The sequence below is a fragment of the Miscanthus floridulus genome, chromosome 5, assembly GCF_019320115.1.
Source record: "Miscanthus floridulus cultivar M001 chromosome 5, ASM1932011v1, whole genome shotgun sequence".
NCBI lineage: Eukaryota > Viridiplantae > Streptophyta > Magnoliopsida > Poales > Poaceae > Miscanthus > Miscanthus floridulus.
This window is the reverse complement of record NC_089584.1, coordinates 1,715,592-1,786,517: the sequence shown is the minus strand read 5'-3', so window position 1 is coordinate 1,786,517 and position 70,926 is coordinate 1,715,592. Positions and strand designations below refer to the sequence as shown.

Here is a 70,926-nt window from a genome sequence, read left to right as displayed (position 1 = left end):
ATGGTCCAACTTTGAAACACTAATCAAATTTCTTTGCAAAGAAGGTACATAAAGAACATCTCTAAGAATAATTATGAAGCCATCAGCAAGCTCTAATGGAAGATCACCAACGGCCTCAACATCTGCTTGTTCTCCATTTGCGACTTTAATGAAACTTTCGCTTCTTTGCAAAGTTCTCATCGAACGGAATCCCTGTAATGAATTAGCAACATGAATAGTTGCACCTGAATCAATCCACCAAGTAGATTTTGAAAACTTTACATACAAGGATTCATTTACGAACGTAATAATGTTCTCACCTTTATTCTTCATTATCATCTTTAAGAAATCAGGACAATTCTTTTTATAATGCCCTGTCTTCTTGCAGTGGAGACACTGGTCTTTAGCCACTGGGAATTGCTGGTTCTGAGACTGTTGCATGGGACCTTTTCCAGATGATTTGGAGGAAGAACTGTTATTATAGTTCTTTTTCTTATCTTTTAGGTAGTTCACAGAACCACCTTGTGAAACTTTTATTCTTTCCTCCTCCTGCACACACATGGCTATGAGCTTTTCCAAATCCCATTTTTCAGGCTGTATGTTGTAGTTAACAACAAATGTGTCAAATTCTTTGGGCAAAGAAGCAAAAATCAAATGAATAAGAAACTCATCCTTGAGTGCCAAATCCATTGGTTTGAGCTTAGATGCCAGATTGCTCATTCTCAGTATGTGCTCTCTAATGCCACTGCCGCCACCAGAGTACCTTTCTGTGACCAGCTGCTTGATCAGCTGGGTTGCATATGTCTTTGAAGAGCCAGTGAACTGACTCTTTATTCTGTCTAGGTACTCTGTGACCGTGTCACAGTCTGGAATTGAGCCCACAATAGCAGGCTCAATTGTGTTCTTTATCACTGCCAGACACTTCTTGTTGGCAGTGACCCATTTCCTATGCTCAAGGTCATAGGACATCTTTACGGGAGCAAAATCCCGCTCTCTGTTCTGCCATGCAGCATCAGTCTCATCTGTCTCCCTCACCGGTGCCACAGGTTCTTTAGGGCACGGTGTGGTGACAACCCAGTCCACCTCAGCGAGGATAAAGGCCAGGTCTATCTTTTTCTTCCACTCAATATAGTTATCACCTTTTAGAGTGGGGATTTCTTTGATACAACTCATCAAGTTGTATCCTCCTGAAAACATAATTCAAATAGGGTGAGAACAGAAATAACAACAATAATTGCATGCCTTAGTTTAACGTTGGTCAAAATTAAAACATACAATTATTTTCTACACTAATTCTACATCACCGTTGGGCAGAAATAGAATTAATGTATAACAAAAAACATTATAATATTGTCATTAATCAACGTTGGTCAGAATAACAACAACATTATAATCAATTTAAAACATATCCATTTTCAAAATTAAATTCTCCCGTTGGTTCGAATTTAATAATGAAAATTACATCTTTAAATACGCAGCGGAAACTTTAACATTTAATAATCTCTTCCTATTTTCCAGAAGCAAATTTACCATTTACTGAACAAAAAATATCGTTGGATAAATTTTTGTACAGAAATTATCATAAAAAAATCAATTCAAATTGATCAAACTGTCTTCTGGAAAATAAGAAAAACAAAAACTGTGACTTTTCTATTCATTTTACCATTTCGGCCCAGCCAGCACACGCGCGGCCCACGGCCTGCCCATGCGCGCGCGCGCGCGCCAGCGAAATCGGCCCAGCCAGCCGCGGCCCATCTTCTTTTCGCGCGCACAGGCCACACCCAGGCCGCAACCTGGGCCTGGGCCGGCAATGTCCCGCGCGTCCGCGCGCCCGCCTGGGCTGCGACTTGGCCCACTCCATCTCAGCCGTTCCTCTCCATCCGACGGCTGTGCGCGCGCATCGGAGGATCAAAAACGGCGACCGCCGCGGCGCCCGTGAACCCTAGCGCCATTCGGCTTCGCTCTCTCTCTCTCCGCCCCTCACTGCTCTCTCCTCTCCACTCAGTCCCGCCGCAGCAGACACCGAGCGAGGAGCTCCGACGGCGAGAGAGATCAGCAAGCCCCGGCGCCGTCTCCGGCCCCCTCGCCGGCGTGCGCGCTCCCCAGCGGGTGAGCGCGTCGCCGTCGAGCGGCCTGGCCGCGGCGCCCTAGTGGCCGTTCCGGCGAGTAGATCACCCCCGGCCGGCCCTTTTCTTCCCCGCGCGCCGGCGTGACTGTAGTGCCGCGCAACGGCGAGGTAGGCCACCCTCTTACCTTTCTCCCCTTTCTTTTGATTCTTTTGATTTGTTCGGTTTTGACCCGATTTGACGATTAGGGTTAGGGTTGGGGTTTGGGATGGCCTCTGTTTTGCTTTTCCCGAAACGATTTCGGCTTTTAGGGTTCGATTTTGTCATGAAAACGAGCCCTCAATTTTCCTTTAACCCAGTTAGGGTTAGGGTTCATCCGAACCCACTGTCGGCCGAAGCCCCTTCTACGTTCTAGATCCGCACTGGATCTCTTCATCTTTTGCTTTTCAAACCGATTTATCCGTTCTAGATCAAAACCCTAGCCATATCTATACCTAAACCGTGGCTCCGGTACCAATGTTATGACTGTAGGATCATCGATCTAGACTTTGACTGTTCTATTTGGTACAACATGTAAAACAGTAGATCCTAGGACATGTAGAACGGTCTACAGAGAGACAGGGAGAGAAAAGGGAAGGGTACCGAACCTGAGACCGCAGGGGTGGAGGATCCAGTAGCTTCCATCAGGTTCGTCGATGTAGGCTGCGCACGGGCAGCGACGGTCGGTGAAGAGAGGCGACGCAGTGGAGACGATGATGACGGTGGCGGCTTCCCGTCGCTGGCTACGCGCCCTCGTAGATCGGTCTAGGGTTTTGTCGGTGGGTTTGCGGCTCACGGCGAACCTCGTACTTTGAGCCGCCGGCCCCCACCTCTCTATATAGCGCAGTGCGACGGGGGCCCACCAACCATGTAGGGTTGGGCACCCCCGATCAGGGCGCGAGACCAAGGCCCAATAGGCCGTTGGGCCTACTGGTCAAGAGATCAATCTAACAGCGGGAGCGGGCCGACGGCATAGATGGGTGGAAGGACGGCCGACATGGCGGCGACGACCTCGCCCTCCAGCTCGCCGAACGTGTTGAGGACGACGGCGGTCGCGGCCGTCGGTAGAGCCTGCATGTGTGCAAGGACGACGCGGAGCATGGGGTCATCGGGGTCCGTTGTCCGGACGAAGCTTGCCATGTCGCGCAGGCGCATGTCTGCCGGCAGCCCCGGCACCGGGTCGATGACCGTGCTGTCCAGGTAGACATCGCGCAGCTGCTCTTCATCTGCAGACGGAGTTGGACTTGGACATTGATGGTTGGTAGCAATTGATGAACCAATCAATAATTGTTCATCTACGGATCGATATTAATCACTAATCAGAGACAGCTAGCATCTCCATGCAGTACCTTTGAGGGGAATTATGCCCTTGTCGATGAGTTGCTGGCACTCCAGGGACGCCAGGAGCCCGCAGGCGCTCGTCGTCCAGAAGGCCACCGCCCGGACACCCACGTCCGCGGCGGCGCGCAGGACGGGATCGATGTCGGAGACGACGCATGTTGCCGGTGCTCCGGAGGCAGACAGGTCGTCGAGCAGTTTCTTGAGGTGCGGGACAAAGGTGTCGAGTGACGCAAGCAGGCTGACCATGACCTGCGGGGAGTCGTCATCGTCTTCACCACAGGGCGGCGGAAGGCCGTCCGGGATGGAGGCGAAGCCAAAGCCCGGGGCGCCGGCCAGCGCGGCGGGGCCTCGTGTGCGGAGCAGGCGGCGGCGGTTGCGCTCGGAGTGGACGAAGGTGACGCGGACGCCGCCACGGACGTGGAGGAGCTTGGCCAGGTGCAGTGCCGGCGTGACGTGGCCCTGCGCCGGGAATGGGAAGAACACCGCGTGGGTGGCTGGCTTCTCAGCTCGAGTCGACATGGCCGAGGGTCGGTCAGCTCTTGCGGTGCCAAGGTGCGTAAAGATGGCAACGGCCCTCCATACCCGATGGGTATTAGGGAACGGGAATTGGATCATATCTTTACCTGCGGACATCTAAATAGGAAAGAATTCATACCCAACGGGTATAATGGGTACGGGAACGTTCCCTGTTTACCTGTCACCGTTACCCGTTGGGGAACCCGACTATTTGAGCTGTCATGCGAGTATTAGGCCTAAAGAAACTCAACATAGATATTTTGGTCCAAATCTGAACAGTCATATATATAGTTTGTGTGTTCTAGGAACTCTCGTTCAATTTTTCCTCACCATCTCCGCCAGCAGCACAAGCACGCCTGTCTCACGAGCGCTCGTGCCTCTCACTTCCTCAGTTCGGTCTCTCTGCCATCTTTGCTCGTCCTCCTCGCAACCTCGCTCCTTCTCCTCGGCATCTTCGAGACTTCGACACTTATACCCGGGTGAAGAAGAAACGTCTCCGATTGCAAAGCTACGACCCCAAGTATCCTTGTTTATCGGGTATGCAGTACCCGTCGGTTATCGGTTACCCGACCGATATCCGACGGGTATGGGGATGGACAATAATCTATATCTGAGACAGTTAATGGGGATAGAGACAGAATAAATTCTCCATAGCCGAAGAAGAGAACGTTCCGACGATACCCGACGGGTATACCCCCGTTGTCATCCTTAAAGTGCGGTTCCTCTCCTTCTTCCCCATTAAATGAATTGCTGGTGGCCTGCGATACTTCCCTATTAAATGATCTCTGTACCTATACGTTGTTGGAAGACTTTTGCGCACGTCGATCGATACAGTAACTACTACTGTACGGTTGGACTTCTGAATAGTTTTTTTTTTTCCTTTGATTCCATAGAGCAGAAGTTAAAGTTATTTAAAAAAACGTTGGTCAAACGGCTTCTCAAAAATGATAGTAGGAAGAAAGCTAGAAAAAAGCCAGTATTTTCGTCTTCATCTGTGAAACTGTTTTTGTGACGAGAAGCTAAGGGCTCGTTGGATTGCTCCTGGGCAAAGCTGCCTAGCTCCCAGGCAACATATGGCTTTTAGCCTATTCGTTTAGTTGGTTTCAGCAAGTCCAAACTAGCTAGTCAATAATGTTTTTTCTTCACAATAAACCAGCACCAGCCAGTCCAAACCAGCCTAGAAACCAACCAACGAACAGGACCGTTTGGCATGGGAGTTGCCTTGGAGGCCCTCAACCAAACACGCTCTAAATAACAGCTTTTAAGAAGAAGTTGTTTCATCAGTACCTTTGTGGTAGGGGAAGTTCGATTCAATTCTCGGTCTAAAATTTAGTTGCCAAAAGTTTAGAATTAAATTTTAAATGATTAAACTTTAAAGGTCCAAACTACATGATCGTTTGGATCATGAGCTAAAATTCTAATTCAAAAGAACTATTGTACCTTTTGGATTTTTCAGCCACTGAACTGTACATGCCCTGAGACCTGATGGAGTTCAATTTTTTTGCTGTTTGCTTGCTAAAATAATAATCAACCTGATTGATATTGATAAATAAATAATTTAAAATTGGTACAGTGAATAGTTCAACAAAATATGGCACATAGTTCAACAAAAAATACTTATCCGCATGCAGACCTAATGTAATCCAAAGAAATTATAGTTCAAACAATACATAAACTTTTTAGAGAGTGCTACTTTTTTTATTTACGTCACTCTCGCCTATTAGCAATATTCTCACGGAAGATATTCATGTTATGATCCTCGCCACCGTCATGTCGATTGCCACCTCTTGGCTCATATGAAGATTCCTCGCGCATTGACATAATTATTTGGATTTGCTTTGGCATCAGATATGACAGTAAGCCTGACAAAAAATCTCCATTCATCATCAAAACGCCAAAAGAAAGTAATGACATTGCGAAAAGATGAGTGATGAAATTGAATACCTCATTTGCCTTGTCATAGCGATTACACATCTAGGTTGTTTTAAATAAAAATTAATATGTCAAAATGATGTAATTTTTCAACATATAAGACAAAAGAACTTATATCTAGAGCTGTCGAGAGCTGCGTACAAGATATTCTATTTAGAGTAAAATTCAGCAGCGGTTCTTAAAGTTGTCTGGAGATATCATCTAGGTCTTCAAAGTCCTAAAATACATTTTTGGTTCCCTAGAGTTATAACAGGTCTCATCTAGATCCAAACGGGCGTTTATCCAACTTACTATCCTACATGGCATGTCGATTCAGCGCTTGCATGAATATGAAAGATGGGACCCACGTGTTAGCTGCAGTGTTGTTTTGCCGCGTCACCTGGACTTGTGTGTCAAGACTCCTTTTAAAAATCATACATTTTTCATACAACCTTGGATGAAGATGATGTTTATACGAATAATATAGCCCTCGATGAGATCTACATCTTTATACTTTTGAGTTTACTTATTTGAGACTGTTAATATGCTAAAAATGATATAAGGTTTCAGCATCATATTATCGCATATTAGGATTTGTTGTCTTAGAAAAAACATATTTTTCTTGTATGGTGTCAAATAAAGATAATTTGTATACGAAAATTGTAGCGCTCGATGGGATCTACAAACTCCTAGTTTTGGGTTTTGTCATTCGAGGTCGTTAAGATGGTCAAAAAGATAATATAAAGTTGCATCAGTACATTAATCACGTACCAGGGTATGTCACCTTAGAAAAATCATTTTTGTACGATGTCAAATAAAGATACATTGTATATGAAAATTGTAGCCCTCGATGAAATCTATAAATTCTTAGTTTTGGGTTTTATCATTTCAGACTTAAGATGGTAAAATAATAATATAAAGTTTTAGCAGTATATTAATCGTGTATCAGGGCTTGCTGCATTAGAAAAAATTATATCTTTCTTCTATGGTGTCGAATAAAAGTACTCTATGTACAAAAGTTGTAGCTTGACAAGATGTACAACTTTTTAATTTTGAGTTTTTTATTTGTAGTTGTTTAGATTTTTTTAAAAAAAATTGATATAGGCTTCAGGAAGAAAAAATTATACAAATTTTGGGTCTCATCTGTTAGATCTATATAAGCATTGAATCGACATGCCGCGTAGAATAGTGGGTCGGGTAAACTCCCGTTTAGACCTGGATGTGACCCGTTATAACTTTAGGGAGCCAAAAATGCATTTTAGAACTTTGAAGACCTAGATAACACCTCCAGACAACATTGAGCATCGCTGATGAATTTTACTCTTATCTTTATATTGCGTAGAAGGATTGGTCAATTTTGTATATATGTTAATTATAGTGGTTGTTTACTGCATTGTTTGTTTTCTAACGAAGTTTACTGCATTGTTAGAAATCAACTCAAATAAAAGATTAGCTTCAACCAGCGACGAAGCCAGGAAAAAATTTAGGTCGGGCTGAACAAAATTCTACGGCGATTTATCTCTACTATGGCCCTTCCTAATCCATATAATTAGGCAAAAAAATTAAGGTGGGGCTGAGGAGGGGCTCCACGTTCCCTCGATCGGTAGCCCTGGGCTGAAGCCCCGGTAGCACGGGCGCTGGCTCCGTCGCTGGCTTCAACCTTTGGATGCAACAATATTTTACAACATGAGAAAACAACAGTATTGTTTGAATGGAGATAATTAACTGCATTGGGAGAAATCAACCAGGCATCTAAGTAATATTCCTGAAGCTCAGTATTTTTTTTCTAACAAGAAAGACTTAGCAGTTGATCTGTTGTCCAACCATAAACTAGGACCATAAATTTCAAAAAAAAAAAAAAACTAGAACCATTCGTTGTTTTCCAAATCATGCTATCTGTAAAAACTGAGAATCTATAACACAGTTGATAAGGCTCTATTTTAGCCAAAATCAGACAGCCCATACTGTATTTTGTTTTGTTAATAACTATCATGAAATAGTACAGCATGTAACACAATTGTCTACGCAATTTGGATCGCACCGAAAAAATCATTTCCAAGAGTTTTATCCTCTTTTCAAGACCAACGCCTTCAACGCCGTCGCCTACTGCATCAGCTTCTCCGGTCATAGGCGCAGGATCTTCAAGACCCTGTTTGCTTATAGTCAGAATCAGCCCTACTTTTTAGTCATAGAAATAATATTTTTCTCTCATAACAAATCGGCTCTACAATCAGATCCAACAGCAATAAGTCCTGCCGCACAGTGACCGAAAATGAGGAGGGCCTCGGTGGCTGCCCACGCGCCAGCTGAACTGAACGGTAGCTCAGTGGTAACACTATTGTTAGGCACTCGAGCCGTGCGAGTAGCGCGGAACGGCATTGGGCCATTGCTATCAACACTCGCAGCGTGTCCTGATTTAGTAGTAATAAAGGATCAGAGTAGCGATTTACTTTTGCAGCCTTGTTTAGGTGAAAGATACCTGCCAGCATTGCAGAGAGAAAACTAGGCTGTTGCAATTGACTATGTGCAAATAGAAATCTAGATAGGGTAAACAATATTGTATTTGAGGAATATTTGATCACAAACTGAATTTTACATGCAGGTTTTCTACATATTGTCATACTAGTTTCACTAATTTCACTAAAAAGGACAAGGAGATGGTCATGAGACGGTATACGAGTACTGCACATTTTTCTCGTTTTCATTAAAATGGGCCTCAAGTACTCAAAAGTGAGTGCATTTCACATTATCAAATTGAACCCAATAGGTGAGGGTACCAGGTGGTGTTTGATACTTTGATCTATATAATTTCTCTCTAAACGGGAGGTGTACATCCTGTTAGATTCTCATGATCATAAGCTCTATAACTAGGACACAAGAATATGAATGAAATGGTGCTGGTCATACTTTCATTCAATGAGTTAGCCATTAGGCCGAATTTTTTATTTTTCAGCCATTTAAAAAAAAATATTCACAAATAGACTTCTGGTGGTTTGATTTTCGTTTATGGACCCTGACCTCGGCGCCATGGCTTTTGGCGCCGAGGAAACACGTCTCGGCGCCATGACCAATGGCGCCGAGGTCTTGGCGAGGCATCGGACGTGGCGGTGACCTGGCACCGACGTGGACAAGGCCTTGGTGCCGTAGATCTTGGCACCGAGCTATTACCCTATAGATCTTGGCGTTTGAAATGAAACAAGTATAATTGTTCCGAGGAACATGCAACAACGTCATTGCGATTTAGCTGGTTAGAACGCGCACGACTTAGCTCAAATTTATTTTTTATTCTTCTCTTCTCTTCTCTTCCTGTCAGTTGTTTCTAATCTCGTTCATTTCTTCCCCTCCAAAGAAACACGTAGGAGTATCTTAAGGCAAATTTGCTTAAGCAAATGGAAGATGCAACTTCAACCCTGCGTCAGTTTGTAGAATTCTTCAAGGACAAGGGACAGAACAATGGATTATTCAGAATGAGCACTACTAAGGGGGTGTTTGGTTCCTCCTCCTAGTCGTTGTCCCATCGGATGTTTGGACACGTGTATGGAGTATTAAATATAGACTAATTGCGAAACTAATTACATAGTTTGTGACTAATTTGTGAGACGAATCTTTTAAGCCTAATTAGTCTGTGATTTGACAATGTGGTGCTATAGTAAACATATGCTAATGATGGATTAATTAGGCTTAATAAATTCGTCTCGTAGAGTACTGACAGATTCTGTAATTTATTTTTTTATTAGTATCCGAACACCCCATGCGACATCCTCACGTGACACCTCCTAAATTTTAGTCACAGGATTCAAACACCCCCTAAATTCCGGTGCTCTTACTGTCAGACTACCAGGGACAGAGCAATGAATCTGACGTAGGAGTATACATCATCCAACATGCTTGGTAGCCATGCTTCAAGTCAGTCAATATTATGGCATTACAAACGAGATGTTATGCTCTACTACACAACTCCGATTTACATGCGCCTGCAGACATTGGTCTAGATACAGGAAGATTACAGCAAGAAGCAGGAGAGAGAAAAAACACACACGAATGCCCTAACATGACCACAAACAGGGATCATCAGCACATCCTGCATCAACTAACCACCTGCACAGGTGTGCAGGTGCTACACTGGGCATTTGAGCCACATCAGGAAGAATTCAGTAAGCAACTGGAACTACCGCTGGGCCTTCTAGTCTAGCATGTCGCATCCCTGAAGAATTCGGTAGGGATTTGTGGCGGACACTGCTTCTTTGCAACAAATTTGTACTGAGGAAATGAAAGGGAGAGGATGGCATTAGCACTAACAGTACAGTTGTTAACTGAAGAAATTCAGGACCAGGTCCAGTTACCTTATGTTGACTGTACTTTTCTCTGATTGCTGGAAGGTTGCTCCCAGGACCAACGCTGAAAAGGCGATGCAATGCCTTAACACAGTCGCTCAATTCCGACGGCTTGTACTGCGTGTAATGAGCAAGTGTGGAGTTCTGCTTCCAGTTGCAATGGGATGTGTAAGTTAGCTCCTAAGACATTTCCTTAGGCAACTGCTGCAAAGATATGTATGAAACAGCAACATGATGATGCCACCTACCCAAGGATACTTTGTTGGCTGGAGTATAAATCTCGCCAAGAAAATAGCTGAGGCAGCTATTAGTGATGGAGGGTACAAGAGTAGATTGTACTCCAGCAGCGATAGCTCAGCGATGTAATTGGCGAGGAACTCGAGATGCAAAGCAGGATCCTGTACAAAGAGAAATTATCAGTGAACTCATGTCATATATGTAACTTATTAAGGAATTCCTTCTAGTAACCATTAGCTGGCTATGTGGCAGTACCTCATCACACGCTTGTGCAGAACGAGCAAATCTCCTATTGTAAACAAAAAGAAAAGAGTTAGTGTCAAGTTAGATCGGTATAATTAATTTTACTAAAATGAAATAGAACAGGAAGCACCTCAAAAAGCACTTTGCTGTAGGTGCTGTCATTTCAAACTTCAAGTAATTCAGCACCGAAGCTTCCATTTCTAGAACCTTTAAACGTACAAGTCATTCAGTGACGATGACAAACAAAGGACTATCAGATATGATCTACTGTATTTTTCTTTAAAGAATGATCGGGAACAAACAAAGGACTATCACAAACCTCATCTCTGAAGTATGTATTGTCTGTTATGTAGCAGAATTCTTCTACTTGGGGTGCACATATCTCCTCGTATTTTCTGAATTTGAAGTTTCCAACACGTCAAAGTCAGTATGCCAACAGCCTAATGATAACCGAGGACAACTGAAAGAAGTAAAGGGAATGAGTAACAGAATCTTACGCAGCTATAAGCATGCAAGCAACACCAAGTAATTGCAGCCTTTGGCGGTTGATTTCGTTGCCAGAAAGATAACGGTCGATGTAGTTAACTGTCAGGTACAAAGTATCAGGAACGAGACGGTATTCTTCAGCAACCTGCACGAGGAAAAATCATGAATACCACGGAAAGTTGACAAGATTTTTCTTTAGGCTTTTCTTATGTTTAGAAGAAAAGGCTTACTTCCACGAGCCAGTCTATCAAAATTGCCCTCATGCTTGGGTTGACATCTTTTTGAATCGTTTCCATGAAATCAGTTGATGGTCTTTTCTTTGTCTGCCAGAAAGTAAAGCACTATTAGTAAAAATCAAAGAAGAATCAGAGTTTTCTAGGACTCTTTAACGTCAGATCAAGCGTAGCCCAAATTTTCCTCAGAACAGAATTAGATATTCTTTCGCTCAAATCGAGCTTCATTAATGCACCAACAATGAAACTTCACATAAAAAATCAGAAAGTGTTCCCACATTGGTAAACTGCAATTATAAAATGACCAAACACACTTGAAGTAAATATTACTACGGCCTAGCTTATTTAGTGGCATCAATGCAGAGATTTTGCAGTCAACCCAAAATTCCTTATGTTCAGTGCTTGAGGGGAAACCATTTTGGCACCAGGGTTGAGGAAAGAATGTGTCACCTCAGCCTCTCGCAGATGCATGTAGATGTCAGAAGCCAGAGTAGCGCACAACTGTGGATCCAACAAGTCGTTGTCAACATCACAGACGCGGTCAATTTCCATTGGGGCAGGTGCATTTTTCTTCCATTTATTTTCTGAAAAGGAAAGTAGACCACACGCGACTGAATCAACAATTTTTTTTCGACAAAATACACTTAAAAATGGAGATCTTAATATGAATCTCAGCAGACCTTCAACATCTCTATCTTCTGATATAAGCAAATGTTCATCCGCCCGTCGCTGCAACGAAGCCAGCATCGAGGAATCCCCATTGTCTATGTACTCGAAGTCCGGGCTTTTCATGGAGTCGCAAGTCGACATCGTCTCGTCAATAGAAACTGAATCTCCTGAACGTCCAGGAGACACGAAACTGCTGCAGGGTACCAAGGCAGGAGCACGACTTGGCACATGGACAGTGGTCGGCACCTTAGGAAGAGGAACATTATGCTTCTGCCTTGTGCTGCTGCCAAGGCGTGATACTGGTGGAGCTGGCTTGATGGAAGCCGACTTCACAGCAGAACCCCGAATGGAGCTCACATTGCGAACATTTGCCAAAGATGGCTTCTTTAAGGGTGCAGCCGAGGTAGCTGACTTCGATTTCTGCATGAGATTTGAACAAAAGGGACAAATTATTTCAAACCTCTGTTTGGGGGCTCCACTAATCAGGTACATACATACACATAATATCATATTGCTCAGAGAAGATTCCAAAGCAAACAAAGACAAAAGATTGCCACGTTCCAAAAACCAAGGGTCTTTCTTTTGTACGGAGGTCTGTATTTTTGAGCATGATGAGCAGAATCCAAGATTTCAATTCAACGAATAAAAAGTAACTAGTAACAACCCCATGGAGTGTGTTTCAAGCATGTATAGTAGGCTTTAAAGCACCAAGAGGAAGAGATGTTTCAGGATTCCTTTTTTGAAAGAGCTGTGTTAAAGTTGCAAAGACTGATTGCGAGTAACAAACAGTACGATATCACAAAATCTGTAGCATTCAGGGAATGTGGAATAGGTGGTGTCCAAATACAGCCAGGACACGCATCACGCCTCATTCGAGTATCCAAGAAAGGAAACCTGTGTATCAAGAAGGGGATGAAATGAGCAGTGGCGAGTGGCAAAAGAAACAAAAGATCTCCGGAACCTGCAGAAGGAGAAACCGGGAAATGCCCTCGATTCATCTCTCAAGTTAGTCGAACTCAAGGACCAAGAAGAGCCACGCCTACGAGGATTCGAAACTATTGAGGTGAAAACCGGAAGAAGAAAAAAAAAGGTACTAGTAGTAAAGTGAAACCTTTGAGCCCGCCCAGCCCACGCCAAGAACACCTGGGTCCGGGAAAAGAAAGGCACAATGACTTGTGTTGCGCATGAAAAAGAAAGGCCCGCCAACCGCGCAACAAACGATCCCTGACGGGCAGAGAGAGCCGCACGTACCGCGGCGGTGGCCGGTGGCGCGACCTTCCCAACGGCGGCGGCCCTCCCCACCGGAGCGGCGACGACGTTGGTGATGTTGCCAAGCGCGGCGCGCTTCTTGGCCTGCGCGGCGGCGGGCCCCGCCGCCATCGCGGGGCGCTTGGCGGCCGCGGACGAGGACGAGGAGGAGCGGCGGGAGGAGGCGTGGGTCGACATCGTCGGAAGAGGTCCTTCCCCCCTGGCCGAACCGGACGGATCCCCCTAGTCCTCGGGCCGCGGTATGGTCGGGGCCTATGGGGGGGGAGCGGAGCGGATGGCTTGGGTCCCGACCGGATGAGCAGAGCAGAAGAAGAAGACGGGCAGGCGGAGGAGACGGAACGGAAGAAGAGGGGCAAGGGAGTGGATTTTTTAGGAAAAGACCCCTAAACTTTCGAATCGTTTACCGTTTGTGCCAGGGTGATTAGGCCGTTGAGAGCGGCAGGCAGTTGATCCAAACCCTACACCGTCTTGGAGCGGTTGGTTTTGAAATTCAAACGACCAGGTGTCTTTGCGGTTGACGTCGGCACTTTCTAGCGCCGTTGCCTATCTTATTTTTTTTTCATTTCATTTCAGTACACGATCGTGCTCTGGTCCTAAGTCCTTGTTTAGTGACGGATTCTGTAATTTAGTTTTTTATTAGTATCCGAACACCCCGACATCCCATGTAACATCGATGTGACATCCTAAAACTTTACGCGCTGGATCTAAACAAGGCCTAGATCGGCCTCATCGATAAAAGACGGTTACAACTACAACATTCGCTAATACAGAGTAGCTAGAGCAACTATAACAAGTAAAATAGCCACAGTCTAAATAGGTACAGCCATCTCTACCGATTAAGCTAGTTTCTTTTCGTCTCACTACGAGAAGATCTTAGATAAGGTGAACGCATTTGAGGAAGAAAAAATGGCAACATGGGAAATGAACCATAGATTTTGGGACTTCACTTTACTTGGTCATCACAGCCTGAGAAGTTTGTTCTGAATGACTAGGCTCAAGAGTCCTTGTAGGCAGGGACTGTTGCCCTCTTGAACGAGAACGACATTTCGTATTATTTTTCTAATCCACGTGCATGGTGGTTTTATGTTTTATGGCTCCTTTTTATGATACTAATATATATGACATGTTTGATTGAAACCTGAGAGGTATTACCTGGCTAAGCAAACAATTTTATACAGCCTGTTCGTTTGGCTGTGGCTTGTCGTAAACGATCATAAAATTGCAGCCGGAACAGTATTTTTCTCTCACACAAACCAGCCAGCAGTACTTCTTCACGAACCAGCAACGAAATGAATCAGCCAACCGAACAGGCTGATGAGCTTCTCAAATTAGACGCCTATGTAAATGGTCATAGAGCAACGGCTGCCTTGCTTCCGTTAGCGGCGGCTCCTCCTGCGTGCAGTGCTGCGGACAACGCAGGGACGGGAGGGAGGGAGGGAAACGCAGGCCCCGATCGATTTGAAACGCGAAGCCATCTGGGCTCTGGGCCGCGTATGTGAACGTTGTGTAAAGCTACACTATATGGGCCCACACAACACTGTAGCGTCAGGGGCAGGGCAGTCAGGCAGTGTGGCTGGTAGGTACGGTTTGCTCATGCGCCCTGGCCCTTGCGCTTCGACATGCAAAATTCATGTATCAGTCATATCTGACTGTTGTCCTTCTCACCGCATCCTCATCCGCATCCGCATCAGAGTCATCTCTACCGGGTCTGGTGCGTTTCGACATGCAAAATTCCCTTTCTCACATATACCATCGTTCTTTTCTCTTTTTATAGGTAGTGTCGGTGTTTTCTTTAATACACTAGTAAATTTATACGATTACTGTGCTTCTCTAGAAAGACGGTGGTAGTATCTAAAAACACAAGAATTTATACTGGTTCAGTCCGAAGCCCTATATCCAGTCTTAGAGATGATCAAGTGTGTTCCTCACTTTAATGCTCTGAAGTTCTTACAATAGGAGTGTAAGAATGATGGAAGAGGTAGGAGAGTTAGAGCTAAGAGATGAACTGCCTGAAGGAAAGCCTCAGGAGTCCGGTGGTGTCCAAAATGAATGAGAGAATGATGTGTAAGATTCAAGATGGTGGGAATGATCCCCTGGCTGCCCTTTATATATATAGAGTCCAGGGCCAGGGCATGTACAAAGAGGAAGGTCCTCTCAACCGAGGGGTCGTGAGCCTGAGGGAGGAGCCTAGCTAATTTGGCTTGCAAGCTACGCCGTCCTGCGGTGCACGTCCGAACATGGCTGTCGTCATGATCTTGTGCCCACGTCGCGATAAAGGTGTGGCGTGGTGCCACTGTACCGGCCGTGGCGGCACTGTAGGCACGGTGGTGGTTTGCCAGCCGTCCTATGCGACGTGATCTCCGCTGTGGTCTTCGTCATCGTCTCCTGATTTCTTAGGGGCGTCATATAAGAGTTGGTAGCTGCCCCCAGGTCGTCGATCGCCTGGTCGTCTTTATTGAGTTGGTGGCCACGATCCCGAGCTCCGAGGTCGTAGCTTCCGCCTGGTCCAGATGGCCTCCAGGTCAAGGCCTCCGTCGTGGAGCCCAACCCGTAGTGAGTAGAATCGTACTTGCGTCTTGTCGGGCCATATCTGTACGGTCCGGCACCGTACTTGGCCGTCACCGCCGTGCGATGTTGTCTTGTCCACGCTGCGTAACGCAGGGATGGCGTCTAACCGGACCGAGGTGACCATTGTCCCCTCGGTCCTTGCGGGGTCAATGCGACGTGCTCACTCTTGTCAGAGTAGGCACGCTTGGCTGGTCCGACCTCTCCTCGTTCCTCACAGGTGTCAGGACGGTGGAGAGGTAGTGAGTTTCTTGTGTGTCGTTCAGCTAAGTCAGAAGAGAGAGGTCGTGGCTACACTGGTCTTGGCGTTCGGCCTGGTTCCCTTGGCTTAGCTGGGCCTCGGACGTTTAGGCCTTCGCTAGGCTGATGTATCGTAGGCCGCTCAGCCTGCTAACTAATCGTTGCCTTGAGATATCCGTGGATCATAACCCCGACAAGTAGTCAGAATGAAACGAACTCTATGTCAACATTATAGAGTTCAACATGATCAATGATTTTGTAGTTGATGACTTATCTACTTTTATTAGAATGACTCTAATATTTATTTCGGGTTATTAAATTTTGGAATTCGAGATTTTTTATTTTTTCAAAAGGCCTCGAACGTTGGCATACTTTATATCAAAGTCGTAGCTCTCAATGTGATCTCGTTTATACATTCGAATATTTGTTTTAAATTATTAGATTTTTACACTTAAAATTTTAAACTTTTTAAACAAGTCTCAGATGTTTACGACATTTTGTAGCTCTCTCAACACGAACTATAATTTTATAGTTGATGGTATTGTTTAGAGGGCTAAACCGGACTAAATTGTAAGCAACAATACACTTAGTTACTACAAATCTAATACTCGGACATGCATGAGGCTTCTCTTCTCTCCCTAATATTAAAACAAAGAGAGTTTCTCTGTTGGTCAAAATGCAACATTCCAGATCATTCCGTCTGTCCTTTAGGCTAATCTTTGGCCTTGAGACCAAACATGACCTGCACACATCAAGCCACCACCTCTAAGAGGTCAAAGGCAGAGTCTATCTGTGGTTCGCTTTGCACAACCTCAATGTTCTTCTCCTACTGCAATTTAATAAGAAGGAAGGGTGTAAACGAATATGGAAAAAAGAACGGGATAGAAGTAGAACACCAATGAGCATATAAGATAGCTGAGCCATGGAGACATATTATTTTAGTTTTTGCTCGCGTTTCTTTTGCTAGCTAATGCTAGCTTCGCAAAATATAGCACTACCTAATTCTTGGTTGATTTCTATGCCATGGGGCCCACCGAGAACCCCTAGAAAAGAGAGGAGGGGAGCATCATTCCAAAAAGACAGTTCCTTAGACCCTGTTTGTTTGAGCTTTTGGCTATTTTTAGACTACTAGCTTTTAAACTTTTCAAGAGTTAAACAACTCACAAAAACCAAAAGTCAATCTCACTGTATCGAGCTTCTTGCTTTTGGCTTTCATGAGCTTTTTGGGTTTTGAAAGTTCCAAAAGCTCTCAAGAAACACAAACAAACTAGGCCTTAGTGTTCTATCCTTCTTCTTAGCCTTTGTGAAAGGTCCTAATGGCTAGAGGGGGGTGAATAGCCTAATAAAATTTCTACAACAACACTTAACAAAATGGTTAGACAATTATGAGACGAAGCAAGTGTTGCGCTAGCCTACTCAAAAAGCAAGCCACCTACCATAATTCTAGTTTATATAGTGTCTATTCACACAATAGCTATGACACTACCCTATGTTAGTGTGCTCTCAAAGGCTAACTAAAGAGCCACACCAACCAACCAAGCAAGCTCTCACAACAAGCTATACTAAAGAGCTTGTCAACTAGTTTGCGATAAAGTAAAGAGAGTGATCAAGAAGGTTATACCGCCATATAGATGAAGAAACCAATCAATCACAAGGATGAATAACAATGAAGACCAATCATCCTCGGAATCAATGATGAACACAATGATTTTTTACCAAGGTTTACTTGCTTGCCGGCAAGCTAGTTCTCATTGTGGCGATTCACTCACTTGGAGGTTCACGCGCTAATTGGCTTCACATGCCAAACCCTCAATAGGGTGCCGCACAACCAACATAAGATGAGGATCACACAAGCCACGAGCAATCCACTAGAGTACCTTTTGGCTCTCCACCGGGGAAAGGTCAAGAACCCCTCACAATCACCACGATCGGAGCCGGAGACAATCACCAACCTCCGCTCAACGATCCTCGCTGCTCTAAGCCGTCTAGGTGGTGGCAACCACCAAGAGTAACAAGCGAAACTCACAGCGAAACACGAACACCAAGTGCCTCTAGATGCAAACACTCAAGCAATGCACTTGGATTCTCTTCCAATCTCACAAAGATGATGAATCAATGATAGAGATGAGTAGGAGGGCTTTGGCTAAGCTCACAAGGTTGCTATGTCAATGTAAATGGCCAAGAGAGTGAGCTTGAACCAGCCATGGGGCTTAAATAGAAGCTTCCATGAAATAGAGCTGTTGTACCCCTTCACTGGGTACAGCGCGGGGTGACCGGACGCTGGGCCTCAGCGTCCGGTCACGTGATTCATGCCACGTGTCCCCTACTTCAAATAATATTCGTCAGATTTCAACGGTCATTAGTTGACCAGACGCATCAGTTAGAAAGTGACCAGACGCTGGACCTCAGCGTCCGGTCGTTTCCAGTAAGGTTCCAAACACGAATTTTCATGACCGAACGCGTCCGGTCATGCCCGATCAAACTCACCCAGCGTCCGGTCATTCAACATCTCCTCTATGCGGCTCACATCAGTGTATGTTAGCATTGACCGGACGCACCCTGCTAGCGTCCGGTCGTAGAGCGACCCAGCGTCCGGTCGTTTGACCGACGCCAGTGTCTTCGCTGATACATCTGACTGGACGCGCCGGTCCAACCAAGGCCAGCATCCGGTCACTCACAGTGACCTCTGTCTTTTCTGTCTAAGGCGCCGGTGGCACCGTCAGACTATCCGCACTCTATGGGCGGACACTCCGTCAGTGGAGTTTCTTACCCTTGCACCTAAACTTTACCACCCTTGATCAAATGTGCCAACCACCAAGTGTATCACCTTGTGCACATGTGTTGGTATATTTTCACAAACATTTTCAAGGGTGTTAGCACTCCACTAGATCCTAAATACATATGTAATGAGTTAGAGCATCTAGTGGCACTTTGATAACCGCATCCCAATACGAGTTTCACCCCTCTTAATAGTACGGCTATCAATCCTAAATGTGATCACACTCTCTAAGTGTCTTGATCACCAAAACAAAATAGCTCTTATGATTTATACCTTTGCCTTGAGCTTTTTATTTTTCTCTTTCTTCTTTCCAAGTTCAAGTACTTGATCATCATCATGGTATCATCATCATCATGCTATGATCTTCATTTGCTTCATCACTTGGAGTGTGCTACCTATCTCATGATCACTTGATAAACTAGGTTAGCACTTAGAGTTTCATCAATTCACCAAAACCAAACTAGAGCTTTCACTTTGGCTCGTTAATATAACTAGCTATTCTTGTTCCTATCATTGCCCATGCCATCGTACCTTTAGCTATTCACCCGTCTCGCAACTAGGCCCTGTAATCTTACTTTCACAGATCTAGTAACATGGAAGGAGTCCTTACTTTTTTGTGTGTTTCTAGTATCACACTTAAAACACAACATGTTACATGCCATACTGTAGGATCTCTGGTTACCCTAAAGGGGGGTGAATAGGCCTATTAAAACAAACACTTAAACTTTCATCAAATTCAACCTACGGCACCGCCGAGCCAGAACAGTGGCACTACCACACCTGCAGACAATTTTGTGGCACAATTCAAAAACTATGAATGGAAACTTGAATAGGATAAATTACTGAGCTTCCTGCAGGTATATGTAACACAAATCAACAGCTAGAAGTGATAGGAACACCACACACAAGTAGATCAGCCACAAACCCTAGAAATCACCTCAACAACAATATGAAATGCAAATGATGTAAATCAAGCACAAGGTGACACGATGATTTATTCCGTAGTTCAGCTTGCCACTAAGGCTTGCCTAAGTCCATGTTGTTGAGGTTAGCCACTAAGGCTTAGGGCTTTGCAACTCTTCCTCGTTCTCAAGTCAAGAGACTCAACTCTTAAGATGAGGGGTGAGTTTACTAGCTTCAAGAGATGGTTACAAACCTCCTGAGGCTGCCACACAAGTTGGCAAGCTCTATGAGCGATGCTCTAGCTGGCTAGGAGCAAAGCTCTAAGAGTAATAAACATAACCGCTAGCCAAAACATGAACCAAGTGCTCTTTTGAGTTGGGGAATCAAAGGATCTGCTCTCTAATCGAGTTTGGGACCTTTTTCTCTTAAGGGTTGATAGGGAATCAATAGAGAAGCTTGGGAGCTTAAGGTCACCAATGGAGGAGAGAGAGATGAGCACTTTTCTATTCTTGGATGAACTGAATGATTGGGGAGGCAGGGAGAGACATTGGGGAGGAAGGGAAAAGATATAAATACCCGTAGCCCCCAACGGTCACTTAAGTCATGGCAGTGCCGTGGCTCAACTATGATAGTGCCGCTCTGTGGCAGTGCCTCTCTCTAGATGCAGCACTGCCGCACCCAGAATGGTAAGAGTGAAGTGCTGACTGTCTTTGCTATGAAACTAATGATACATGTGTAGGATTGAGCACTTGGTAGCACATGTTAGCTTAAGCATTGTGTCCCCCTTTATAGTACGGCTTTTCCTATATTCAAATTTAAAAATATAAAAGAATTTAAACCTCCTTTGAATTTGAAGCCATCAACATTTGTAATTGGGGGCTCCTCCATTTCGTATAACATCCTCGATTATAGATTACCTGCTTGTCATCTCGATAAATCTTATTAGTTCTTTAATTGCGTGGTCATTATCACCAAAACCCATAATTAGGGCTTGATTGCACTTTCAATCTCTCCATTTTTAGTGATTGATGATAACCCAATTAGAGCTTACAAAAGATAAGAAATAAATACTGAAATTTTTGAGCCATGGGTGTAGAGCCTCCCCCTAAATATGTGAATGGAGAATTTGAATTCTCAAATTAGCATAAGAGGCCAAGATTCACATTTTTAGTGAAAGTGATGGGGCTCCGCCTACATCCATGCTCCTGTGGGGTGTAGCACACTTGTGCCAAATATATAACCATGATACAAATGATAGTTTATGCTCAACAAGATAGTTATGACAGCTGGGTGCGACACTGCCGCTCGTTAGCCGTAGCACTGCCACAGAGCGGCACTGTCGGGCCTAGGTACGGCACTGCCGCACTTACTGTAACAGCACAGATAAGAATAGGCACCACACAACATGTAACATATATAAAGAAGTACATTCTAGCAAAATTTTATCACAAGCTACAGCACAGATTAATACATGTCCATATCCCACACATATAGAGTACTTAGGTAGCATTATTACACAAATAGATTGTTGATCGCCTCTCAAACTCTCAACCTAGCGAAGTCTACTCTCAGCGGATAAGAACATGAAGCTCCTGCTGCAGCAACCTCTCCATGGCGTCGAAAAAGTTATTGACCCCTCTAAATTTCTCCCCCTTTGGCATAAAGCACCAAAAAGAGAAGAAAAGAAGAAAGATCGACGAACTCACTCCTCATCTTCTTGGATGGTCTCTCAATTGACATCATCGCCACCAGCAGCTCCACCAACACCTGCAGTAGCCTCCTCACCATAGTGCCTCTAGCTAACCATCTCTCTCGCAATCAGGCTCTAAAATCTTGCTTTTACGGATCTAGCAATAGTGACATGGAGAGAGTCATTGAGCGGTGGAAGATCTTCGTTGGTGGCCTCTCCACCCTATGAGGACGCACAACTCAAATGGCATCTTCGTGGCTTGATGGAACTATGGTATGTTCTAAGATTGAGAAATTTGTTGTTAATTCCATCTATACCAAGTCAGTAAAAATTCCACACAACACTTTGGAGTGCGAGGTAATGATGGGGATACCCATAAGGAGTGGTCTGGGGAATAGGGGGGATAGAGATGCAAGCACGCTAGTTCATGAACTCGTAGGTTCATGAGCTTAATTTTGTGGATTCCTGTAGGTTCCCCATAACTAGGTTTGATCAAACGTTGGGTAGTTCAAGTTTGAATCGGACTAAGAAAATTGTGGGGACCAAAATCCTTGGCCCAAACTTGACCTGACGCACTGGTAGGTCATGCTGGGTGGACTTTTTCTCATTTTTTAGTTTTTTTCTTTGAGTTGGGTTATTTCAAGTTAGGCCGGGTCGTGGATCAAAATCATAACCCCAACTTGTCTCAACATATTAGCGGCAACTTGGATCAAATCGCTTTTTATTAGGTCGGGTCGGGTCGGGTGGCCTCTACCCAGAAGGCCAGAACCACTACGTCCTATAGGGGAGCTTTTTTTGGGAGAATTGGATTCTTGCCCTTACAATTTTTAGAAGTTGGAGATTTGCCCTCACAATTCAAGGAATTGGAGATTTGCCCTTCATATTCTTGCCCTCCCTGAGCTTTGCCCTTTTCTACGTATGAAGCCTTCTTGGACCCACTTGCAGCACTTGTATTTCTATATTGGACCAAAATGCCCCTGGGTCCCATCAATCTTTAACTCAACCAAATGAGCATTGAACCCACGGTCTTCTCTTTATCTCCCTCACCAGTTTCTCTCTCCCATGTTCTTCCTCGTTACCTCAATCGAAGAACCCTAGCCATCGATTAGAGGCCAGCGCTCGGGTGACTAGAGGTGGCTGGTCGAGGCGGGCGACTGGAGGTGTGCGCGTGGGCAACAGGCGGTAGGTGCACGCGGTGACTGGAGCTGGGCACGCGGCTCCTTGAGGCCGGCACACAGCGATTGGAGGCGGCCGCGTGGTGAGAGGCGGTGGCCGCATAGATTGAAGGCGACGCCGGCGATTGAAGGCAATGGCGATTGGAGGTGCCCCATTCTTCTCCTTTTTTCCCTGGTACACCCCATTGTCGTCGTGGCCCAACCTTTGGCGCATCTGCTTCTTATCGCCGTTGACGCCTGCCTATCTTTGTCATGTGCATATGGTGCCTGTTGTTGCCCAGATGAGTGGCAGTCAGTATATGGGAGGAGGTGCTGCTGGCTCCAGCTCGAGGGGCATCCAGAGCTCGGCTTTTGCCCCACTCGTGGACTGCCCACACTGCAAGGTGAAATTAGTACGGATCCAAAGCAAGCAGCAGGCCACTTTTGGCTAGACCTTCGTTAAGTGTCCAAACAACATCAAAGTAAGTCAAATTTTTTTGTTCAATTTTGTGCTTTTGGATGGTGGTCATGAAGGTATGGTTTCATCGGTTGTAGGATGACCCAACTATGTGTGGCATCATCATGTCCGAGAAGCAGTATGAAGATGTCCTACGCAATCCAGAGCAGCATCCAATCTGGTGGAAGAAGGCGATCCTTCCTAGTTGTGCAGATGGTGGACATGGGTCTGTCGACCCTATTCTAGAGTTCAAGGAAGATTTCGATAAAATAAAGGCAAAACTTGACAATGATGTGAATGATGTCTCAAAGTTGAATGTGCAAGTAGAGATTCTAAAGAAGGACTATGTCATTATTACAGCCGTGTGTGTAGGTGTAGTCATTGGTTGTATTCTGAGCACAATTTGGAAGTGATGTAGCCGTGTGTGTGGCTTTTGCCTATCAGATGTATGACAATAGCTATTTGCTAATAATTGAGTTTGGAATTTGTAGCCTTGCTGCCATTCTGTTATCTATTTGAGCAATGTTAGAGCTTAGGCTCTTGAGGCTATAGCCAATTGTTAGGTCTTGCCAATGCTTAGGTCTAATAGGTCTTGCCACTTCTCCTAGCATAGGTCTTGCCGACCATAACAAGCAATCTGGTGGTGTATGCTGTCATATAATTGAGCTTTGCTCTTTTCATTCTATGATCTAATTGAGCAATGCTCTTGTCATCAAATAAAATTCAGCAGGATTCACATAAGCATTTCAACTTATTCACTTCCATCACAGATCACACATAGTTCATAGTTTGCTGCCATCAAAGGCATGTAGTTGATAATTCACTAACATTATATTACAAAACAAAGGTCACAAAATATCTAGAAATGCACCATCAGTCTCAGTGTCCTCCACAGAACATGTCCATCAGGCTTCTCACAACCTTTGCTAGAGGAGCAGCAACATCCTTCTTCTGCTTCTTCTTTAATGGTGTTTTTTCTTCTTAGAAGTTATCTTTTTCTTCTTAGCTGTTGTCCAATCTTCCTTCTAATATACCTTTTCTCCATTATCAGCTCCCTTAACCTGTCTACTAACTCATGGATGAGAAGACCTTTCAAGTGCTTGATCTGAGAATTGAAACTCTCAAAAACATTGTTAGTCAAATAATCACATTTGCTCTCTTTAAGAAAGTGTTTCATGAAGTTGCTGTACATGTGCCTCATGCACTCCCTAGTTTTCAGCTTGTGGAAAAATAGCCCCCACAGCTTTCTCTAGTCCTTTACAAGCATCTAAATACAAAACTAGTCCTGGTGGGTCTCCTATGACTTTGTGCAGATTTTTTAGAAACCAGGTCCAGTTGTCCTCGGTCTCTGAGTCAAAAATAGCATATGCTATATGGTACAAGCCAGTTGTGCCTGAAAGCATCTAGGCCCCTTATTGGGTTTCGATGATTAATGATAATACAAGATTACTACTAACTAATGTGTGTTTTGTAGAGACAATTAAGTTAGGTCATGCTAATGGAGATCAATTGGGCAATCAAGGTGGTCCATGCCCCTACGATGGAAATTGTTTCAGTTTTCAAAGGATGGACGACAAGGTTAATGATGACTAGTTCTAAGTGTCGATTGGAGTTGGAGTGACACTTAGAGTAGTTTAGGACTTTGTTTTTCCTTTGGCTATACTATTAAGGGGGGTATGGATGGGTAGCTTGACCTAGATGAGTCTAGTGAGTTAGGTGTGGTGCACACTTGTTAAAACTAGCACTAGGTAGCTCCACAATAGCCCTATGATCCTATGGAGCAAACTTCATTCATATATGTTCGAGAGTTGGAAGTGAATGAAGGATCAAATGCTGACTGGATGCTGGCTCCGGTGCGACCAGACGCTAGCCATAGGGTCCTGGTCAGTACATTTGATCAAGGTGATTGCGTTCGGTGCGACCGGACGCTAGAGTGGTCAAGTGACCGGACGCTAAGAGGCAGCGTCCGGTCGACTCCAATAAAGTTCTAGAGAAGGAAATCTGCGACCGGACATGTTCGATCAATACTGACCGAACCCTAAGGATCCAGCATCCGGTCAAGTACAGTAAGCCTCCAATGAGGGTTTAATACGACCGGACACGTCCGATCAGTGGTGATCGGACCCTGCCAGTGTCCGGTCAACACTTAAACACTGGTGTACGGGTTGAACTGATTGGAGCATTCGATCAACATGACCGGAGCGTCCGGTCACCCCGTAGAGGCACATAACAGTTCGTTTTTTAGGCTGCCTTATAAATAGAAGCTCCACTCGTGTGTGGAGTCACTTTTGCTCATTCCAACAGCTGAGAAACACGTCTGTGAGTGCCAAGAAGAGCAAGGTCCTAGTGAGGCGATTGAGATTCGTGAATCTAAGAGAGTAGCCTCATTAGTGAATCAAGAGTAGTAAAGTGTGCATCCACCATTCTCATTAGGCTTTGAGTGGGCAAGTGAGAGTTCGTGCTTGTTACTCTTAGTGATCGCCATCACCTAGACGGCTTGGTGATGATTGTGAGCTTAGTGATCACTCAGCGGAGCTTATGGGTGACCCAACTTAAGTTGTGAGCGGTTTTGGGTGATTCACCATGACGGAGTGTCAAAGAATCAACCCGTAGAGAGCACTTGATCCTTGCGCGGATCAAGGGGAAGCTACACCCTTGCACGGGTGCTCCAATAAGGACTAGTAGGGAGTGGCAACTCTCTGATACCACGGCAAAACATCACCGTGTTCCTCTCTCTCTATTTACTTTGAGCATTTACTTTGAGTAATTCAATACTTGTCTTTACATTCATAGAATTACCATGCTAAAGTAAGTTTGGCACATAGGTTGTAAGTCTATTGTGCGTTAGATTGATAGAAACACTTTTCTAGGCATAAGGGATTAATTAGGCTAACCACAGGATTTAATTATTGTAATTAATTTTAGAATTAGCCCAATTTACCCCCCCTCTTGGGCATCTTGATCCTTTCAATTGGTATCAGAGCCTCATGCTCATGTTTTTAAACTTAATCGCTTAGAGCAAGATGTCTCACGGAGATGGACCTTCTCCTATCTTTGAGGGAGATGACTTTCCATATTAGAAAATTCGCATGGAGGCGTACTTAGAAACTCTAGACATTGGTATTCTTAGAGCCACCTCACAAGGCTTCCCAAAACCTCGGAATACTACTAACTTACAAGGCGATAAGGTTAATTATGAAAAGTGGAATGCAAAGGCTCGAAACACCATCTTTAGAGGCCTTTGTAAAGATGTGTTCAACCGCGTAAGGAACCACAAAGACGCCCATACACTATGGTCAGATGTTTGTGCACTCCATAAGGGAACCAAGAGTGAGCGTGAGGAATGCTATCATCTTGTGATTAAAAAGCTAAATTCATTTGAGATGCTTCCCAAAGAATGTGCTAATGAGATGTATTCATGTTTGAATGTTCTTGTAGAGGAAGTCAATGGGCTTGGACTTACTCAAATGTCATCATCCGATGTTGTGAGAAAGATCTTGAGTGTCCTCCCCATTGACAAATATGGGCATATTGTGACCGTGTTATACTAAGGTGATCTTTCCACCGCTACACCAACACAAATCTTGAGAAAGATCAATGCTCATGAGATGTACATGCACATCACGCCACAAGACGGCTCATCCTCTACCAAGAAGAAAGAGAAGGACTTAGCATTCAAAGCTAGCCAAGACAAAGGCAAAGCAAGACTTGAGTATGAGAGCTCAAGTGATGAAGAAGATGAAGATGAAAATCTTGCTCTCATAGTGAAGAAAGCCGCCAAGATGCTAAATAAGCTAAACAAGAGTGGCATCAAGTTCGATGACAAGAAGAAGAAGTTCTTCACAAACTCTAGAAGAAAGCCAATCTTTGAAATGGATTGCTTCAATTATGGTGAACTTGGTCATCTAGCACATCAATGCCCTAAGCCCAAGAAAGACAAGTTCAAGAACAAGAACAAGGGCAAGAAAGATGACTCAAGTAATGAAGATGAAGATGAGAAGAAGAAGAATAACCATATAAGAAGAGAGATGGCAAAAAGAGGGACTTCCACAAGAAGAAGAAGAGTGGAAAGGCCTACATCGTCGGTGATTGGCTCACAGACATTGATTCATCTAGTGGATCATTCAATGATGATAGTGACAATGAGAAGGTGGCCGCCATTGCTATTGATCTTCCATCTTTACCGCCACCATCGCCATCATCCTCTACACACCTATGCCTTATGGCCAAGGATGAATACAAGGTAACTAATAATGATGATAGTAGTGATGATGAGCAAGCTAGTGATGATGATAGCGATAGCGATGATGATGATTCACCTTCATATGATGATCTTGTCAAAATACTAAGAAAATACACTAAGATCATTAAAAGAGTAGAGCTAAAAATGAAAAGCTTGATGCTAAAAATGATTCACTCTTAGCAAAGTGCGATACATTGGAAAAGGCTAATGATGAGCTTAGAGAAACAAATGATGCTATATCATCCAAACTCAAGGAGCTCAAATCTTCTAAGAAAGAGTTTAAAGATAAACATGATAAACTTGAGTGGGTGCACAATGAGCTCATCACTAGCCACAACAAGCTAAAAGATGAATATACAACTCTTAAGATCAATCATGATACTCTTGTTATTGCTCAAGAATTTTTATCAAATGAGCCACATGATGCTACTAACCATGTTGTTAAGATTGATATAGCCACTTCATGTGATGATTTAATTGATGAGAGCATTGAGCAAGGATCTAGTGGCAAAGGTAAGAAAGTGGTTGAGTGCAATGACTATGATGAATATGTCAAGCTCAAGAATGCAAATAAAAAGCTCATGAAAGATTTTGAAGAGATGAAAAGCCACAACACCATTGTGCTAGAAAATCTTGATCATGATGAAGAGTTGACCCTTGAGAATGAGAAGCTCAAAGAAGAGAACAAGAAGCTCAAGGAAGAGAAGAACAATGATGTTCTCAAGGAAGAGAACAAGAAGCTCAAGATAGAGAAAGAGCATCTCAAGATGGGATTGAGCAAGTTTGCAAGAGGCGAGCATCTCTAAAGTGAGCTACTCATGAACACCATCATGAAAATGGATAGAAGTGGCATTGGATATGTGGCAAGTGTAGAGAAGAAGAAGATTCAAGTTCAACAACAACAATCAAAGCCAAAGCCAAAGAGATGTTTTGAGTGTGGACAAGAAGGTCACTTTGCTCATGAGTACTAAAATCCACCGCCACAACCCTTGCCCAAGCATGCTAAACCCTTTGCCTTCAATGCTCACTACATGCTTAGAAAGGATTTTAGTGGAAAGATGAAAGTCATGTTCTTATGACCTCCTAACAAGAATAGACCTAAGAAGATTTAGGTGGCTAAGTCACTTGTTGAGAAGATGAAGGGCCCTCAATAAGTTTGGGTTCCTAAAGCTTGAATCTCTTGTGTGTAGATGAACTACAAGACTAGTGGAAGTCATTGGGTTATTAATAGTGGTTGCACTCAACATATGACTGGTGATCCTCGTATGTTCACCTCACTAGATGAAGAGGTAGATGGACAAGAGAAAATAATATTTGGAGATAACTCAAAGGGCAAGGTTAAAGGATTGGGCAAAGTGACAATATCAAATGATCATTCCATCTTAAATGTGCTATATGTTGCTTCATTGAGTTTCAACTTGCTATCCATTGGACAATTATGTGATCTTGGTTTTCAATGCTTGTTCACCGAGAAGGAGGTTGTTGTATCCAAGGTAGATGATAATCAAGTGATATTCAATGGATTTAGATACAACAACTTATATCTAGTGGACTTCACCTCCGAAGATGCAAATTTGAAGACTTGTCTATTCACCAAAACAACACTTGGGTGGCTATGGCATAGAAGACTTGCTCATGCTAGTATGAGTTCACTCAAGAAGCTAATGAAGAATGATTTGGTGAGAGGGTTAAAGGATGTGAAGTTTGAGAAGAACAAGCTTTGTAGTGCATGTCAAGCTGGCAAGCAAGTTGCAAATACCCATCCAACAAAAGCTTTCATATCAACCACAAGAGTGCTAGAACTCCTACACATGGATTTATTTGGACCAACAATATACAAGAGTTTGGGAGGGAATCTCTATTGTCTTGTGATTGTTGATGACTATTTAAGGTATACATGGGTATTCATTCTTCATGACAAATCCGAAGTTGCATCTTGCTTCAAGAAGTTTGCCAAGAGATCTCAAAATAAATTTGAAGTGAAGCTCAAGAAGATAAGAAGTGACAATGAAAAAGAATTTGACAACACAAACATTGAAGCTTATTGTGATAAAGTTGGGATCAAGCATGAAGTCTCTGCAACCTATACTCCTCAACAAAATGATGTAGTTGAGAGGAAGAACCGGACCTTGATCACTCTTGTAAGGATAATGCTAGATGAGTACAACACCCCCGAAGCTCTATGGGCGGAAGCAATCAACACCGCATGCTATGCATTAAACCGCCTATTCCTTTAAAAGTTCCTTGGTAAGACACCTTATGAGTTGCTCAATGGGAAGAAGCCAGACGTCTCCTTCTTTAGGGTGTTTGGTTACAAATGCTACATCTACAAGAAGTGTCAACACCTAGGGAAGTTCCAAAGACGTTGTGATATTAGTTTTTTTGTTAGTTACTCATCAAAGTTCAAAGCATATAGAGTATTTAATCATGCCACCAGTTTGGTTGAAGAAACATATGATGTGGAATTTGATGAATCTAACGGCTCCCAAGGAGCACATGAGAATCTTGATGATGTAGGTGATGAACCATTGAGGGATGCTATGAAGAATATTCCGATGGGAGACATCAAGCCAAAAGATGATGAAGATGATATACAGTCATTAATCAACCTTCTTCATTAAGTATGCCACAAGATGATGAAAAAGATGGAAGAATAGAAAATGAAGATACTCATATCTCCCATGAGCAAATGGTGGTACAAGCACAAGATATTGATGCTCCACAACCTCCTCCTCAAGTGGTCAATAGAAGAAATACACCTCTCCTATAAGATCATCTACAAGATCTCATCATAGGTAGTCCATCAAAGGGTGTAATGACTTGATCTCAAAAACTTGCTTCATTTATTGCTTATCACTCTTTTGTCTCTTGCTATGAGCCTACCAAGGTAGAAGAAGCTCTTAAAGATCTGGATTGGATCAATGCCATGCATGAAGAGTTGAACAACTTCACTCGCAATGAAGTTTGGACTCTTGAAGAGCAACCAAAAGGTGCAAGAGTCATTGGAACAAAGTGGGTGTTCCGCAACAAGCAAGATAGTCAAGGTGTTGTTCTGAGGAACAAGGCAAGACTAGTTGCAAAGGGGTTCTCTCAAGTTAAAGATTTGGATTTTGAAGAGACCTTTGCACCGATTGCAATATTAGAAGCCATCTATATCCTACTTGCATATGCATCACATCATAAAATGAAACTATATCAAATGGATGTGAAAAGTGCATTTTTAAATGGTTTTATTAATGAACTAGTCTATGTTGATCAACCTCTCAGGTTTGAAGACCCTAGATATCCTAATCATGTTTATAGGTTGTCCAAGGCACTATATGGGCTTAAGCAAGCCCCAAGAGCTTGGTATGAGCACCTTTAGGACTTCCTCATTGAGAAGGGCTTCACCATTGGAAAGGTTGACACTACACTATTCACCAAAAAGCTTGATGGGCATATCTTCATTTGTCAAGTATATGTTGATGATATCATCTTTGGATCATCAAATGAAGACTCATGCAAAGAATTTGGTGAATTGATGTCGAAGGAGTTCAAGATGTCCATGATTGGTGAGCTTACATTCTTTCTTAGTTTTCAAGTTAAGCAAATGAAAGAAGACATCTTCATCTCTCAAGAGAAATACACAAAAGATCTTCTCAAGAGATTCAAGATGGATGAATGTAAGCCAATCAAGACACCAATACCTACTAATGGACATCTCGACCTAGATGAGGAAAGTAACCCGGTTGATCAAACTCTCTACCATTCCATGATTGGTAGCTTGTTATATTTAACTGCATCTAGGCCCGACATTATGTTTAGTGTGTGTATGTGTGCTAGATTTTAAGCTAATCATAAGAAAACACATTTAATTGCCGTAAAAAGAATCATTAGGTATCTTAAGCACACACCAAGCATTGGCCTTTGGTATCCCAAAGGAGTTATATTTGAATTAGTTGGCTATTTCGACTCGGATTATGCCGGTTGTAAAGTTAATAGAAAAAAACACATCCGGAGGGTGCCATTTGCTTGGTAGATCACTTGTGTCTTGGTCCTCCAAAAAACAAAATAGTGTGGCTTTGTTCACCGCTGAAGCAGAATACATTGCCACGGGTGCTTGTTGTGCATAATATTATACATGAAATAAACTTTGCTAGACTATGGTGTAGTTCTAGAAAAGGTACCTCTTTTGTGCGATAATGAAAGTGCGGTAAAACTTACAAATAATCCGGTTCAACACTCTCGCACCAAGCACATAGATATCCGACATCACTTTCTAAGAGATCATGTTGCTAAAAATGATATATCACTAGAAGGTGTAAGAACCGAAGATCAATTAGCGGATATCTTCACTGAACCGCTAGATGAGGCTACATTTTGTAGATTGCAGAATGATCTCAATGTACTTGATTTTAGTAACTTCACTAAAAGATGAGCTTGTGTTGCCCCTTGCATTACATTGTAATATATTACATGTTTACTTTATGGCAATGCATGTAGGGCTTGTCTAACATGGTTAAGATAACTGCCGTAAAGCATGTGAAGAAGCTTAACCTTGGATCAAACTTGACAAGCAACTAGATTTACTTTCAAGCATTGCATATGCATGAATGTTGTTTGTCGTTTATCTTCAATTTGCCCTCTTATTTGCCTATTTTCTTAAAAAGAATTATAGCCTAAGGCAAAATATTTTGAAAAACTTGAGGGTTTGGGAGAGGTCACTCACATTAGTCCCAATTAGTGTTTATTTAGATCTTATTTAAGTTGGGACTTGATTGGGAACAGGCAGCACGGAGGAACATTGAAGATTTGCTAGAAAAGAGTGACCGGACGCTATAGTCCAGCGTCCGGTCAGTTCACAGGAGATGAACTCGCTGCAAAGGAGTGACTGGACTCTGTCTTTCAGCGTCCAGTCAGAAGATGTCTCAGCATCCGGTCGTGTGATGAAGACGAAGGCTAGGTTGACCGGACACTGGCTGCGACCGGTCGGTGTCCACCAGACGCGTCCGGTTGCGATTCCAGAGGAATTGGTCCTCTCTAGAATCGACCGGACGCTGGGTGGTAGCGTTCGGTCGCTACCACCAGAGTGTCTGGTCAGTAGATCTTGTGTAGCTTTAGGACTCTTTATCTGTTTCCTTTCTTGTCATGTCAGGGGATCTTTTTAATCACAGCACCTCGCTTCTTTTGCCCTATTTCGCCGCATCCTATTCCTCGAGCCGCTGCCAGCCCTAATTGTCGACGAGCTCCACCGCCTGCCATGTCCGCAAGCTTCCCACGCACCTCCCATGCCCACACCGCTATTTCCCATGCACAGCCCGCACTTGCGCTGTGCTCTATGTCGGGCTTGCCTCTACCGCCGTAGTCCCACGCCGTCGCTCACCGCCATGACCCACTCCCACTTCGCCGTCGTGCCCTGCTTGTGTCTACCACCGGAGCCTCTACTGTAGCGTTCTCTCTCCCCTCCACCGGTAAGGACATGCCCTAGCACCCACTGTGTTTTGCCCATGACCTAGATAGATTTCAAAGCATTGATTTTGAATCACATCCAGGGCCATCAATTCATCAAAGTGCTTCGCAACCCTAACCCTAGCAGTCCCGGTAATCCCCCACGTGATGCTTCTCTCCTTTTCTTTGGATCATCGATTCGTCAGGTAGCAAGCTAGTCGCTTCAATTTCATACCTACATTGCTTGCTCTCATAGAGTTTCGCATCTATTAGATACATCGTATTTACTTGTACATCCTTCTATTCCATCGTGCAGCGAGTCGGTGCCGTTAAGGTGTCCTGTGATAGGTGACAGTCAACTCGGAGCCAAGCTCGCGAGTATGGATTGAGGCCAAGCCTCAAAAGTGTCAGTGGACAGTTGATCTTGTCGACGGTAGTTTTTCTCTTGTCAAATCAGATGGCTCACACCAAGAACGTTGGTGATGGTCTAGGAGATGATGATCGGAGGCCTCCACCTCGCTTGCTTGCAGGAACTAAAGGCAAGGTGATGAAGTAGGTTGTATCAAAGAAGTGCAAGTACCCTAATGCAGAGACAGCGAGAGCAGCAGCAGTCGCTGAGGCCATAGAGCGTGCCGAGATAGGAGGTGCCCACAGTGGAGTTGTCATTACAGATCATCTAGCACCAGACATGTAGAGTAGACTTGAGTGCATTGAGCGTCTTCATGGTAGTCCACCTAGGACTATCATGATGGCAGGACAACATCTTCCTATTATGGATCCTCAGCCTTAGGGGGAGTCATAGTAGGAGTCACAGCAGTAGCCCCCATCAACAGAGCCTCAGCCAGCTTAGGAGAATAGGAGGGACAACAGTCATAGCAGCCTCTAGAGGGTGAGGAGGGTTAGCAGGCCAAGGAGACCGAGTAGGCACCCCAGCCACAGCTATGCCACTCTGGTCGTACCTGGGTTCCAGTGTCACCGAGGCTGTCGACACAGCGGAGGGGATCACGTCCACCACCTCGTCCATAGGGTCTGCCTCCAGTGATTCACCTTGACTTAAGGGCCACCACGACCAAGTAGGTTTAGCAGCTTCGCTTTGTGGAGTTTGATGTGTGGTTTCCTCCGAGGCGGGATGAGAGAGCAGCAAAGGGGTTATATACACCGCTTCAGGAAGACTTCTACAATGCATATCTGAACAGTGGGGCAGTCTTTTGATCTCAGAGAGTCTACAGTATTAAGGCTATTATGGTAGCAGCCGGAGAGCATATCCGCCCCTACTTATCATATCTGCCGGGGCTGACAGATCTTATTGGCCAGACAGGATTGTATGTACCATCTTGGGTTCGGCAGTTTTATGCTTCGCTCTACATTGACCCATAGCATAACTTCATACACTTTGCATTCAGAGGCAGAGACTATAGGATGATGAGTTTTAGGGCTAGGGAGATACTGAGACTACAGGAGCAGCCTGTCAGGTTACATGAGGTATGTTATGGACAGCAACAGCCTCCCAAGCATCCTTATGGTGGTTTGGTGCCCCCTACAGATCTTGTGCGCCATTGCTTCAAGGAGCCTTTTGGTGAGGGGTTGAGGAGAAACCCTAGTGATCTTACTCCTACAACTCGAGTGCTAGAGGCTATCATCAGGAGGACACTACTTCCTAGGTTGGGATACAGAGAGGGCCTGACTCGCCTCTAGCTTTGGCTCCTCAATGCCCTGACGCAGCAGACCATGTTCGATATTTAGGACCTCCTTCTATCAGAGATGGAGGATACTATAGCTGAGGGCTTCAAGAGTCGTAGGCAGCTTCCATATGCACACTGGATCACATTTCTTATGCTCAAGGTTGTGCATGTTAGGACTCCTAAGATGGTTGCAGAGTACAAAGGTGCCACCACAGAGTTTCTAGCTTATAACATAGCATAGAGGGTCAGGCATAGCACACCATAGGCACCCACTCAGCCTCACCATCGTCCAGATGTACCAGAGTTAGTAGCTCAGTAGGACAAGATTATTAGGGGCATAGCCGCTACTGAGGAGCAGTAGCTTAAGGCTCAGGAGGAGAGGAGCGAGTCTAGTGATAGTTCAGATGATGACTACCTACCTATTCCTCAGATGCCTCCACGCAGACACAATATAGAGGCCGACAGTTCTAGCTCAGCTCCACTTGCACCACAGATGGACCCTGCTTTGATTGCTATTCTTAAGCAGATGCAGCAGGATTAGGCACGATAGGCTCAGGAGACCGCTGCAAACTTTGCACAGTTTCAGGTTTGTCAGGATGAGTTCTAGCGACAACAGCAGGTCCTCCAGCAATAGCAGCAGTAGATGCATCAACAATAGTTACTCATGCAGCAGCAGCTTATGGGATTTATGCAGCATGTAGTAACAACACTTGGGGCCCCACAACCACAACTTTCGCCCTAGCTTGCTCAGCCTGCCACCACTATGATGACTCTAGCAGTATAGCCTAGTGGGCTTCAGAGTCAGGGACAGCCTCTAGCTCCATTTGCCTCTCCCATAGTATAGGTGTCCTAGTGGTTATCCTCGCCAGTGGTAGCCCCACAGTTCACACCATATCATACGGGCTTCTCACTGGATCAGTCATCTTCACTATTTGTGTCTGACATGTCAGTCTCCAGGAGTCTTGGAGCATCTTTCAGCGAGTTGACAGGGATGCCCACACCGCCCCATATGCATGCTGCCGATCCTTCCATAGCAGCTCCCGTCGTCGTGACTACTCAGAGGCTCCCTTCTTCTATCGCATCTTCAGATCCTACGATAGATATACTAGCAGCATCACAGGCCGCACCTGCCCCAGCTCAGACCCAGACCACTTCAGAGACACTTCCAGCCATAGAGGGTTAGTTAGTACAGAGCTCAGGGTCCGATGATGATGGCACCCAGTTTCATCTTGCTCCTCGTACCTCAGCGCCCAGCTCGTCCACTGTAGCCCCGCCGACCGACCCTTAGGTTTTGGTGTTTGACGCCAAAGGGGGAGAGGGTTCGAGTATGTAGACTTAGGGGGAGCTAGTTATCTATTATTAGCTTATTATCTATTACATTTAGAGTTTCTATGCGTGTGATACATTATGCATCCATGTTTACTATTATATCTATGTGATAGTGATATCTATGTGATTGTGATATATGACATGTGTGCTCTCTACTTTGAATTCCTTTATATGTCATATCACTTGTGCAGTGCTCATTTGCTTTGCTTCCGCATTTATACTCTGATGCAAATGAGCTTTATTACTTGTACTCATCCTTATTTCATATCCTTTGAGTACACTATGTTGGCTAGGGCCATATAAGCTTGCTTAACTCTTTTGTTCTTATTAACAAAAGCTTATATGAACCAAGCATAACAAAAACCTCACTCTTTTATATACTCGAGGTGGTACTATCATCAATCACCAAAAAGGGGGAGATTGAAAGCATCTAGGCCCCTTGTTGGGTTTCAGTGATTAATGACAATACAAGATTACTATGACTAACATGTGTTTTGTAGAGGCAATTAAGTTAGGTCATGGTAATGGAGATCAATTGGGCAATCAAGGTGGCCATGCCCCTACGATAGAAATCATTTCGGTTTTCAAAGGATGGACGACAAGGTTAAGGATTACTAGTTCTAAGTGTCGATTGAAGTTGGAGTGACACTTAGAGTAGTTTAGGACTTTGTTTTTCCTTTGGCCGTACTATTAAGGGGGGTCTGGACAGGTAGCTTGACCTAGATGAGTCTAGTAAGTTAGGTGTGGTGCACACTTGTTAAAACTAGCACTAGGTAGCTCCACAACAGCCCTATGATCCTATGGAGCAAACTTCATTCACATATGTTCGAGAGTTGGAAGTGAATAGAGGGTCAAATGCTGACCGGACGCTGGCTCTGGTGTGACCAGACGCTAGCCATAGGGTCCGGTCAGTACATTTGATCAAGGTGATTGCGTTCGGTGCGACCGGACGCTGGAGTGGTCAAGTGATCGGACACTAAGAGGCAGCGTTCGGTCGACTCCAGTAATGTTCCAGAGAAGGAAATCTGTGATCGGACGTGTCCGGTCAATACTGACCGGTCCCTAAGGATCCAGCGTTCGGTCGAGTACAGTAAGCATCCAGTGAGGGTTTAATGCGATCAGACGCGTCCGGTTAGTGGTGATCGGACCCTGCCAGCGTCCGGTCAACACTTAAACACTGGTGTACGGGTTGAACTGACCAGAGCGTCTGGTCAACATGACCGGAGCGTCCGGTCACCCCGTAGAGGCACATAACGGTTCATTTTTCAGGCTGCCTTATAAATAGAAGCTCCACTCATATGTGGAGTCACTTTTGCTCATTACAACAGCTGAGAAACACATTTATGAGTGCCAAGAAGAGCAAGGTCTTAGTGAGGTGATTGAGATTCATGAATCCAAGAGAGTAGCCTCATTAGTGAATCAAGAGTAGCAAAGTGTGCATCCACCGTTCTCATTAGGCTTCGAGTGGTCAAGTGAGAGTTCGTGCTTGTTGCTCTTGGTGATCACCATCACCTAGATAGCTTGATGACGATTGGGAGCTTGGTGATCACCCAGCAGAGCTTGTGGGTGACCCAACTCAAGTTATGAGCGGTTTTGGGTGATTCGCCACGATGGAGTGTTGAAGAATCAACCCATAGAGAGCACTTGATCCTTGCGTGGATCAAGGGGGAGCTACACCCTTGCGTGGGTGCTCCAACGAGGACTAGTGGGGAGTGGCGACTCTCTGATACCTTGGCAAAATATCATCGCGTTCCTCTCTCTCTCTATTTACTTTGAGCAATTCAATACTTGTCTTTATATTCATAAAATTGCCATGCTAGAGTAAGTTTGGTACATAGGTTGCAAGGCCGTTGTGCGTTAGATTGAAAGAAACATTTTTCTAGGCACAAGGGGTTAATTGGGCTAACCGTAGGATTTAATTATTGCAAGAAATTTTAGAATTAGTCCAATTCACCTCCCCTCTTGGGCATCTTAATCCTTTTAGTGCCCATCAACACCTGTTGCTGTAGCCAACTATCCAATGTACTTTCTATGCAAAAAAGATGCATCTACACCAATGAAAGGTCTACAACCAGCTAGGAATCCATCAATGCATGGCTTCAAAGCAACAAAAACCCTCTTGAACCTATATTTTTTTACCAATCTTCTCTAACTCTATGTCTACATGACTTCTAGGTGAACTTTGTTTTAGTTGAGCAGCCTAATTGAAAAGAAGTTGGAAGCTCTCTTCATACGTACCATGAACTTTATCCAAGGCGACCTTCAATCCAGACCAAGCTTTTGAGTACTTTAGTTTAATTCCAAAGTCACCCTCCAATTTCTCTTTTGCTTCCTTTGCTCTCTTTGTTGGATTCTTCTTTACCCAATCTCCAAGCCTATCTACACACCAGCCCTGAGAAGCCATTCTCCCTACTCTAAGCTTGGTGGTAGGACAATCGTGATCTAAAGGAAGCTTTTTGATCTACAGAAAGGCAGATAGACATGGTAATGCTTTTGCAAATATAAACAAGAACATTTATCAAATACAAAACAACAACTACAAAGAATGTACCTATATAGTTTTCTTATAAAAAATGGTGGAAGCATGTATTCTCCAAGGGCATCCCTTAGCAGCACACCTAGCTGTGAATATTGACTTATCTGGTTTGTACCCAGTAGCAAGCTCAAACCCCTTGTTCACAGCATAGTGCCTTATTGCTTTTCTGAATGCAACTATATCAGGAAATAACGCCCCCACCTCTATTTTTGGGTTGTTTGGATCATGCAGTACTTGGACCTTGAGAGGGTCAGCATCATCCACCTCTGCCTCTGCCTCAACATGGAAGAATGGATCAGATGGCTCAGCATAAGTTGGCTTAGCCCTAACATTAGTGTTAGAATTGTCAGTTGGCTTTGCAAATTGAGGAGCAACCGGCATAATCCCATACATGGCCTCATCATCAACACCCACATATTCCTCAGCATTATCAAATATATCGGGTTCTCTATCTAGCTCGACATCAACAGCTGCCTCTGGATTATCAGAAGCAGCATTAGTGGGTTCTTTAGACATGTTGGCAGCTGCCTCTGCCTCTAATTAAACATTTGCATCATCATGAGGAACCACACATACAGGCTCCATGGCATCAAATTCAGCTTCCACACAAATTGGCCTATCGAATACACCTACCACAACCTCACAGCTCATCTCCTCCTTATACATTTCAAACAAATCTAGCATTTGAATCTCACCAACTATTCTGGCATCCTCATTCGATCTTTTGTCAAAGAACCAAATAGTGGGTGTCTGGTTACTGCTCAGATTCAATTCAGTTGCTAGATTTTTCAACAGTAAGCCCAGTGACATTGACCCATACTCCACATCCCACTTAAACACATGGCCTTTTGTGTAACATTTCCTAATAGCAGAATCTTTGGAAGCAAAACCTTGGACTTTAACCTCTAGCACAAACATCCCATCCCTACCATGCAGTAAATCAAACTCCAAATCAAAGTGTATACATGCACAGCTAATCGATTCCACCAAATCAAGGGAACTGTGGTCACCACAATTAAACAAGGGAAAGGAGGAGGAAAGATTACCTAGGAGCAGTGTTCTCCATCGTTGCCGCACCAGTGTGGCAAATCGGCGCGCCCGACTCCGATCCCTCCATCAGGGCGCCTCCATCGCCACCACTGGACACGCACGAGTGGTTAGGGTTCGTCGCAGCCACAGATCCTATCGTCGCGCATCGGCTTCCAATCGCCCGCTGCCTCCACTCTCCGGTTCTAGGGTTTGTTGAGGGAGAAAGGAGAAGAACACAGGAGTGAGAGAGATGGGAGGGAGAGAGAACACAGGAGGGAGAAGGGAAAAGCACGGGAGATGGATGGATGCGGCTTCAGCCTGTTCGCCTCTCCCTTTTCCTCTTGTCCAGGGGGCATTTTGGTCCAATATAGAAATACAAGTGCTGCAAGTGGGTCCAAGAAGGCTTCATACGTAGAAAAGTGCAAAGCTCAGGGAGGGCAAGAATATGAAGGGCAAATCTCCAATTCCTCGAATTGTAAGGGGGCAAATCTCCAACATCTAAAAATTGTAAGGGCAAAATCCAATTCACCCCCTTTTTTTTTTTTTTTGAGAAACAGCAGCTGCTATGTTTGGGCGTTTGTTGTTGGGCCGGACGAACGAGAGGACTAGGTAAATGCTTGTGTTGTGGTGGCCCACCACTGCTGCCGGCCCCTGGGAAACGCCGTCGACCGTCGTCCTCCTCGGTCGCCGTCGGCACCAACGCCACCGCACGCCCGACACCCCTCCCACTCCTTCCACCACCACCCTCCTAAATTTAGCCATGCCCACCACCCCTCGTCCGCTCGTCTGCTCCATTCCACGCTCCTCGCCCTCCCACTCGCGGAAGGCCTCCCGCCGCCACCACGGCACCGCTCCCCGTCGATCCCATTCCCATGGGGCCGCGCCTTCTCCTTCTTCATCATCGAATTGTCTGCCCTCCCGCCGTTTGAAGCCCACGCCGCCGCTGGCACCCCCTCCTCGGTATTGGATCGCTGACTTAGGTAGGTTCGCCCCCTTCTCTCTTTATCCTCATTCGGCCAGATGATGTACTAGTATTTTTGTGCGAGAATGGGGAATAGAGGGATTAGCTTCCATGTACTAGCTCGTAAATAAAATAAAACAAAATAAATAAATACGGCCGGGGCAACATATGATGCTCAATTACCCTTCTAGTTCGCTCAATCAATGCCTCTCTACCTGATGCAACATTTTTTTTTTCCAGCGACCGTCCTACTTTGACCTTATTATTACTGCATTTTGGATAATACAGTACCCATTGAATGATTATTGTTACTGCATTTTGGATAATGCAGTACCGATTGAATGATTCATCCACGTTGTGGCTGGCAAAGCCTACATGCGGATAAAAAAACAACAAACGTGGATCTATTTGACTTGCGCAAAACAACCCAATGCTGTTATGCTGCCACAACATGCCATATTCCTTCTACGATGACTCATCCCATTCATAGTGCACATATGTTAATATGTAATACTATGTTACTGTCTGTCCTGATGTGCTCTTCACGTCCTGAAAATTTTCAGATGAGCTCCAAGTCATCATACAACAAGCTGTCCACTGCAAATGACAAGATGGATTCCAATGCCCGGGGCCACGGGAATACTCGGTCGAATGGCGCCCTGGGGCAGAATCAGTCTGGCCTCTCAGTTGATCCGTCCGCTGGCTCCGAACCAGCAGTGCAGTCGCATGTCATCCCTTCTGATAAGAGATCGCGCCGCGACAAGTCTGATGATCCAGCCGACAAAGCGATCCCGAATCCGGCGGTGGTATCTGGAACAGGTGCCATGCCGGCGGAAGCAGCAGCCAGAGGTGACAAGACCATTCCTCAGGGCACCTTTGATGCTTCTACTAGTAGTGATAACGTGGATAGCTCCGGTAGTGGTCATATCAAGCGGCATACTGGGAGCGATCGCAGGTGGGAGGCCATCCAGTTGGCCAGCGGCAGGGGCTCCCCTCTCAGCCTAGTCCACTTTAGGCTTCTGAAGCGCCTTGGCTATGGAGACATTGGCAGTGTTTACCTCGTGGAGCTCAGGGGGACAGACACCTTCTTTGCCATGAAGGTGATGGACAAGGAGGCGCTCATCAGTAGGAACAAGATGATCCGTGCAGAAACGGAGAGACAGATACTTGGCCTTCTTGATCACCCCTTTCTACCCACCCTGTACACTCATTTTGAAACCGAAAAGTTTTACTGCCTTGTCATGGAGTACTGCTGCGGTGGCAACCTGCATTCGCTTCGGCAGAAGCAACCTAACAGGCATTTCAATGAGCAAGCAGCCAGGTTCGTTCATCTCAGATTACCAAGTATTCTTTGTTTGTTTACCTTTGACGATTCTCTGTATAATTCTATTCTTGCACATCTGCACGTAACATTTGCTTATCAGAATTATATTTTCTCTGATTGTTGACAGATTTTATGCCTCTGAGGTGTTGCTTGCGCTTGAGTACCTCCACATGCTAGGCATTGTCTACAGAGACCTGAAACCAGAAAATGTCCTGGTCAGAGATGGGGGACACATCATGCTGTCTGACTTTGACCTGTCTCTGAGGTGTTCAGTCAGCCCGATGCTAGTCAAATCCTCATCAATCAATGCTGGTGCCAATGGCGTTGAGAAAGGCGTAGTCCCTGCTGAGGGTGTCAACCAAGGCTGCATACAGTCATCAGCGTTTTTCCCGCGCATACTCCCCAAGAAGAACCGCAAGACCAAATCAGACTTCAGCATCAACGGATCGCTCCTGGAGTTCAATGCTGAGCCGACAGATGCGCGGTCGATGTCATTTGTCGGAACACACGAGTACCTTGCACCAGAGATCATCAGAGGAGAGGGACATGGAAGCGCGGTGGATTGGTGGACCTTCGGCATCTTCTTGTATGAGCTGCTCCATGGCATGACACCGTTCAAGGGGAATAGCAACCGTGCCACACTGTGCAATGTGGTGGACCAGCCACTGCGGTTTCCTGACACCCCACCTGTGAGCAATGTCGCCCGTGACCTCATCCGTGGGCTTCTGGTGAAGGACCCTCAGAAGAGAATCGCAACCAAGAGGGGTGCCACTGAGATCAAGCAGCACCTATTCTTTGATGGGGTGAACTGGGCACTTGTGAGGGGTGCTCACCCACCTTCTGTCCCTGACCCTGTAGACTTCGGGCAGTTTAGATCTAAGGAGAAGAAGGCGGCAGAGATTGCAGTTGCGAATGCTCCGAGTAGATTACCTTCTGGTGCTGCTGCAGCTAAACCAAAGACAGGCAATTTTGTTGAGTATTTTTAGGTCTGTACCCGGTCAATTGTGGGTCCTGCTAGTGCTAGGACTGAACACCATAGATACAGATGTTGGTAATGTTTAGTGCTCCTGTAGTCTTGTTCCTCTTCGCTTTGTAATGTTCCTTGCCATGCATGTTTCTTGGAATCCTGGTAGTATAATAATTGAGATAACCTTGTACAGAAGGAGATTGCTATTGCTGATAATGGATGATGGAGTTTGAAATTCTAGTATTTCTTCCTGAACGGATGGATAGACATGTCTATCATGTTTTTTTGGTAGGTAAATATTCTCTTGTGAGCAGTAAGAAGAGTTATCCTAAATTTATCGTAGCCCATGTTTTTTTCCCTATCTTTTTCTTTTTTTTTTATTCTTTTTGTACTGACCTTGGGAGTAGAAGGGTACCGAAAAAAGGGCATGGGCTCCTGGAGCTGTCATGAATGGTGCTACTGGTGGTGAAGCTGGAGACCCTGGCACAGCGGATGCTGTCCAAGCCCATCACCAACCACCTCAAGACTCAAGAGCCAGGTTGCCGTCCAGGATGATTCTGCAACTTCATCATCGCCATTGCCAGGTATTACCACCTCCTCCCTTTTGTTGATCAACACAACCTGACTGCTGCTTTTGAAGGGGATCCGTCTGCAGCACTTCCATTTCTTGGCAATGCAAGTTCAATCTTACAATTTCCTCGATGTAAAGAGGGGGTTTAGGAATTATCTTTTGTGAGCTAATCAAAGGATGATATTCAGAAATGACTGTTTGGAGTCTCTGCAAAGCACCTGGCCCCACCCCACTGACACATCGCTCCATTTTTTAGTGCATTTCCCATGTAGGCAAGGCGTGTCATTTAAGAACAACTCTAAAAGTTTCCATATGCATGACATAGTTCAATTTATAGCTTTATTGCCAATTGATGAGTTTGCTATGGCTCTCGTCACTCCAGTTTTACAAGTCCATCACTGGTCCATCGCCTGAGGAACTTGATGCTGTTATACGATAGGTTTTTCTTTTACCCACTAATCAGCCATGCGTATACCTAATCAGCAATTACTTTCATAAGAGAGGACAGACTCATCAGAAAGAAACTGTAGTCATACACATGCACTCACTCACACTTTCACAGCTAGCTTATTAAAGGGCTTACCCTGTTTGGTGATATAATTGATCAGTGTGCTGTCTCCCAAATTTGTTCAATTATTAAGGGCATGCTTTGAATGGGAAAGATGGCCAGATGGGGCAGTGAACCTTGACGAGATGATCCCTGCTTTATGATTGTAGATGTTTAGTTCTTTGTATTAATGGCATGCTTTGAATGGGAAAGATGGGGCAGTGAACTTTGACGAGATGATCCCTGCTTTAGGATTGTGGATGTTTAGTTCTTTGTACAGCTTGATATTGTTTGATCTGGAGCAAAATTGAGCTACGAGGGACATAGTAGCTTATCGAAAGAATATATTCCTTGGACATATCCTTACTCTTCTTGTAGCTATTGATACTTATTGACGATGATAGTCACTTGTACTGGTCATTTGTACTGTTACCATTAATACAGCATTACCAAACTGTACCAAGCTATGAGAAAACTGGTTGTTTGTACTGTTACCAGGAATACAGAAATGAAAATTTTTGGATGTCACATCGGATGTTTCGGGGATGTCGAAAGGGGTTTTCGGATACTAATAAAAAAAAACTAATTACATAGCTCGCCTGAAAACTGCGAGACGAATTTATTAAGCCTAATTAATCCATCATTAGCGCATGTTAGTACTGTGGCACTTATGGCTAATCATGGACTAATTAGTCTTAAAACATTCGTCTCGCGATTTTCAACCAAACTGTGCAATTAGTTTTTTTTCGTCTATATTTAATACTCCATGCATGTGCCGCAAGATTCGATGTGATAGTTTAGGGTGAAAATTTTTGGGAACTAAACCAGGCCTTAGCCGAAGAGACTACAACATGTCATATTAGTATATTACACTAACACAGCAGTCATCTGATCCAAAAGACCAAAACCTATCTCTTGCCGCAACTTGTTCATGCTCCAAAATTGCACCACCCCTGTTTGACTGTTTCCTAGCCTATATGTCCTAAAAATAGAACAAGTGAATTGGAGCATATTCATAGATAGTCTAATGCAAAATGTTCTCCAAGCAATGAGATGCAAGAAAACAAATTACCATCTACATGAAACACCGGGTGGGAGGAGATGAGGAATCGGGACAGGTGGGTGGCGTGGAGAATGAGATTTTTCCTGTTATGGCCACCCAATCCACATGCCTGATGATACTTTTTGCCCAATTCACCTGCATTTCAGAAGATTCTATTGAAAGAGCGATTTTTTTTCGTGCCAATTTCTGTCTTCTCTCATTTTCTTTTGTTTTCGTTTTTATATTGTCACCCGGCCGGATTTATCTGAAAACTGAACATGTCATCATGTGTATTAATGTATCAGGCACCAGCCACATGGTCAGGAATTAGGCCATCTCGATACAGGGATAGGTACAATTGCCATGAATCAGGTTATTCAAGTCACATGAATGAAGTAGATCCGATACAGAATGAGGCTAACATCTACTAGTAATGAACCGTATGTGCCATCACCAGAAATAGCTAGCTAGCTAATATCTGACGACGAGAGAGCAACTCTTGTGCAAGATATAAAGGCCTTTTCTCGACACCGTAGGGCGCTTCCTTCAACAACCTAACCACCATTTCACTTGCCAGTTAGCAATGTTTGTTTTGACAAAAGAACTCTAGCTGCTAGGCACGATCTCCTGCACTTGCACAGCTGACGCCTCTCTCTCCAGCTCCAGCACGCGTCTTCTGTTTGCAGCAAACTCAGTCCTGAGATGTTCAGTGTAGAGCGTCAGCGACTTGTGGAAATCTGCAAAGCACTTGTCACGGGTATATTTGAGGTTGCTCCCAACAGATGACCCAACGATTGTCCCGGACATGTAAGCGCTGCAGGCGTCGAGGATGGCACGCTCATGCTCGTGGAAGTGGCACATTACAAGGGTCTCAAAATGCTGCGGGGAAAGAGAGGCATGTAAGAACAGTGGAATGTGGAGTGTACATGGATACATTCAGTTTTCAATATCCTGGACAGCTACTATATCAAGAGATGTGAAGTATTTGTTCACCTTTGGAGGCTTCCGGAGTGAATACAGCATTGTCTTGCATGATCTGACGAAGGCCGTCTGATTGTAAGCCAAGGAATACCTTTCACCAGCTGTTGTTTGAGCTGAATTTTTGTTTCCTGGCTCATTGAAGTATGGCTTATCATTCAGCACAAGGCCCTGGATGGAGACCAAAACTTGCAGCATGGTGGAATTTGACTTGCCCCACTTCTCGCATCCATTGCCCCACCAGGTGTTCAGAAGGCTCAGGCAGACTTTCCCACTCTCATACAGGTTTGGGTTTAGCCGAAGTCCACCCGAGTGGTAGTAAACTTTCTGCACACATCAAGTAGATTTTACAAAAGAATGTGGATGGCTATACAAATATAAATACAAGAGGCGGGATGGTGTGAAGTGGTCACATACTGGTGGGCACTTCGGGTATTCAGAAGGAAAACGGACATCGAAGAAGAACAAGCCATCATGATATGGAGTTCCAGCCGGCCCAACTATTGCAGCCCTGAGCAGATCAATCCTGTCCTCATAAACTCTAACATATATAGATTCTGCATAATTGAGACCAAATTGATCCACAAAAGATCAGCTGATTTCAGGTGTAAATTCTCCAATTAAGAATAAGGATTATTTGCTTCAGTGCCAATGGTACAGACATGACATGTTAACAGCAACAAAAGATCAGCTCACTTCAGGTGTAAATTCTCCAATTAAGAGTAAGGATTATTTGCTTCAATGTCAATCGTACAGACATGACATGTGTGATTAGTGGCATAAGTGCACATGATTTCACAAATCCAGATTGTTTACATTTCTCAATGTTCCCTAATATAAAATAGTTAGTTCTGAACATGTGTTGCTAGCACGACAAGATTACTATGGAAAAGAATTGCCAACAAAATGATATAAGGTTATGATTGTGTAGGCACCATGGTGTCTCCTTTGAATTCTCTGTAACTAGAGTTTGTGGTAGTTTGGCAAAAACAGGAAACAAAAAATTGACAAAACGTAACCAGCATAAACTGACCAGGTAGGTTTTTCTGTAGAAGATTCCATTCACTTTGGATTGCCTTCACCCAATCTTTGGTGACCTGGTCACACATTATGAGGTGGGAAAATTGTGGTTGGATCTAATATATCAGAAAAAAGGGTTCACAAAATGACAGCATACCTTTCCTGCTGAAGTCTTTGCATAGTGGTGATCCGAGAAATCTTGGACAACATCAAATTGACTAAAGGACATATGATCAGTATTCTCAGTTCCAGGCTCTGTCCTTGCCCATGAGGAAACCATACTTGAGCATTCAGGTTCATGGTTTTGCACACATACAGTGCCAGTCCCACTTGAACAGGGATCCAAATGAGTCTTGTTTGCAGTGACACTCACAGAGGAGCGAGAAGCAGAGGCTGGGATCCAGGATGTAAGGCAAATTATTAAACAAAGGAGTAATGGCATTATGATACCACCAAATATATAATTCAGGCTTAGAGTAGAGATATGTGACAGCATTTGTATATAATGAAGTTTAACCCATCAGCTCAGTCAGGCCTACCGTACTACTGTCCATGTGAAATTGCAAATCTGAAGTGCCACTCTTCCAAATGAAAAGAAGTTACCCGACCCTTTCAAAGTTTTGAATTTTTGGTGTTTACTTAAACTGAAGTTAAGGAGTAATTTGTTAAATATAAGTAATACAATAATAGTTTAAAAACTATCAAGCCCTGCAATGACGAACACAGTTGAGCTGAATTTACACAACCAACTCATAGGTAACTCCAAAGGAGGTAACTCCAAAAGGTTTCCACCATCTATATGCATGCTTTTATTTCTCAGTGAACAAGTAACTTTGTAGTCACAATTCCTAGATCCTATTCAGTAAGCTATTCTTTTACCAGTCTTGGGCTTTGTTGGCCTCTGGAGTCTGGACTGCACCAGTACAAAACAAACTATCACTTATAATAAACGTGTCTAGGTCACATTCTCATGCAATTAAGAGGTAAAATATATATCAGGGGAAAGAACATATGCTAAGCTTCATACTCATGGGTACCTCGCCACAGTGGGTCGATGGATTTGCCTGCATAAGCAGATTATGCTTTCATTAGAAAAACATTCAGTATAAGTGAAGAAAACATAGGATTCACATATGTTCATCACGCATATATACCAATCATCACATTCAACGCTATCGGCAGATTAGATCTCAGATTATATCAAGATATCACCTGAAGCACATTCTGGGGTTGTTATAAGCATCTAAGGGCATCAATATAATTTTTACAGTTCTTCTAGTCTAGTCCATCAAAATAGCACCTTTAAGCTTATTTCCTATTTGCTGGGTTCCTAAAATTTTATCTGTATGGTTCATTAGTTCCTATAGGTGTGTGGGGAACACACCACACTTGAGTCCTCAAACTATAACCGTGTAGATTGTACAGCAATATAAACAAGACAGCCAAAACTAAACAATTCCAACCCATAATAACTTGTGGACCGACCATTAGATTGCTGTGTCATGGCGCCATGAAGAGAGAGAAAAACGTGCCCATATTTGAGCAAAGCAGTGCTGATAGAGGAAACAGGGCAGAGAGAAAAACTGGAAATTCAAGAAGACGAATGAGAATAGTTGTTCTGAATTCTGAAAACCAGGGTGAGCTGCAGCACCTTTCTTCTTGGAATCCTTCTTCCCGACACAAAAGAGCTGCAGCAACTTCTTGAGAGCCATCCTTCCTCTGGATCCTCACACAAAGCGCACCTGGACAACAAGAGACGCCACCGGTTGTAACTACCAACAAGAAAGGCTCCTCTTTCCGATTGCTGATGAAACCACACCCACAAAGGCCAAGATCGCAGGCGCAAACAAGAGATGCACAAACAAACAGAAGCATCTGATCATCTAATTTCCTGGCCAAGTAGTAAGAACAGGTGACCAAGAACCGAACCAAAATATATATATAAAAAAGGAAAAGAAAAAGCGTAGTGGGATGAAATCGATCGTCTTGGTTGGAGTTGGAGTTGGAGAATCCCAACGCGGCAAGTATCACCCTTTACTTTCCAGTAAGTAGCGTGTTGTTTTCGAGGAACTGGTGACGGTGAGGCCCCCAGTTGGCAGCGACCGAGCTTGGAGCCCAATCAGTGCGGTGCGTGCGTGACGCCAGGTCGGTCGGTCTCTCTCGACTCGCTCTCGGTCCAGTGACCAGTGGAGGCGAGACACCGCAAGGCCAAGTTTTTCAATTCAAGAAGAGACAAAAAGAAAGAAAGAAAAAAAAGTAGGAAAAATCCAGAGAGCGAGACCCCGGAGGCCGGAGGGATAAACTTGAGCCGTCAGCGTCGAGCAGCAGGAGCACTGGAGCAGCAGCGCATCACGATCAGCAACCCCCTCCGCTTCCCCCACCGAGAAAGCGAAAGACGTACGTCCATGGCCAATCAAAGAAACGAAGCAACCTTCTATCACGCCATGAGGATGAGGATACGGAAACCACAACCACAACCCCCGGCGGCGGAGGAAAAAGAAAAAAAAAAGAGAGAAGCCCAGGAAACCGGCGATCAAGAAGAAGCGCCGCACCTTTGGCAGGGAGGCCGCTATGCCGAGGAAGAAGAAGAAGAAGAAGAAGAGGGTTTTGGTAGTAGGCGAGAAGGGGGAAGGGAAAGGAGCTGTCTGGGAAGGGAACTCTGGCCAGCGACTCATGTTTGGACTGGACGGGACACCTTGCGTGCCAGGACGGCAAAGCGTAAAGACAGGGCAGAAGCAGGACGCCCTGGGCGCGCCGCGGAAACCAGGGTCCAGAGGAGAGGTGTGTGTGTGTGTGTGTGTGTGTGTGTGTGTGTGTGTGTGTGTGTGTGTGTGTGTCGAGGGAGAGGCGCACACACACAGCCCCAGGGACAGGGCGCCCGCCTGGCCCGTGTGTGTGTGTGTGTGTGTGTGTGTGTGTGTGTGTGTGTCGAGGGAGAGGCGCGCACACAGCCCCAGGGACAGGGCGCCCGCCTGGCCCTTCCTGAAATTGGTGCTCATGTCAAGGGCGCCGCGCCGGTACCGAATCCTGCGATCCTCACATCCCAAATTCCCAATCTCTTTTTTCCCATGTCGCCCGCCTCTTTCCTAATCCTTCCGTTGGGTTGATGATGACACTCAATTTCCCGGGATCCTCCTATCCTTTCCTACCTAAAAATACACGGGGTAAAGGTTAAATTAAATTGAATTACCCGCGGAATTGAGTATCGCTTTCCAATCGAGGAGTCAGAGTCAGACATGCATTCCCAAAGTATCAACATTTATATTATTTATATAGTTTAATTATAAGCATTTTTTTCTAAACAAGTTTTATTAGTTTCAAGATTGTTACATCAAGCCGATACGAAGACCTTTAAACAATTTTGATCTCTACATCACCAGGATACACATAACCTTATAATAAAAAAAATTAAAAAGATTTAAACACACTGATAACACTTAATCTGAAAGACAAGACTATCACCTGTTGGTACCCCGCCGCACGGAGAAAGGCTCGACCAAGACAGGATGCGCTAAGCGTCGGTGTTTTGGATCACCGACTAATAAGTTTGTATCTGCGTCTGGCTCGGATGGTGTGCTCGGATGATACAAGGATTTATACTGGTTCGGGCGGAACGTTCCTACGTCTCGGGCGGAACGTTCCTACGTCCAGTCTGCTGCTGCTTGTGTTACCGGCACTTAGTTTGTAGTAGAGGTTACAAACGGACGAAAGGTGGAGAATGTCCCAAGTCTCTGTTGGAAGGATTGAAGAGTGCTGAGAGTTTGTTCAGCTGTGTGCTCGTTTTCCCTCTCTCTGTGGGGCGTTCTGCTTCCCCTTTTATAGGTGAAGGGGAAGGCGTAGGTTAGAGAGAGAAAGAAGAAGAAAGGTGAGGGAGAAGAAGGCCTCCAGGGCCGTCAGGTCCTTCTTCTCCTTCATGCGGGTCCCGTCGACGCTGTAGATGGTGACGGAGACGGCTCCACGTCGGGCTCCTGTTCACCACTAGTGTCATGCCCTAGCGTCATCAGCTGGTCATGGCGTCCCATCCCGCCTCGACGGACGGCGTAGTGAACCAACGCGCCCGTCAGTGGTCGTACGGAGAGTAGGCAGCACAGCGACCACGCACCTATCAATGTTGGCGATGTGAACCCCGGGCATGGCCTGACGTGGCAATGGGTCACGTCGAGACGTGCCTGGTTCCTACCCGGTGTCAGAAGTTTGACCCCGGGGTACCTTCTGACCCGTAGTGGTTAGAGGCGGTATGGGTCCCCGTCGAATGAGACGGAGCCCGCGCCCCATGGGTCGGGCGAGACGGAGCCCGTGCCCTTAGGGTCAGGCTAGACTGCTCTCGTTCCCTTAGGGTCAAGCGGTACGGAGCCCGCGCCCTAAGGGTCGGGCGAGACGGAGCTCGTGCCCTCAAGGTCGGGCGAGACGGCTCCCATTCCCTTGGGGTCGGGCAGTACGGAGCTCGCGCCCTAGGGGTCAGGTGAGACGGAGCTTATGCCCTCAGGGTCGGGCGAGACGGCATCTGTTCCCTTGGGGTCGGGCGATACGGAGCCCTTGCCCCAGGGGTCGAGCGATACGGAGCCCGTGCCCTTAGGGTCGGTCGAGACTGAAATACGTCCTTGATTATCTAGGCAAGTCGTCGTCCGTGGTCCTCAGATCCCTTCTTTAGGTATCCCTAATATCGATACCCGACAGTAGCCTCCGAGCATACGGAGGAGTAGGATACTCCTTCGTAGGATTTTTCGGATGGAGGAACTTTGAGGGCTTCGATCTTCTGCTGCCCGCGGGATGCCTTGGTGGGGTTGCGATTCCCTTCCATCACGATCAGACTCCTTAGGAACATGTAGCTACAGGATTCGGGTACGAAAAAGATTTCTCTTGATTTCAATCCCTTCCTAGGATCTAATCAATCCGCCATCGTCCTGTGACCGCGTATTCGGTCTTCTTGCGAGTCCAACTTCCCTCGAGCCCCCACGCGTAGCAAGGGTCCGATCGAGGGGTCAGCTCATCTTGTGATCGTCCTCGCTCAAGCGTTTTTCGATAAAATGGAGGGGCTGAGCCGTGCCATGTTTTCCTCGATGGACGAATTATGGTGCTCGGTGAGTTATTAACGGGCTAGTCTAAGTGGGGCCCCGGCTTCCCGTTCACGGTGGTCCGGCATGGGTCAGCTACTGACCAACTCCAAATTCTTGGCGGCCAATCCATATAGTTCTTAGGTCCGTTCGACTGGTCCCAAAGGGTCGTTGCCTTTCTTCAAGAAAAAACCATGGACTGGAAATTGACCAAGACTCGAACATGGATCGGAATCCCCGCGGTGCTCATGCGCTCGGGTACTAGCCGCTAGTGGGCTCATCCTTTTCCACCCCTCACTCTAAAGGCACCCTGGAGCGGTTGTGAACTTGTCGGTGGGCCAACCTTCAAACTCCTAGGCCTAAATGGGCCATGGGAGCGTTTTTAGCTCCGTATCCCACCTTACCTGTGGTGATTCTCAGCCCACCGAATGGGACGAACTGTCATCCAGTGCGTTCTTCGAGGGAGCAGCTAGAGGTGGCATGCGCACGTTTCTTAGAGAGGCGATGTGCCGCGGCACAGCGAGCGCACAAATCTAGGTGGATGGTTCGCCTCTCGCCTCACCCCGCCTTATAAATAGCGGCCTCCCCCTTCACATTTCGGCATGCTAAACCACAACTTTGCCTTCTCCGTCTTTCCATCGTCGTCGTTCGGATCTGCTGCCCTTGCTAATCCACCGCCAGCGCCCTAGATCTATAGCCTTCGCTTCTCCGCCACCGCCAAAAAGTCCTTGCTCCTCCATCTTTGCTTTTCCATGGAGTCATGGTACCGCTCCGACATCACCCACGCACACATGGAGGGCCTTGTCAAGCGCGGTCTTCTCCACAGGAGGACCGATGCGACGGAGTGGCTCGTGCCCAGTCACGAGGATGTGCTGGCACCGCCCGATGGCTACGTCATGTCCTTCGCGTCCTTCCATAAGTGTGGAGTTGTAATTCCTCCCCATCCATTCTTCCAGGGACTGCTGCACCACTACCAGATTGAGCTACAACATCTGAACCCCAATGGGATCTAGCACATCGCGACCTATCACGTTGTGTGAGGGATACCTAGGGATCGAACCCCACTTTGAACTATGGAGGTACTTCTTTTCTATCTCCCTACTTAAGAAGAAGGACAGAGGCAGGGAGATCCCAGTGCCGATGGGATGCGCGGGCATCCACCTCCAGGGGCAGCGGGTGGCTGAGTACATGCCCTGCTAGCTGTCTAGATCCAACAAGGGGTGGCACACATAGTGGTTCTACTTGAAGAACGACCCCGACGCCCCTTGCTGGTCTTCACCGGGCGCCTGATCGAAGAGGCACCGCCGATGTGGCCATGGGGGCACCCATCAAGGAAAAGAAGAGGATGCGTGACCTCCTCGAGACTATCGTGTTCATGAAGAACCACGGCCTCCACGGGGCCAGTGTCATCGCGGCATATCACGCGAGGAGGGTGGCACCGCTGATGGCGCGCGCCCTCCCGCTGTACGGGATGATGCCCGACGCGTAGCTCGATGCGACGGTGCTCACCCAAGGGCTGCTCCACGACAACGAGGTCGCACAGCACATCAAGGTGGCGATGGAGGAGTCTAACGCCGTGTTCTTGATCCTAGGACATCCCAAGATGCGGTCGGACACAGGCTTCATCGAGCTACCAGTGGGGTTGGGCTTTCAGGACTCCATCGCGCCGCTGCCAAAGCACGTGGCCGTGAGGGCGACGAACCACACCGCGGATGAGCAGAGGAAGAAGGATATGGATGACAAGGAGGCGAGGCGACGGACGAAGCACCGAGCGAGGCTAAACTAAGGAAAGCGACGACAGGGTTTAGAGGAGGAAGAAGAAGAAGGCGATGGTTCTGGGTCACCCGTTCAATGGGACGAGCTAGGTGGCGAGGATGGTTTTAGGTCGCCCGTCCAATGAGACGAGCTAGGAGGTGAGGATGAGGATTCGTCTCTGTCACATGTGGGGCCTTTCCCATGGCATGCCCTAGGGCAGGAGGGGGAGGACGCATCCCTAGAGCTAGCGGAATCAAGCCGCCCCACCCAGTATGGGCCTCCCACGGCGCCCCCTGAGTCAGCAGGAACTGGTCGCCCTGCTCCATCTGGACCATCTGAGCAGAGGGAGGGCTCGAAGTGGCAACATGCCGATGAGGAACAACTAGGGTTGGGTGGGCTGGCCCCTAAACGTCATCATCCAATGGCATCGATGTGAGTCAAGAGTTTTTTCATCCTTTTGTTCTAAAGAATTTTTGCCTTGAACTAACCGTATGTCCTTTGCAACATCGGAGGACATGGGACTCTTCTGAGGCTTGTGCTGAAGAAGAGCCTCCTCCAACAGACACGCTAGGAGCCAGCTGGTGTCGCGCCGGAGGTAAGTGGGAGTGGCGCTTGGGCGGCCACGACGTCGATTGGGGAGGCACAGCCGATGGCTGTGTCCATGGGAGAGAAGATAGAGGAGGGCGCGTCTAGGGCACCCATGGTGGGCATGGCACGGCCAGGTGTGCCCACGACATCGCAGGCAGAGGCGGTGCAATCAGAGCCATTATCCGCGTGGGTGGCCTCACCTACGGCAGGGTAGACAGAAGAGGGTGCACCCGAGGTGTCCTTAGCAGATGTGATGATGGGGTAGGCCTCTGCATCCACGTCACCTGCCCCCTCTACCATCGGAGGGTCTGCTCCGAAGGAGTTACTGCCATAAGAGGGGTCAGCGCCACTGGAGATTGGCATGGAGCCATCCCAATCTCTAGTCCGGGTGGTTGCCCTTGACGACGCAGCTAAGGAGAGGGAATGGGGGAGCGTCCACATGGAGGTTGGGAGCGCAGTTCATGCCCTGACCATCATGGTGAGTTCGATGCGCGACATTGTCGCCTTGGTTGGCCAGTTATGATTTGACCGTGCTTCTGACCCTCATTTTCCCTCTCCGCGTCTCTAAGTCTTGTCCTCTCCACAGTCCCTTATGGTCCACAGCCGGGAGAAGTTCCAATTCCTTGCTGAGAAGACGCGACAGAATGAGGGGCTAGCCGCACAGCTCATCGCTGCCTGTCAGGAGGTGGCTGAGATTGCCCCCGTCGCCCGAGAGCTGGCCGACCTCCGAGTTAAGGAGAAGGATGCTCACGATCATGCCCGCGAGGCCAGGGAGAAGCTCATAGCCCTAATCGAGAGGGCGTGCATGGACACCATGGAGGCTGAGTGGCTATAGAAGGAGCGGGATGATTTGCTTTGGGCCATAGAAGGGCTTCACACAAAGCGTGACTTGGCTCACCAGGAGCGCATCGACGCCCAGCAGTGGATCGACCACCTCGAGGGTGAGCTTGAGGGGGAGAGGGACCTAAAGGTTGCAGTTGAGGGCATGTCCGCTAGGCTCGCTGTGGAGGTCGGTCAGTGCTAGAAAGAGGTCCAGCGCCTGGAGGCCGAGGTGACCCTATAGTGCGATGAGGTGCATAGGCTTTGGGTGGACGTGGATAGTAAGCCTCTGGTTTCCCTTGTTTGAAAGCTCTAGTTTGGTTTTGGTGAATTGATGAAACCCTAAGTGCTAACCTAGTTTATCAAGTGATCATGAGATAGGTAGCATATTCCATGTGGTGAAGCAAATGAAGATCATAACATGAAGATGATAATGGCATGGTGATGATCAAGTGCTTCAACATGAAAAGAAGAAAGAGAAAAACAAAAAGCTCAAGGCAAAGGTATAAATTATAGGAGCTATTTTGTTTTGGTGATCAAGACACTTAGAGAGTGTGATCACATTTAGGATTGATAGTTGTACTATTAAGAGGGGTAAAACTCATATCAAAATGCGGTTATCAAAGTGCCACTAGATGCTCTGACTCATTGCATATGCATTTAGGATCTAGTGGAATGCTAACACCCTTGAAAATGTTTGTGAAAATATGCTAACACATGTGCACAAGGTGATACACTTGGTGGTTAGCATATTTGAGCAAGGGTGAAGAAGATTGAAGTGAAAAGGAGTTAGTGTCGCTAGTTTTACAGTGACCAGACGTTGGGTCACTCAGCGACCGGACGCTGGAGGCTACGTCCAGTCGTGTTGTCAGACAGCATGGCGAATTGTCACTGTGTGACCGAACGCTGGCAGGGTCCAGTCAAAGAAAATCAGTTTTGGAACCTTACTGTAATTGACCGAACGCTGGGGCTTCAGCGTCCGGTCAGTTTGAAGAGCAGCATCTGGTCAAGTCAAGTGACCGTTGAGATCAGGACACGTGGTTGACAGCGAGCGACTGGACGCTGGGGGTCCAGCGTTTGGTCAACTGACCGGAGCGTCCAGTCAACTGACCAGAGCATCCGGTCAGCCCGCGTTATGCCCAGTAAAGGGGTATAATGGCTCTATTTTGTGGGAGCTTCTATTTAAGCCCCATGGCCGGTTGAAGCTAGCACCTTTGGCCATTTCTATTGACATAGCAACCTTGTGAGCTTAGCCAAAGCCTTTCACTCATTTCCATCATAGATTAAACATCTTTATGAGATTGGGAGTGAATCCAAGTGCATTGCTTGAGTAATTGCATCTAGAGGCACTTGGTGTTCATGTTTTGCTATGAATTTTGCTTGTTACTCTTGGTGGTTGCCGCCACCTAGACGGCTTGGAGCAGTGAGGATTATTGAGCGGAGGGTGGTGATTGTCTCTGGCTCTAATCGTGGTGATTATGAGGGGTTCTTGACCTTTTCCCGGTGGAAAGCTAAAAGGTACTCTAGTAAATTGCTCGTGGCTTGTGTGGTCCTCATCTTATGTTAGTTATGCGACACCCTATTGAGGGTTCAGCGTGTTAAGCTAATTAGCACGTGAACCTCCAAGTGAGTGAATCACCACAACGAGGACTAGCTAGTCGGCAAGCAAGTGAACCTCGGTAAAAATCATTGTGTTCATCATTTGATTCCGAGGTGATTGGTCTTCATTGATTATCCACACTTGTGATTGATTGGCTCTTCATCTACACGGTGGTATAACTACATTGCTCATACTCTTTACTTTACCGTAAACTAGTTGCCAAGCTCTTTAGTGTAGCTAGTTATGAGAGCTTATTAGTTAGGTTGGTGTGGCTCTTTAGTTAGCTTTTGAGAGCACATTAACTTAGTGTAGTGTCATTGCTATTGTGTGGATAGAAGCTACATACATACTAGAATTGTGGTATGTGGCTTATATTTTTAGTAGGCTAGCGCAACACTTGCTTCGCCTCATAATTGTCTAATCCGTTTGTTAAGTGTTATTGTAGAAATTTTTATTAGGCTATTCACCCCCCTCTAGCCATTAGGACCTTTCATTGTTGTCTTTCTCCCTAGAATCCATGGTAGGCCTTTTTGACACGGTCAGTGTGTGACTTGGATAGGTCTCGATGACAAGCTTGGGGCGGAGGTGATGAAGAGCCATGACCTAGAGAAGGAGCTCGATGAGGTGAAGGCCTCCCACCTAAAGGAGAGCGACGAGCATGATGCCCTATGTGTCACCGTCCAACTAGTCTTCGATGACCTCAAACTAGTCTTGAAGGCAGAGACGAGCTCGTACATGGTTCACACCGTCTGGATTATGGATCGAGCATGTGAGATCATGAGGGAGGCGCTTCGCTTCGGTGTTCACCGATCATTCGCGATCGCTCGTTCTCACTACGAGAACATCGATCTAGCAACGATGAGCCAAGGCTTCGCGCTCATCTACTCCGATGTCGAGCTAGAGGACATCGAGAAGGAGGTGTCCCCTCTAGCATAGGACTTATCTACCAAGAAAGAGGATGAGATCATCCCCCCAAAAAATAGTTAGTTAGATAAGCCAGGCGGTGAACTTGTAATAAGTGGACAAGTTCTTAACTTTTGTTATGGCCAGACAGACTTTTGGCACTTCTCCCTTTTTTATGTATAAAAAGGTTAATGCGTTCTGACCCTTTCCGTTGTTAAGGTTGTAAAGCTCGGGATGCGGGCAAAAAAACTCTGATCATGTTGGTGAGCAAAAACACCATAGCCACTGGGGCGTAGGTTTCTTGCAGTCCGACCAGTTTTACTCAGCGTTTGTTTCCACAACCCTTCCTTCTAGATGCTAATGTGAGAAAGAGTCAGGCATAGAGAATGTCTACCGGGTAGATATACTCTTATCATCCCCCGAGTGACGCCCGACCCCTTGCTGTTGCTGGGGTCGGGTGTCACTAAAGATCGATGAGACGATAGCGAAACCGATAAGAGAAAATATTTTTCATTTCAGAAACATCATTCTTAATTTTCTGACGTACGCGCATAGATTAGGGGTAAAAACGACATATATGTTTGATGTTCTAGGTGTTGACGAAGACTTTACCTTTGATGGTCTTGAGCTTGTAGGTGTCTGGTCGGAGCACCTCCGCGATGACGTACGGTCCCTCCCACAGCGGAGAGAGCTTATGGCGGTTCTTGTTGCTCTAGACGAGGTGGAGCACCAGGTCCCCGACATTGAAAGCCTGACCCCACACTCGATGGCTATGGTACTAGCGCAATGCTTGCTGGTACTTGGCTGAGTGGAGAAAGACAACATTGCGTGCTTCATTGAGCTAATCCATGGCATCCTCGAGGGACGCCTTGGCTCCCTGCTCGTTGTACACCATGACCCTTGGTGGTCCATAGTCATGGTTGGTCAGGAGGATAGCCTCAGAACCATAGACTATGAAGAAGGGTGTGTAGCCGGTAGCCCAGCTGAGGGTTGTCCTTAGGCTCTAGAGCACTGTAGGGAGCTCCATGACCCATCATTTGCCAAACTTGTTCAACCGGTTGAAGATCCTAGGCTTGAGGCCTTGTAGGACCATATTGTTCGTGCGCTTGACCTGCTCGCTCATGCGGGGGTGCGCCACGGTGGCCTAATCGACACGGATGTGGTATTCATCGTAGAATCAAAGGAACTTTTTCCTACTGAACTATGTGCCATTGTCCGTGATAATGGAGTTCAGGACTCCAAAGCGATGGACAATGTCAAGGAAGAATAGCACGGCTTGTTTGGACTTGATCATAGAGATCGATTGAGCCTCTATCCACTTTGTAAACTTGTCTACTGCGATAAGCAAGCGCGTATAGCCCCCGAGCACTCTCTTGAAAGGTCCAACCATATTGAGCCCCCAAACCATGAATGGCCACGTGATGGGGATCGTTTGGAGTGCTTAGGCCAGTAGGTGGGTCTGCCGAGCATAGTATTGACACCCTTCGCAGGTGCGCACAATATGTTCAGCGTCGGCTACTGCGGTCGGCCAGTAGAAGCCCTATCGGAACACATTTCTGACTAGGGTCCTAGGTGCAGCATGGTGCCCATAGACCCCACCATGGATATCTCTCAGCAACTGCTTCCCTTATTCGATGGGGATGGAGCGCTGTAGGATCTCGGTGTGGCTTCACTTGTAGAGCTCACCCTCAATAACGACGAAGGACTTAGCGCGACGCATGAGCCATTAAGCCTCCATTTTGTCTATCGGTAGCACCTCATGGAGGAGGTAGTCGAGGTAAGATGTCCTCCAGTCAGCTAGAGGGTCGGTCTCTACCACTGGATCTTCATCAAGCTCTATGACTTTGGGGTCGGAAGAAGTCGATGGTTGGTTAGCCCCTGAGCCTAGGGCAGGTGGCCTGTCACTGGTCTATTTTGGCTCCTCGTAGCTGACCGAGGGCATATATTGATTGCTGGCGAAGATGCCCATCGGCACTGGCTCTCGGCCGGACGCCATTTTCGCCAACATGTTGGCCGCCTCGTTGAGCCGTCTTGGGATGTGATTGAGTTCGAGGCCATCGAACTTGTCCTCTAGCTAGTGGACTTATTGGTAATACGTAGCCATCTTGGCGCTACGGCAGCTTGACTCCTTCATGACTTGGTTGATGACCAGCTCAGAGTCGCCTCGAACGTCAAGCCATCGGATGCCCAACTCGACGACAATGCGTAGGTTGTTGATGAGTGTCTCATACTCGGCCACATTGTTGGAGGCAGGGAAATGGATGTGAACCATGTACCTCATGCGTACCCCAAGGGGTAAAACAAAGACCAGCCCTATGTCGGTGCCTTTCTTCATCAGTGATCAATCAAAGTACATCATCTAGTACTCTTGGTCAACGGCTGTTGGTAGCATCTGGATCTTGGTCCATTCTACAACAAAATCAGCCAGCACTTGGGACTTGATGGTTGTCCAAGGGGCATACGAAATGCCTTGACCCATCAGCTCGAGTGCCCACTTCATGATTCTTCCTATGGCATCCTGGTTTTGGATGACCTCACCCAGAGGGAAGGACATCACGACCATCACCGAGTGCGACTCAAAGTAGTGACACAACTTTCTCTTGGTGATAAGGATGGCGTACAGGAGCTTCTAGATTTGGGGGTAGTGAGTCTTGGAATCGGACAAGACCTCACTAATGAAGTACACAGGACGCTGTACTTTGAGGGCATGTCCCTCTTCTCCCCGCTCTACCACCATGGCGGTGCTGACCACTTGCATGGTGGGCGCAATGTAGAGCAGAAGTGGTTCCTCATCGGTCGGGGGACCAGGATCGAGGCCTTCGTCAAGAGCTGCTTGACCTTGTCAAGTGCCTCCTAGGCCTCGGGTGTCCATTCGAAATGATCGGCTTTCTTTAGAAGCCGAGAGAGGGGGAGACCTCGTTCGCTGAGGCGTGAGATAAAGCGGCTGAGCACAGCGAGGCACCCTGTAACTCGCTATACCCCCTTTATGTTCTAAATCGGGCCCATTCTCATGATGACCGAGATCTTCTCTGGGTTGGCTTCGATGCCATGCTCAGAGACGATAAAACCCAACAGCATACCCCTCGGGACCCAGAAAACACATTTCTCGAGGTTAAGTTTGATGCCGTTTACTCAGAGTTTTGCGAAGGTCTGCTCTAGGTCGGCTATGACCTGGTCAACCCGTTTGGACTTGATGAAAGGTCCTAATATGGCTAGGGGGGGTGAATAGCCTATTTAAAAATCTACAAACCAACTAGAGTAATTTGATTAGTATAACAAATAGCGAAAAACAAACTTGCTCTACCTCTACAAGGGTTGCAAGCCACCTATCCAACAATTCTAGTTACTATGATGTCTAGGCACACAATTTACTAAGTCACTACTCACTAAGAGCTCTCACACTTGTTACACTAAAGATCTCCACTAGATGAACTTAAGCTACAAAGCAAGCTCTCAATTCTAGCTACACTAAAGAGCTTACTACAACTAGTTTGTGGGTATGTAAATGAGTAAGTAAAGTGATTATACCGCCACGTAGAGGAGTGAACCAATTATAAGATGAATACTAACTCAGTCACCGGGAGAATACCAAAGGGCAAGAGACAATCAATTTTCTCCTGAGGTTCACGTGCTTGCCAACACGCTATGTCCCCGTTGTGTTGACCAACACTTGGTGGTTCGATGGCTAAAAGGCATTGCACGAACCTCATCCACACAATTGGACACCGCAAGAACCTACCCACAAGTGAGGCAACTCAATGATAGGAGCAATCCACTAGGGTTACCTTTCGGCGCTCCACCAGGGAAGGCACAAGTCCCTTCACAATCACCGGGAGATAGCCACGAATAATCACCAACTCATGCCAATCCTCCTCTGCTGCACCAAGCCATCTAGGAGGTGGCAATCACTAAGAGCAACAAGCAAATCCGACAGCGAAACACAAACACCAAGTGCCTTTAGATGCAATCACTCAAGCAATGCACTTGGATTCACTCCCAATCTCACAAAGATGATGAATCAATGATGGAGATGAGTGAGAGGGCTTTGGCTAAGCTCACAAGGTTGCTATGTCAATGTAAATGGCCAAGAGCAAGAGCTTGAGCCGGCCATGGGGCTTAAATAGAGAGCCTCCATGAATAGAGTCATTGGCTCTCTATTCCCTAAAAAATCGAGGTGGCCGGACGCACCGGTCGTATTGACCGGACGTAGGACCCCAGCGTCCGGTCCTCAGATTTTTGCCACGTGTCCCCTTCTTCAAATGTTGATCGCCCAATCTCAACGGTCATCACTATACTTAAGTTGTGACCGGACGCGCTGCTCAAAGTGACTGGATGCACCATCACTGGCATCCAGTCATTTCCAGTAAGGTTCCATTCACGACCGGACTCACCCAATGTTCGATCACTCATCCTCTTCTATGTGTGCCACTACATCAACATGACCGGATGCTAAACAGTGTTTAGACAAAGTCTGGTCACCTACGTCTGGTCAAGAGACCGATGGCAGCCTTCACTGTGCGCCACTGACCAGACGCTGGGTCAAAGTCCGATCACTGCGTGACCAGCGTCCTGTCACTCTATCTTAGTGACTATCACTTCTTTCATTTCACCAACTTCTCCATCCTTGCTTAAATGTGCCAACCACCAAGTGTATCATCTTATGCACATGTGTTAGTATATTTTCACAAACATTTTCAAGGATGTTAGCTTCCCACTAGATCCTAAATGCATATACAATGAGTTACAGCATCTAATGACACTTTGACAACCGCATTTTGATACGAGTTTCACTCCTCTTAATAATACGGCTATCGATCCTAAATGTGATCACACTCTCTAAGTGTCTTGATCACTAAAACAAAAAGCTCCTATCAATTTCACCTTTACCTTGAGCTTTTTATTTTTCTTTCTTCTTTTCCAAGTCCAAGCATTTAATCATTACCATGCCATCACCATCATCATGTCATGATCTTTATTTGCTTAATCACTTGGAGTAGGGCTACCAATCTCATAATCACTTTGATAAACTAGGTTAGCACTTAGGGTTTCATCAATTCATCAAAACCAAACTAGAGCTTTCACTTGACCATGATGTCGTCTATGTAGGCCTCAATGGTTTGCCCGATGAGGTCACTGAAACACTCGAGCATACAACGCTGATACATAGCCCCTGCATTTTTAGACCAAACGGCATTGTGTCATAGCAGAATGATCCAAATAGGGTGGTGAAAGATGCCATGAGCTGGTCAGATTCTTTCATCGTAATTTGATGGTACCCAAAGTACACATCAAGGAAGCAAAGGGTTTCGCACCCTGAGATCAAGTCAACTACTTGGTCTATGCACGGCAAAGGAAACAGATCCTTTGGACACACTTTTGTTGAGACCCATGTAGTTAACACATATTCTCCATTTCCCACTCTTTTTTCTTACAAGAATGGGATTGGCTAACCACTCAAGGTGATACACCTCCTTAATGAATCCGTCCGCCAAAAGTTTCACAATCTCCTCGTCGATGGCCCTATGTTTCTCCTCGTCGAAGCGACGTAGGCGTTGTTTCACCAACTTAGAGCCTGGCCTGATTTATAAGGCGTACTCGGTGACTTCTCTCGAAATGCCTGGCATGTCCGAGGGTCTCCATGCAAAGATGTCTCTATTGGCACAGAGGAAGTCGACGAGCGTGCATTCCTATTTGGAGGAAACCATGGTGCCGATGCGCACCATTTTGCCCTCAGAGCCACTGGGGTCTATGAGGACCTCCTTGGCGCCCACCACGGGCTTGAAAGACCTGGCCAAACACTTGGGGTCAGGCGCTTCTTCGATGATCTGCTCCCTGATGGTCATGAGCTCTTTAGAGGTGACAATCATCATGGCATGTTCATAGCACTCGACCTCGCACTCGTAGGTGCGCTGGAAGGAGGTGTCGACGGTGATGACCCTATGCGGACCTAGCATCTTCAACTTCAGATAGGTGTAGTTGGGGATGGCCATGAGCTTCGCGTAGCATGGACGCCCTAGGATGGCGTGGTAGGTCCCATGGAACCTGACCACCTCGAAGGTAAGGGTCTCCATCCTATAATTGGTCAAATCCCCAAAGGTGACGGGCAGATCGATCTGCCCGAGTAGCATGGCCTACTTTCTAGGCACGTTGTCGTGGAAAGGCGCCCCGGTCGGCCAAATGCGCGATCGGTCGATGCCCATGGCGTCGAGTGTCTCAGCGTACTTGATGTTGAGTTCACTGCCTCCATCCATCAACACCTTAGTGAGCCACTTTGTGCCGATGATTGGGTTGACCACGAGCAGATATCTTCTCAGATGTAGGACGCTTTCTGGGTGGTCGGTCTGATCAAAGGTGATGGTGGACTCTGACCATCGGAGGAAGGAAGGCATGGCTGGCTCGACAGTACAGACCTCACGGCGCATAAGCTTCTGGCGGCGCTTGGAGTCGTAGGCTACTGGCCCTCCAAAGACGATGAGGCAACCATTTGGTGTCGGAAAGCCGCCGTCCTTCCCCTTGGCATCGTCTGTCGCTGGCTTGGGCTCCTTCCTATGTCCCCTTGCTAGAGCCACCAGATAGGAACTGCTTCATGATGGCGCAATCCTTGTGTAGGTGCTTGACGGGGAAGACATGTGTCGGGTATCGATAGTAGGTATACACAAAGCAATGAGGTTAGCACCCACACTAACTCCCCGGGATGGCCTAAGACATATTAAAAGATCTCGCCCGACCCTAAGGCCGCGGGCTCCGTCTAGCCTGACCCCTTAGGTATGGGCTCTGTCTCGCTCAATCCCAAGGTTGTGGGATCTGCCTCGCATGACCTCTTGGGTGCGGGCTCTATCTCGCCCAACCCCTTGGGTATGGGTCCCGTCTCACCCAACCCCTTGCGTGTGGGCTCTGTCTCGCCCAACCCCAAGATCGCGGGATCCACCTCGCTCGACCTCTTGGGTGTGGGCTCCGTCTTGCCTAACCCCTTGGGTACGGGCTCTGTCTCGCCCGATCCTAAGATCGTGGGCTCCGCCTCGCCCAACCTATTGGGTGTGGGCTCCATCTTGCCCGACCCCTTGGGTACGGGTCCCGTCTCGCCTGACCCCTAAGGTCACGGGCTCTATCTCGCTTGACCCCCAAGGTCACGGGCTCTATCTCGCTCGACCCCTAAGGTCATGGGCTCTGTCTCACCCGACCCCTTGGGTGTGAGCTCCGTCTCGTCCGACCCTAAGGACACAGGCTCTGTCTCGCCTGACCTTAAGGCTGTGGGGGTCTCACCCAAGGCTGCGGGCTCCGTCTCATCTAATAGGGACTCATACCACCGCCAACCACTCTAGGTCCAAGTGTATGGGCCTAGGTCAAAACCCTAATACCAGGGAAGAGGCTAGCATGCCTTGATGTAACCCGTGGCCATGACAGGCCATACCTGAGGATTCACATCAAGAACAGTGTCATACATGCCGGTGTTGTTCTGCCTAACCCTCGTACGAACGCTGATAGGCACGTCAGTTCACCATGACATCCGCCGAGATGGAATGGAATGCCATGACCGATGGATGACGCCTATGCATGGCTCTAGTGGCAAACAAGGCCATGATGTGGATCTATCCCTGTGGGGGTATTAACCCCTATACCCTTACGGCTTGGCTTGGGCCAGCCTGGATCAGGGGGTCCGGTCTACTGGAAGACGACGCGCGGCCCGGCCAACTTGTTCGGAGTCCCACGCAAGGAGTCAAGGCAGATTTGGAGATCAAGCAAGATCCTAGTCGGTTAGAATAGGAATCCTTATCCGGCCATCTATGGCAATTGTAACTGGCTAGGATTAGTTTCCAGATCTGTAACCCTACCCCCCAGACTATATAAGGTGGGCAGGGGACCCCTCTAAAAACATCTCTCATTGACATACAACAATATAATCAGACGTAGAACGTAGGTATTACGCCTTCTTGGTGGCCGAACCTGGATAAAACCTCGTGTTTGTCTTGCGTCACCATCTTGTTTGTGGCTTGCGCATCTGTCTGCTGATAATCTACTACCTTGGGCATACCCATAGGTAGACTGCCGACCATATTTCGTCGATAGTAGCATGCCAGGTAGGGGGTGTGCGTACTGCTCTCCAAGCAAACAAGATGGTCATCATCTCCGGCTCTATGGCTACGCCGAATGGCCTCACGTTCACCGTCGGCCAGATCACCTAGACCACCGGCTCCGATGACTTCATCGCCATAACCACGGAGGAGGCGCGGATTCAATCTGCGTCGGCCGCTGCTTCACCTGCATCGGCTATGACTCCGACCACGGTGGATACGGCTCTGACCATGGTGGATCTGGCTCTGACCATGCCCGCATCATCTTCAGCCATGCCGACAACCCGTCGTCCGCTTCCCCGCTACAAAGGGAAGCATATCGACAACACCGACCTGCTCGACTCCATCGATCGGGTCGACACCAAACTCGCTGAAACCCTAGCTCTGGTAAGTTCAATTCAAAGTCAACCTAATGAGTAGGTAACTGCTCCCCACAACAGATCTACCTGACCAGCTTGGGCCAGTCGTCCTACATGACTTGGTACAGATCTTGTGGTCTTATCTACTCCTGAAGGGCGCTCTGCTCATCACCGGCCAGCCTCCGCGATGGGTCTCCGGCTCTCCGAGTACAAAGCCTCAATGGAGAACTACCAGGCCCAGCCCTATGGCCTGCGAAACGCTGCCTCCAACTATGCGTATAATATACAACGCCGCTCAGATCTGTGTTTTATACATCGACCTCGCCCGAAGCCACGCAACTTCGTCAACATAATCTAGATTGAGGATTATCAAGAAGGATCCATCCACACAGTCTAAGAGGGTGACTCTAGCTCCTCGTCTGGCATCGCATCTAATGCCTCCGTCCACACCGAGCTCCAGCATCATGATGATGAAGGCGTCGAATATGATCTAGATATCCCAGACCATGCCTCGGGGTTCCCACAATTCCCGTCTTTCCCACCAAGGCGAGGGGATTTGATCAATGTTGTCAGTAATGACAAACCACCAGCAGTCGGTGAAATGGAATAAGAAAGGATTGCACGCGAAGCACGCAATATTGACCGGTTTAATCACCGACAAATCAAAGCTGAAGCAGAAGAGGAGGCACGACGCATAAAGGTCCAGCCACATGACCTCAACAATGCCTTCGACAGGGTGGGGGACAAATAGGTCTTCAGGACTCCAAGCGCCAACGTAGCCATTGCTATGGCGACAACAGTTGAAGACGACAACAGTTGAAGTTGAAGTAGACACTTGATAATGAAAGAAATCTTTTTCTTTTTTCTTTAAGAGCACCATGCATTCTTCGAACAACCGGAATCTTCAGCTATAATCGTGGTCTACTGCTCTCAGTTCTGATCAGAATGCTGCCGCATTTGATTGGTCAATGTTTCAATCAGTTGAAGATAACATAAAGACGGACCGCATTAGTCGAAGGAGATCCAATGGTGTGTCGCAGCATAATACATGGTGTTCGGGGACTAGCTATGGGGGTATTAACCCCTATACCCTTACGGCTTGGCTTGGGCCAGCCTGGATCAGGGGGTCCGGTCTACTGGAAGACGACGCGTGGCCCAGCCAACTTGTTTGGAGTCCCACGCAAGGAGTCAAGGCAGATTTGGAGATCAAGCAAGATCCTGGTCGGTTAGAATAGGAATCCTTGTCTGGCCACCTATGGCAATTGTAACTGGCTAGGATTAGTTTTCAGATCTGTACCCCCTGCCCCCTAGACTATATAAGGTGGGCAGGGGACCCCTCTAAAAAACATCTCTCATTGACATACAGCAATATAATCAGACGCATGACGTAGGTATTACGCCTTCTTGGCGGCCAAACCTGGATAAAACCTCGTGTCTGTCTTGCGTCACCGTCTTGTTTGTGGCTTGCGCATCTGTCTATCGACAATCTACTACCTTGGGCATACCCCTAGGTAGACTGCCGACCATATTTTGTCGATAATCCCAATTGACATCTATAGGATCGGCGGGACCCACATGAAGGAGAAGAAGGACCCATCGATCCTGGAAGCCTTCTCTTTCTTGTTCTTCTCCTTTTCCTCCACTGTAACCCGCGCTTTCCCTTCGCCTATAAAAGGGAAAGCAGGGCGCCCCTACTAGGGGGATCCGAGGAGGAGATGAAAAACACAAGAACACGACACAAGCACATGGCTGAGTGGCAAGCGAGCTCTTAGCATCCGTTCACTCCTTCCATCAGAGACTTGGGATCCTCTCCCTCTCTTGCCTGTTTATAACCCCTATGGCAAACCAAGTGCCGGTAACATGAGCAGCAGCGAACTAGACGTAGAGACATTCTGACCGAACCAATATAAACCCTTATGTCCTCCGAGCAGACCATCTAAGCCAGATGCGCAAATACAAATTTACTCATCGGTGGTCTGAAAACACCGATGACATGGTTCGGGCATGGCCCTTTGAGCAACTTCTCGAAGTGGTTTGGGGTTCCCTTAGTGCATTTTTGACCACCCTTATGGTCGGCAACTGCCTCCTCGCTCGAGGCATGGCTGGTGGCGATGTCGAGGAGCTCCTTGATGATTCGTGGGCCCTTGCGTCCTAGCTTGTGAACCAGGGACTCACAGGTGGTCCCAAACAAGAAGGCTCCTATAACGTCGGCATCGGCAACGTCGGGTAGCTGGTTACACTACCAAGAGAAGCACTGTATGTACTCACAAAGAGTTTCTCTTGACTTCTGTCGATAGTTTTTAGATCCCACGGGTTCCCAGGACACGCATAGGTGCCCTGGAAGTTTCCCACGAAAATCTCCTTTAGGTCCGCCCAACCTTGAATCTGGTTGGGCGGAAGGTGCTCCAACCATGTTGGTGCCAAATCGGCCAGGGACAATGGAAGGTTCTAGATAATGAAACTATCATTATCTGCTCCACCGGCTTGGCAAGCAAGCAGGTAATCCTTGAGCCATAGTCTGAGGTTTATTTCCCTAGAGTATTTTGGGATGTTGGTCGGCGGTTGGTACCATGGTGGGAAGGCGACATTGAGGATGTGTTGGCCAAAGGCCTGAGGTCCTGGTAGGTCAGGGCTCGAGCTTCGATCCTCATCGCTTTCATAGCGTCCACCGCGATGAGATGATAGATATGACAGAACCGTCCAATTTATAAGAGCGCAAGTACAATGGCAGCCTGCAAGTGGTCGCACTATCATACTTGAGCCTATAAGCCCATAAACTTGCTGATGGCGAGGTCACCGTTGTTGTGCTCCCCACACCCTCGCGCATCGACTGGTACGCTTGGTTGGCCCAGTGGATCACCGAAGCTACCTCGCACGGCGGCAATGGCGGCACGACGGAGGTGCTTGGTGGTGGGATCATCATCTCCGGCAATGACATGGCTAGGTGAGTCATGCTATAGCATCAGGGAGTCCTAGCAGAGCTCTAGGGTTAGGTCTAGGGCATGGTGAACTGGCGGTGTGCTACGGCCACGTGCATGGCGGCACAGTGGCGCACAGCGCACGCGGTGGCGCTTACCGTTCTGACATGACGGTGGTGGGTGATGGGTCTCTATCATAGGAGAAGGTGCTATGGGTCATGGCGGTGTGGAAACAAACAAAGGATGGGGAAGACGAGGTCTGGTTGGTGCTAGTTGCGGTGAGCTTGAGCTCATGGCCATGGCAAGCACGCGTGGTGTGGTCACGCATTTCCACGTGGCGGCGGCGATAGCGGTTAAACCAGCTACTGCGTGAGCATCTATGACCTAAGACAATGATGAACTATGGGAGAAGGAGGTAGGAGGAGCGGTGGATAGGGCTAGCCATGGCGAGCTCAGAGCTCGATGGCGCTCTATGGCCATGGCGGCGATGGCGACGCACAATGTGGCTATACCTGGGTTCAACCGGCTACAATGGCGGGTCAAAGAGGTAGAGGAGATGATGGTGGAGCTATGAGCGCGATGGATTGGATGGAGGTCCAATAGTGGTGGCGTGCGACCACGGTGGAGGTAAGGTGGTGGCGACAGTGGCATGGCTCGACTTTGGTGGGGGCGAGGGCGAGAGTGGTAGGGCGAGAGAGTGAGAATGGGAGAGAGCAGCAGCATCGCCTCCCTCTTGTCTCTACTTCCGCACGGCAATGCAGGGCCAGCACCAATGTACAGGCACCACGTGGTGGCTTGCCCCTGTGTGTGGTCAGCCACCGAGCGGTTTGAACTCGGCCGGTTCAGAGCTGCAGCGAGTGACTGACAGAGCAAGTTCAAGGTGATATTACTCCTAATCTATGGAGATTTAGCGAAAACTTCATTAATAGAAGTTGTAGAGCTATATGAGTACTACAACTTTGCTTTAAGAAGCATTGCCAAATTCTCACTGGTTTTCAAAATGCAAAGTTCCCAAGTAGGTCACATTGAAACTGAAAATAGCTTCTAGACTTAGCAAAAATTTTAAGTCTCAAAACAACATTTTGTTGATTCTTGTGGGTGCTATTTGACCATGTTAGACACTGAATTAGCTCATGACCCTTAAATAAAGTTTGTTACCCATGTCAAGAACTACAACTTTTATTAAGGGTGCACTGCCATGCAAGCTCTCTAAGCTACTGTTCAACTTTGGTCAATCTAGCATCATGAAAAAGGCATTTCAAAGTAAACCAACACTTAGAAGCAAATTTAGGCTAGGTCATGAATACAAACATTATTCTATTTACCATCCTAGATGCGCCTCAAGTGTTTTTGTGACCTCACAACTATTTCTCACATTGGTCACACATGATCATAAGCATATACATGTATATTATTCACATCACATGTGATAAAGAGAAGGTGAATGAAATGAAACTTCATATGCCCATGCTCATGAATGCTTGGATGATGCTTGTGCTCATGAAATGCAAGTGCCAAATGTATGCTTAACACTAGGGTGTTATAATAGTCGTGGTCGGCTTCCTCTCTCTCGCCGCTTCATCCATGCCTACAGGCATCCAGGGTGTTACGTGCGTCACGGTGGAGGCCGAGACGCTCATGCACTAGGGCCAGGCGTGCTCCCCACTGGCATGTGGTGCCTGGTGGATAGACACATCCCTGACATGTCGTCTCGAGGGCACGTTTTGACTGACGTCGAGCTTGCATCGCCGAGACAGCGAGCTCTCCGCCTGCTGCACCGCCGCGTGCTCGAGCAGCATGCGGATCTCGTGATACGCTTGACGATCCTCGGGTGTCGTGGGCTCTAGAAGCCCCTAGAGCAAGGTCACCGTGGCAGTGATGTTTTGGCTTGCCCGAGCAAAGTGTGGGAGGGCTCTATCGTCCTCGATGATCCTTCGGTTCACATCACAGGCCATGGCACGCACACGCCCACCTTCTCCGTGGTGCTCGAGCTCCATGTGCTCCTGCTCCTACTAGAGTCGCGCATCCTCGAGATCCCTATGCCACGCCCTCATCTGCTCCACCCGTAGGCAAGGCGGGGGCCCTGCATCT

The 70,926-nt window shown here is 46.7% G+C and overlaps 4 protein-coding genes across 5 annotated transcripts; 1 reads left to right on the top strand and 3 right to left on the bottom strand.

Moving 5' to 3' along the window:
• Positions 1-9,758: 9,758 nt before the first annotated feature.
• Positions 9,759-13,598, bottom strand: LOC136553260 (cyclin-A1-2-like). The gene is made up of 11 exons (XM_066544642.1): positions 13,306-13,598; positions 12,066-12,474; positions 11,836-11,969; positions 11,383-11,475; positions 11,164-11,297; positions 10,986-11,061; positions 10,797-10,873; positions 10,679-10,712; positions 10,435-10,584; positions 10,196-10,330; positions 9,759-10,112 (listed from the first exon to the last, which is right to left on the bottom strand). The coding sequence occupies exons 1-11, from the start codon at positions 13,498-13,500 to the stop codon at positions 10,041-10,043; spliced, it is 1,509 nt and encodes a 502-aa protein (XP_066400739.1). The 5' UTR covers positions 13,501-13,598; the 3' UTR covers positions 9,759-10,040.
• A 26,406-nt stretch (positions 13,599-40,004) lies between these two features.
• On the top strand, positions 40,005-43,148 carry LOC136553259 (serine/threonine-protein kinase RHS3-like). The gene is made up of 4 exons (XM_066544641.1): positions 40,005-40,337; positions 40,882-41,639; positions 41,770-42,897; positions 43,017-43,148. Exons 2-3 carry the CDS (start codon positions 40,882-40,884, stop codon positions 42,626-42,628), a joined length of 1,617 nt encoding a protein of 538 aa, XP_066400738.1. The 5' UTR covers positions 40,005-40,337; the 3' UTR covers positions 42,629-42,897; positions 43,017-43,148.
• Positions 43,149-45,029: 1,881 nt separating this feature from the next.
• LOC136553261 (putative ubiquitin-conjugating enzyme E2 38) lies at positions 45,030-49,526 on the bottom strand. Of its 2 annotated transcripts, XM_066544645.1 has the most exons (8): positions 49,320-49,526; positions 48,419-48,509; positions 47,805-47,831; positions 46,925-47,160; positions 46,781-46,844; positions 46,165-46,304; positions 45,763-46,074; positions 45,030-45,648 (listed from the first exon to the last, which is right to left on the bottom strand). In XM_066544645.1, exons 2-8 carry the CDS (start codon positions 48,477-48,479, stop codon positions 45,376-45,378), a joined length of 1,113 nt encoding a protein of 370 aa, XP_066400742.1. In that variant the 5' UTR covers positions 48,480-48,509; positions 49,320-49,526; the 3' UTR covers positions 45,030-45,375. The 2 variants fall into 2 exon arrangements, with proteins under 2 accessions (XP_066400742.1, XP_066400740.1); XM_066544643.1 differs by lacking the exons at positions 47,805-47,831; positions 48,419-48,509; positions 49,320-49,526 and having other exon boundaries at positions 46,925-47,781.
• A 13,647-nt stretch (positions 49,527-63,173) lies between these two features.
• LOC136451249 (uncharacterized) lies at positions 63,174-63,875 on the bottom strand. Its single transcript, XM_066451968.1, has 2 exons — positions 63,622-63,875; positions 63,174-63,423 (listed from the first exon to the last, which is right to left on the bottom strand). Exons 1-2 carry the CDS (start codon positions 63,873-63,875, stop codon positions 63,174-63,176), a joined length of 504 nt encoding a protein of 167 aa, XP_066308065.1.
• Between the last annotated feature and the right edge of the window lie 7,051 nt (positions 63,876-70,926).

Excerpts from the sequence above, each read along its gene's own strand:
- LOC136553260 (XM_066544642.1), bottom strand. The coding sequence starts at position 13,500 with ATGTCGACCCACGCCTCCTCCCGCCGCTCCTCCTCGTCCTCGTCCGCG. Across the intron at positions 11,062-11,163 it reads GCTTGCATGCTTATAGCTGC|AAAATACGAGGAGATATGTG; the intron begins GTAAGATTCTGT and ends CTTCAAATTCAG. Across the intron at positions 10,713-10,796 it reads ACAGCAAAGTGCTTTTTGAG|GAGATTTGCTCGTTCTGCAC; the intron begins GTGCTTCCTGTT and ends TGTTTACAATAG.
- LOC136553259 (XM_066544641.1), top strand. The coding sequence starts at position 40,882 with ATGAGCTCCAAGTCATCATACAACAAGCTGTCCACTGCAAATGACAAG. Across the intron at positions 41,640-41,769 it reads TTCAATGAGCAAGCAGCCAG|ATTTTATGCCTCTGAGGTGT; the intron begins GTTCGTTCATCT and ends GATTGTTGACAG.
- LOC136553261 (XM_066544643.1), bottom strand. The coding sequence starts at position 47,263 with ATGCTGTCACATATCTCTACTCTAAGCCTGAATTATATATTTGGTGGT. Across the intron at positions 46,845-46,924 it reads CAAAGACTTCAGCAGGAAAG|GTCACCAAAGATTGGGTGAA; the intron begins GTATGCTGTCAT and ends ATGTGTGACCAG. Across the intron at positions 46,305-46,780 it reads TCTACAGAAAAACCTACCTG|AATCTATATATGTTAGAGTT; the intron begins GTCAGTTTATGC and ends TCAATTATGCAG.
- LOC136451249 (XM_066451968.1), bottom strand. The coding sequence starts at position 63,875 with ATGCCTTCCTTCCTCCGATGGTCAGAGTCCACCATCACCTTTGATCAG. Across the intron at positions 63,424-63,621 it reads CACGACAACGTGCCTAGAAA|GGTCATCACCGTCGACACCT; the intron begins GTAGGCCATGCT and ends AGGTCCGCATAG.